The following is a 68377-nucleotide window of genomic DNA, read 5'->3' as shown; positions in this document are numbered from 1 at the left end:
ACAGACAGCAGGTGACCCTCACCTAGGTGAATAGCAAACTCTCCGTATTATCAAGGGACATAATTTAAATGTTTCTAATCAAACACTGCCCTAAATCAGTGCCAAGTTCGTTAAATCAGAAATGGGATGGAAGCTAGCTAAAGCTCTTTGGTGGGAAAGTACGGATTCAAATGGATTTCAAATTCTTGCACAAAATGGCTCCCGCTCCAATAATGTTCTGAACCATGCACCCTATTATTCTTATCTATGCTGCCCAAGATGAATCTACCAACAGTTTCAGATTTGGCGATGGATGAAAAGGAAAGATTCTTGTCCATTACTACTATGCAAACAGAACTCGAAAATTGTGCATTGAACCCTTTTCTAATCAAAATGGGATTTCCTTATTCAAACTGTGATAGCATAACTGTTTAACTTTACCAAGACAAGATATTGAAGCTCCTCTCATTTCATTAATTCATTGCTCATAAGACACAATTAGAAAGAAACTGTTGAGAAAATTAACGAAGAATTTACAAAGCACTGTGTTCTACCCTATTCATTGTCAATTACTAAAGTGGGAAAATAAGGCTTGGAGAAGCTCTTATCCTCTCCAATCTGTTTCTTTACCATCTGCTATGCAAGTGCTTCCTGATTTTGATCTAAGAAAGAGGCTAGTCTTCCCATCGCAGCTGCTTCCTCACACTGTTTCTTCTTGGACTTGGTTGTAGGGTCGATGCATTCGAATGCCACTCACACTGTTTCTTGCTGCCATTATTTCATCAAGGGAAAGCCTCTTCCTAGGCAGGGGTTCAGGCCTTTGCTTCGGTGCACTGTGGGACCTTGATTTGGCCTTAAATGACTTGGTGCTTGACATATAGTTTGGGCAGTTTGAGTAAGGATGAAAGAAGCTGTCTCCACAAACACTCTTGGCAGGTGTACTGGGTGCATTAGACCGAAAAGAGCTGGCCAAACGGGGGGTACTATGGGCTGTACTGAACTTGCATTCATCAGCATTGAAGTACCATTCATAATCCTGAAGCTGCTGGCCCCCAGGTACAGTAATGCGAGTTGGAATTGGACATGGCAGTGGCGAAGTGGTGTAAGGCACATCTTCGCCATATTCAGATAAGACGGTGTTGAATCGGCGAGACTTGGATCTGGTTCTGAAGGTATCGATTTCAACAATCTTTGGGCTTTCATCAAAGCCATTAAGAGAAGGTTCATAAGTTGCAGAAAGCCTCTTGCTATAAAATTCACTTCTTGCTTCATCAAATCTCTCCTGAAAATGATTGAGGCGCAACAGTCAGGGCAGCACTATGAGCAAATTGCAAAATGTGCTCAAATGAATGTTGATGGAAACTAGAACTTACAATGGACTTCCTAGGCCTGCTTTCGGGTAGGAACCTGTTCTCTTTATTGAAAGAACGACGTGCTCGCTGGTATCGGACACTTGTCTGTGCTCTAATAAGAGCTTGCATACCATGAAGAGTAGCAGCAGCTCGTTTCCTGACAAGAAAGCCTCTAACAAGAGCCTGCAACTTAACAAGTCCTCTAAGAGCTCGGTGCGCCTTCCTGGCCTGTAGACAAAACCAAATTAAAAGGCAAAGCATTAGTAAAACAACCAAGAGTACAAAGTCATAACTCATAACACAAATACTAACAAAAATGCCGGTTAACACTCTACTCAGCTTTCAAATTTCAAAAATCCACATTAGGAAATGAGGACTCACAAAAATGCTCTAGCCGTTTGATTCATCAGATAATTGTACTGTTCCATAGGATATGGAAACAATAAACAAGCTTTTCAGAGCAAAGACATAAAAGTATTGTTTAAGAATGATGACCAAGTTTGTACTGTTCCACCAGGATTTGGAAACAATTTTAACTAAAACATAAAAGTAAGAACTAAGAAAACTACTTCCATAATAGAAACCAAACACTTCATTAGGAGTAGTTTACTTTTCACGCCACCAAGTGAACAAGCGTTTCAACACAACATTCTCTCAACCAAAATTAACTATAGGCAGACATACCAATCAGCAAATTGAAACATTAGACACCAAAATATAACCAAAACCAAAAAATCCACTTACCAAATAGCCTCTGAAAACAGTCTGAATCCTCATTGCCGCCCATCTCTCTCTCTTACCAAACAAGTCTCCTCCACAGCCCTTGCTCGTCAGCCTCACAACCGCCACCGCCGCCTGAGCAGCAGCCACGGCAGCGTCAGCAGCGGCGGCAGTGGCAGCAGCCACCGCAATTGCGTGCTTGTTCTGTTCCTTCTCTGTCTCGGCAAGATAGGATCTGAGCCAGGCTGAGTCAGCAGGGGAAACATTCGGGGGAAGATTAGCCGGGACATGACTAATTGGACTTGCATCTTTCAATGACTTGCCGAAACTCCACCTTCTCTTCTCTTTCCGATCACCAGGCCGAGTAGTATTGGTAGTACTATTTGGAAGCTCAAGAGGGTCTTTCTCTTTCTTCATCCCCAACAGAGCCTTCAACCATCTTCTAGCTCTCCCCATATTCCTCTCTCTAGAATGTGGAGTTAGGAACTGGAGAAAGAAACAAAAGACGAGGCAAAAGCTGAAGTAAGCGATAAGTCAAAGAGACCCAGGAAGAGTTTATGTAGAAGCAAACACTTAACAAACCACCAAATGCGGAAGGAGAAACAACAAAGAGAAAACTAGAAAGAAAGAGAATGTGGGTGAAGACGTTGAAGCTATATCTTCATTTTCATTTGGAGTGAGAAACTAGGATGGGAAATTTGAGAAATTTGAAACTAAAAAAAAAAAATCCGAAAGTGCCAAAAGCCAAGGTGGAGCTAGAACAGAGCAGAAAGGCTCTGCAAGATCTCACAGATTCTTTACAGGTTGCAACCAAAGAAGTGTGGAGCAAAAGATTAACAAACAAAAGGCATCAAAACCTTAAAAATAAATATGGATAAAATGACTAGCCCCCCTCTGTTCTTTCTCTCTCTCCTTTGCAAAAATCTGACAGCACCTCGTGAAGAACTGTATTACAGGACAAAAAGTGACACAGAAAGATGCAGAGGTTCAAAATCATTATAAAAATTTCAAAACCTTCAAAAACTCACCCCCAAGTAAACAAACAAGAATTAGCAGACAAAAGAGCTTACATGAAAAATCAGTAATAAACATATTATAACAAATAAGAAAGAGAGAAACAAACCAGACCACCTTCTTCTTCTTGAATCGTAAATTCAAAAAAGGCGCCGATTGAAATGTTTACACACACACACACAACCCACTTTGTCCACCGACTCAAACACTAGCAAAAAGCACTTAACACCTCCACCGCTTCCTTCTCTCCCTAAAACACAAACCTTTCTGGAGCAACGTGTACTAAAAATGAAAGATACCCACTGACAATCCCGTGAAGCCCAAATTTTTTTAAACCTTCTTCTTCTCTAATCCAATTTCTCACACACTAAAAAAGAAACCCTCTGTTTACTAATCACTGCAACAACCCCAATAGCCTTCTCTTATTAAAGCCATTATCTTCTCTCATAACTCTCTCTCTGTCTGTCTATACTCTATAATCTTCTTCTTCCAGTACAGCACAGTCTAAGCTGAAGACTGAGAAAGTCTGAGCAAAGTCATTACAGCGTATAACCCAGTACTAAAAAGGGTTCCTTTATATAGCTACTCCTAGTCCCAAAAAAAGAAGTGAGCCCAAAAAGGCTGAGATTTTGCTTTCCTTGTTTGGGAGGAGAAGATCTTTTCTCAGTCACCCTTTTATTTTTGTTTCTGCGTATCTCCCTCGCTACTCAACAGTAATAAGATTTCTTCTCATCACTCAGACTCTGCCATTCTTTCTGCAATGAAATCTCTGAAATGGGTCTACCCAAATGAGCAGAGCGCTGATCAAGCAGATCTGGATCCTTTTGGGGGATGCAGACATTGCTCATTAAGAGGAGAGAGAAGAGGGCAATGTTGGGATTTGAAAGTCCATAAATGTTTGGTTTCATTTTCATTTTCTTTTTTTTTGAATTTTTCCTGATATTTGGGAAATGCCAGAGGTTTTAAGAGGGAGGACTAGAATTTAGGTGATGGAAAATTGGAAATGGGAATCTGAGCATTGACTTATCAGCTTCAAAAAAATTTGAATGCCAGATCTTGGTCTTGGTGGGTGTCAATGTTTTCTTTTGTTTTCTATTCTTTGTCACATGATGGGGAAGGAACCTGAAATAGTATGGATCCTATATTCTTGGCCAATGTTTGGCTAAAAACCAGTAGTACTCTATCATTAAAATTGAATAACGTTCCCCCTAGCTACCAACTTGAAATCTCTATATTCAAAAGTGATTGAACATACTAGTTTGGTTGGCAATTGAGATGATTGAACATACTAGTTTGGTTGGCAATTGAGATGATCAAGTGGAGTAAATTTAATCACTAGATTTACTAATTTAGAGGCTAAATTTGATCCCCTTATAATCGGCCATGTTATTAATTTTAATTGAGAACGATTGTTAACGTGCAAAATTTGGTAATCGAATAGTCACTATTCAACTCGTTATGAAGATCCATGTGGTGGGTATTGGAAGAGTTACAAGAAGTTGTGGAGTAAATCTAAATCCTATTTATCACTAAATTTGATTACCATGTATTGTGCCATATTATTCTCAATTAAACGTGCAAATTGGTTAGTTGAACGGTCACTATTCAAAATTTTTTCTTATTGTTACTAACAGTAACAGTTTTGCTCCCCCAAATTTCTCAACCTATAATAATTGCTTATCCTACCGGATCCCGAATGGAATAAAAGACTTTCTAAGCTTCGTTTGCTCTTCGGGCATTTATGTTTCAAATGGTTTCTACAGTTTAACGTTAGCACATGCATTGGTTCCATCCCTGGGTATACACAATGTACGACACTGCTTAACACAATAAACACGTACCAGGCCATCAGAGTTTCGCTTCATTTTATGTCCTTGGTTATAGAATTAACATCTAGTACGTCGACCTCTATTCCTAGTCTCTGTTGTATATTTTAGTTTTAAAATTATGCAATATTGCAACGGAAGATTCAAATTCAGAGGGAAAATTTTCAAATATACAAACATGGTTAAAAATGTACTTTGAAGATGGTAGGTTAGTTCGCATTTTATTAAATGGATCCCTTCGAAATTGAAGATGGTAGGTTAGTCTGGCAACCCTATTATGAAGTTTGCCATTATTCCTCTGGGGAATTCGGCTGTGCGCAGAGTTTTCTTCCACATTTGGGACCAGTATATTTTCATCCACATTAGTATTCCAGGCAGAGAGGTACTCGATCAGAGTTAATAGTTTTGGAGCTGGGTCCATGAGAGCTAGCTGGTCACAACTTATTATTGAGTCAATGTTCTCACAACTTATTATTGAGTCAATGTTCTAATTCAAAGCGACTCGTATTGCTTCTCCTACTCATTTAATTAGTTTGCGTTTGGATGGAGAGGTTTGAAATTCTAAACAAGTTCGAAGCTAGGGTTCTAAAGTTTGTTTGTTGTTTGGCCAAGAATGATGGATAATAAATTTCTTTCCAGAGGCATCAATGAGCAACTACGTGGTGTGGTAGTAGAATGGATGGTGATCGAGTAGTTGGCGGGGATGATGGTTGAGATTGTAACGGCAGCGGCGCTGGCGGCAGAGACGGTGGCAGTTGTGGTGGCTTATAAGCTGATATTTGTTTTGCCAAACCGTTTTTACAATTTACTCGATCCGCTTGTCTCGTTCATATTATAGTGAAAGGGGGTTTAAAACTTTAAATATCATGCAATGGGCTTTCGCTTGGAACACTGGGTTCCAAGTCCATCAAAACGAATTGTATCCGGTCCTCTAGCTCCAGCGGCGGTTGCTTAATTAGCCAGTATCTCACTACAAACTACAAAGACATCGACTATCCACGACCTCAAGCAAAATCTAAAGGAAAGATGGTATATAGGTATATATAAGATAATTTCACCAAGGCTGATCGCCTGATAACGGACACCGTTGCTGGAAAATGAAAAGAAGTCCAAGTTACACTATATTGCAATGTAAGTAGTGCTCTACTCATCTTGCATGCAGTTTATATGAAAATGGCATTAGTTCGCTTAAAAAGGATATAGAACAAATTTGCAAACAATACCCAGGTAAGATTGATCTAGACAATGATATGCAAGTATCCTTCACCCTAATTAGTAATTTTTCGTATTATACACAAATAAAACAACTTCTGTACTTCGTATTTTTGAAAGTGACTCGTTAAATTTCTCATACTTTTGAAGCCAAAAGTATTATACACGTACTATACACGATTTTAAAGTTTTTTTTCCGTATTTTACACATATTATTGAACAAAAATGAATATAAATTAATATTTAATTAAAAAATTTAATTATTTAATTAATTAAAAATATTTTGCCGAACTTTTCAACGAACTATTTAATAAAATGTCCGAATAATACACGTACGTATTTTTCGCGTACTATACACGTCCCGTTTTTTACTAACTATGTCCTTCACCAATGATGGGAACAAAAGTCTTGACAAAGTAGTGACGCATTTGACTAAAAAAAATTGCATCAAGCTGCTATTGAAATTATAGTGATTGATAAACTACCATTAATTTTATTGAAAAATCAAGAATTACGAGGTCATCTAGAGTATTTCTGGTTTTGAAGTCTGATCTAGGAGAGTTATTGTCAAAACTTTCTTAAAAAAAATGCATGGTACAAATAAAATGAAATTAAACGGTTAGAACATATGCGTGATGTTTATAGATATTTCTTGGCTTTCATCGTAATGAACCAAATTAGTTAGAGAATTTTAAGCTGATCAATTGAGTATAGCCTTTCTGATATTATCATGGATGGATGTAACGCATTGTATCGATCAACATTATTTTACTCCCCTTGAGTTCTCCGAGTTCTATGTTCCATCCTTGTTGCGAGGAAAAAGGGCAAAAAAAAAATATTAAATGACGGCTGCAGCATCCCTGCGTCGCCACGTGTCCTAGAATTTCCCTCCATATTCTTGGAAAGTCTTCTCCCATCTGCCAATCCTTGTTTCTTTCACTTTTGTTTCAAAATTTCGTTTTGGGATGCAAGCGATGAGCTCAGAGGGGTTGAGTGCTTCACCACCGCCTCCCCAAGCGGTGATCGGAATGCAATACGGAGTGGCACATCCAATTTCGCTAGCCGGGCCAACTGAATTCGATATTGAGAGAACTTTAGAGTTGGAGAAGGTTTGCACTGGCAATTTGTTCTTTGGAAAGGTCGTTTAGTTTTGGTTCTTTATGTTTCCTGAGAATATTGTTTCTGGGTTTATGGGTTTTTGAAGTTCTTGGTTGAAGCTGGGCTTTATGAAAGCAAAGAGGAAGCTGCCAAGAGAGAGGAGGTTCTTCACCGAATTGGGCAGGTCATTATCATCACTTGATTAAGACTGATTCTAGTATTAGAGGTTTTATTGTATGGACTTGATGAAGAGCCCTAATCGGTAAAGATTACTGTATGCTTACATTTCAATTTCTTGCAGAAGCCAATAGTTGTAATGCAACTGTGATTCTCCCTAGTTTGCATGCTAATTTGTGTTTGTTTTAGTAGTGCATGCCTTTTATCTTCCCTGAACTTACATCTTGATTAAGTTTTTCACCTTAAACTGGACTTTGTGGATTAGGGGCCATTCGTAATATGCCAAACATAGTCTTTCAATCAAGAAGGATCCCTTTTTCTTTAATTATTTGTTTTGAATGTTGTTTCTATAGTTAGAGTCTTCGAGAAGTATTATTCTGGTTTTGCTGGTAACTGTTAGACTAGGAATTTGACAATCCAATTGGAAAGGAAGAATACAATCTATATATTTGGGGTTAAATGGCTCATTGAACATGACCTAGGTTCTCTGATCTTCTAGTAATAAAACAATAAATTTGTAAGCCAAAACAAGGTATAATGTTTAGTCTATGTAGTCAAAAAGTAAAGGTTGCAGACATAGCATCCTAGAAACAAAGTCTTGAGTATGTCTTTTGTAGAGGTGAAAATGAATATGGAAACATCATGCGATTCATAAAGTACTAAAAGCTAACTTGTGATGCTTGAATGTAGAGTAGAAAACTAGAAATACAATGGGACATGAAACAATTTTGGTCATGCATTTGTGAATGAGATGCGTTTCCTAGAGCTTGTTTAGGTGCATTTTTGAGATCTGGGGTTAAAGTCTATGTTTGCTATGCACATTACGTTTTGGTTCTAGAACTATAATCATATTTATTTAGTTATGATTTTTGGTAAATTTAGAGGGCTTTTGTTTACTGCATCATTTACAATCCACGTCTTTTATCTGCTTTGCTGATTTCTTGTTGTACTTTCTTTTCTATTCTATCTTCTGATTGTAGATTGTTAAGGATTGGGTGAAGCAACTTACTCAGTTGAGAGGATACACAGATCAAATGGTTGAGGATGCTAATGCTCTTATTTTTACATTCGGTTCATATAGGCTTGGGGTAAGTTTGCTTGCTCTTGTTTGCCGTATGGTTTTGTCTTCTATCTAGGCACACTTATAGTTGCTTCTTTTGTAGGTACATGGTCCTGGGGCTGAGATAGACACATTGTGTGTTGGGCCATCTTACGTCAACCGTGAGGTAAATTCTGAATGCAGGCAGTATCACTTATACTTGTTATAATCTTGCAATTGTTCAGTATATATCTGCTCAATACTCTTTGGTTATCTTCAGGAGGACTTCTTCTTTGTATTGCACAACATTCTGGCTGAAATGGAAGAAGTGACTGAACTGCAACCAGTCCCAGATGCTCATGTTCCCGTAATGAAGTTTAAGTTCGATGGAATATCAATCGACCTCCTTTATGCCAGTGTTTCTCTGTTGGTTGTACCAGAAGTAAGTGCTGAGCTCTTCCCTTTAACTGTAACTATAAACAAGGTTAAAAAACTAGTAAATAGTATAAAATGTATAATTCGTTTGCGGATTGGGCTGGGAATCTCATTGCTGTCCAGTCTTGAATTATTTCTTTCCATATGACCAGGGATTACTAATGGTAGACTAAAGTAAAAATGAAGAGAAAGAAGACGGAAAAAACAAATGAGGAAGAAATATATAAAAAGAAAAAAAGAGAGAGGAAGGGTTCAAATTTTATATCTGCAGAAGTATAAAGGTACATATATATACATATGGGTTTAGGGTAAAAATTAGTCTCTGTCCCAGCTGCATTCGTATTCTAAGAGTTAATCATCAAGGCTAAATTTCTATCCATTAAATTATTTGCCTTCATTTCATCTCTCTTATGTATGTTGCTATTTGTTATGAGCTCGGTCAATCAGTTCTTGTGAGTCGTGACCTATCTCCGTTTCAGTGATCACATGAAAATTGTGCTCCTACATTACAAGTTTAATGCTTAATCTTGTTTGCAAGTTGTCACTTGCTTGAGGAGGTCTTGTTAGTTCGCATGTTTTTATGCAGCTCTGTGCTCTTATTTTTCTTTTATGTTCGTCTATATCCATCATTTTGCTTAATTGCTTTGAGTAATAAACAGGACCTGGACATTTCTGATGTATCTCTGTTGTACAACATCGATGAGCCTACTGTTCGAAGTCTTAGTGGCTGCAGGGATGTTGATCAAATTCTTAAGCTTGTTCCAAATGTTGAGGTTGACAGACTCCTCGATCTGCATATGTTTAGTTTGTCTTAAATTTCCTACATTTTTGTTTGCTAAATGACCTTTATTTGTTTTAGCATTTCTGTACAACACTCCGATGCTTGAGGTTTTGGGCGAAAAGGCGTGGTGTTTATTCCAATGTAAGTACCTTCTCACTCCAGAAATTATTTGACCTATTTAGTATTCTACATTTAGGCTGACTTTCAATTTTTGCTGAACTGATTTATGTTTAGGTTATTGGATTTCTTGGTGGTGTGAACTGGGCTCTCCTCGTTGCCCGAGTGTGTCAACTTTATCCTAATGCAGTTCCTAGCATGCTGGTTTCTCGATTTTTTAGAGTCTACACACAGTGGCGATGGCCAAATCCTGTCATGTTATGTGCCATTGAAGAGGATGAACTTGGTTTTGGTGTTTGGGACCCCCGCAAAAATCCTTGCGACCGGACTCATCATATGCCAGTTATAACTCCTGCATACCCTTGTATGAACTCTAGCTACAATGTTTCTAAAAGTACCCTCCGTGTCATGATGGAGCAATTTCAGCATGGAAACAAGATTTGTGAGGTCTGTACTTGTTCTGTCTTCCCTCCTTTCTTATAGATGTGAGTGTTCTTTGTAATTGACTAATGGTCACTTCTCCTGTTTGTTTGCTAAAACCAGGAAATACAACTGGATAAAGCCAGGTGGTGTACTCTGTTCGAACCATATTTGTTCTTTGAAAGCTACAAGAACTATCTCCAGGTCGACATCGTTGCAGTTGATGCTGATGATCTGCGTGCTTGGAAAGGCTGGGTGGAATCTCGGTTGAGGCAACTGACTCTAATGGTAATAAGAACAACTATATTTCAGTAGTTTGGTTTTCTTTTTCCTGAAAAAGAAGAATTCTATTTTGTTTAGTAGGGTGCATTTAAGAAGCTCTGGCGTCTCTTTACATCTGCAGATTGAGCGGGATAATTTGGAGATGTTACAATGGCACCCATATCCTCATGAGTATGTTGATACAACCAAACAGTGTGCACATAGTGCTTTCTTTATGGGTTTTCAGAGGAAAAAAGGTGAAAAGCTTAATGGTCATCGATTCGATATACAAGGGACTGTTGATGAGTTCAAGCAGTCCATTGTTGATATGTACATTTTTGGGAAACCTGGGATGGAATTCTATGTTTCTCACGTTCGTAGAAGGCGCCTTCCTTCTTACGTGTTTCCTGATGGTTATAAACGACCTAGACGGTCTAGAGTTTTGGCCCAGCAACATGATCATGAAGTTAGTGCAACGAGTTCCGGTGAGAGACACCTGAAGAGGAAGAATGATCTTGGTGGGGGTTCGCCGGAGAAACGACTATCCATTATCCCTCACAAAGCAGGAAGTGCATCTCCAGAGACTTTGGATAAATGTGTTGGTATGGAGGTAGTTGAATCAAACTCTGGAGAACTGGAGCCTGGAGATGCCTCAAATTCCAGTGTTATTACAAATGTTACTAGCATCACTAGTGTTTTCGAAAAATTTGATATATAGCCAAACAAAATTATAGGGCCCTTTATATCCTAATCGAATAGGAATCTATGATTCTATCATAGCTCCCTCTTTGTAAAGACTAATTAAATTTTCTTTTAAATAATTTTAGTCATACTGGAAACAAATAAAATTAATTAGACATATTGTGAATGTATCTAAAATTAATTAGATACACTTGTTCCAATTTTGAGTTCCTGACCTAACCTAATCCAAATGTCCACTAGAAACAAATAACTAATTTTAAATATATTCTGAATATATGGCCATTGTATGGGGTCGGTCATGATCTACTGAGTTCACTCTTAACTTGGTATCAAGCACTTTTAAGTTCTGATTAACGGTTTGCATCGACCGTGTGCACTTAAATTAGTTAAATATACTTCCGCGATTAAATATTTTTCCCCATCTATCTTTAGGGTACTCCTTTAAATTTTTGATGAATTTGTTGGAGATAGGTTCAACATGTTTGAGTTTTGAGGCCAATTCAATCCAATCCAATTTCCAATTTAATATGAAATCCAATTAATATTGGAATGATTGGATTCATCGATTTCGTTGGTTTGGTTCGGATCCTACCCACCCTCTACGATTGAGAATATATGGATGCAACATGATAGCAATAGTTGTTTCAATGGTTTTTTTCTTACTAAATGTTGATCAATAATTAGGTGACATTCTAAAGGGATGCTCGCTGAACAGCAAGCCTAATCTATGCAAGAATAATCTCGCCCTCTAAGGAGAAAAAATATTCATCTAGTCTAACCTGCCAAGCACGCAATTGTTGTACAAATATCAACTAGAAACGTCTTAGAAAAGCATATAGAAATTACCCCTACTGCAACGGCTCACGTCCAGAATGTCTTGTCTTGTTGAAATCCTAAACAAGTACCTTCTCCTTCCCCGTGGGGTCAGCGTTAGTACCTGCCTCAGGCTCTTCAGCATCCAACAACCTCGGCATCAGGTTGGTCTTTTTGCTCTCCAACTCTCCATCTTGAGACTTAAGCTTGTTCCGACGACCCTTAGGTCGACCCTTTTTCTTCGGAGTCTTCCCAACAGTAATCGGGACCTCCACAAGTTCACCAAGATGAAACTCAGGCGGTATCACAGCCAAGGTTTTTTTGCTGCTTCTCCATCGTCCACTCACCATGGCTAAATTTGCGCACCCTTAAAATTTTTGGGTAAATAGCAACATTAAGCCCAAGTGCCATCTCAGAACCAGCTAAGCCCAACTTCAATTTCCCAGACCCACCTTCAGGCCCACGTACCACCTCAGATGCTGGTCCACCGTCCCCCAACCCATCAAACTCATTGCCTAGGCCCAAAGTCCTCCCAGACCCACCTTCTGGCCCACTACTCCTAGGCCCAGCAGAAAACCCTAGTTTGAAAACAGAGTTTCCCACCGAGAATTCCTGGGCGCCCCGAAGTTGCACAACGAATCCTAAAAACTGCGACCCAGCCGCCATAACCTCCTCCGTCCCTTTAGAATTTAATGAGTTTAATTGTGGCTTAGATAAGTTTATCCGGTTTGTCCCGGAATCTCTTATGTAAGTTATGTTAAATTCTGGCCTGTTATCATGGCTTGATATATAATCCTATTCAAAAAACAATTAGGTGACATTTACCTAAAGTTTCACAAATATGTGTTGGCATTGTCTGCTGAACGAAACTGTAAACACTAAAACTTTTATTTTATCTTTTTGCCAATGAACATTAATGACGTTGTATACAAAAAGATAATACAATAATACAAATTTTTTTTTCTCTCTCTATTTCACTTTGATGTCGTTGGAAGCCACATGAATGAGGCTATGTAGGAACTAGATCCTATTGACACTTGGCCAGCTACTTAAATCCTAGGATTAAATTCAGTTTCTTACTTTGAACTTCACATCGAAAATCATGTCAGATAAAGAGCCCTAGCTTCGGAAGCAACACCCTCTCTCTCTCTCTCTCTCTCTTCCCCAAAACCCTAACCCCTAACCCATAATTCCATGATATTCTAATTTCATCAGCAACACCACTATGCTTTAATCAAATTGATTAGTCCAGTCCAATCCGTTAATTTTGACCATTAAATATTGATGTGGGTCGAATATGACCACCTTCTTTTGATGACGTGGTGATGACTTGGAATGCCTATTTGGATCCAGTTTGTAAATCTGGCTAGGGGCTTTAGCTTTGTTTGGGATTTAGTTAGCATTATTCAGTCCCAAGTCATCGCCACATCATAAGAAAATGCGGTTCTACTTGAGCCACAACACTTAAATAGTTAAATTTAGCGGAGTTGACCAGACTAATCAAATTGAAAAACATAAGAGTACTACTAATGAAATTAAAATATCATGGGCTAACATGATTTTCGATGTAAAGTTCAAGATAGTAAACTATTTAGTCCTAAATCCTAACATATTTCAGAATTTATGACAGCGACTCAAAAAAATAAATACTTATTTCAGATGTGATAATAGATTCAAAGATTAAAGACAAATGAAAGAAAAAATTAATAAAACTAAAAACCAAATTTTTTTGAGTGGATGATGTGAGTAATCCATTCTACCAATGCTACCATCACACTACCATCCTCACTAAGTTAGTGGGGCCCATCTATAGCACAAACTTTAAATAAATCTAGAACAAAATTGAACCCAAGTATTCATCAAAAGCAGAGAAATTTGAAATTGAAATAGTTATGACTAACCCTTAACTCATTTAGAGACCACCGCTCACAGCGGCCCTTGAACTTGTGGCTCATCAAGAAGACGAAGTTGTCGAATACATCAAAAATCAAAGAGGGAAATAGAATAGAGGGTAAAATGACGGATCTTGATGCTGGTCCAGGATTTATATACGAAGCGTTGATGAAATTCGATGCCAAGATTCGATTTTGAACACCTTTGGCGGACTCGGCGATTGTAGAGAGAAAAATATGAAGAGATAGTAGGATTTCTAACTCAGGAGTGTTGCAACTCGGACTCAGTGTTGCAACTCGGATCTGAAGAGATAATAGGGTTTCTAACTTAAAAGTTAAAATGACGTTGTTTTGACACTTGAGTTTCTCAAGTCGGTTGGTTTCTAACAAATTGAAATCAAAACCGAGTAGAGTTTTTTTTGGTTTAGTTCTATTTTATTATATTCGGTTTGGTTTTTTTTTTTCGATTCTAATTTCGCGAACCCACCCCTAATTTGAAGCTTGCAAACGATCTGACCTAGTTAATTAAATACCCCTCATCGATCCGACATCAATCTACCAAACTAAGGCCTTGCAAAACACCATATCGTACGTGAATTCACCGTAGACCTGAACCGCCAAACTCTCACCACCCTTCTCCCGCCACACTTGATCTCATCACATACCAAGTTGACCCTCCTGTGGTTCAGCACCAATGAGCTAAAACACAAGCCGTCGCCCACCCTTCCTCAAAAGGTCATCGCACTAGCCCCTTTTCATGGTCACCTAACGCACCGCCTCTTTTATCTTACTTCTCGTTTTACCACAATGTTAGGCTACTTTCCATAAGAGCAAGTCCACCGGTCTGGTATTGACCGGGCAAAGGCATGGATTTCTGACGTGGTGACCGGGCATGTGGAGATTCATCCCTCCACCGGTTGGTTTTTGCCCAGCTATACTTTGCCTTTCGATGACCCAGGGCAAGAAAAAAGCCAACTGCATGACTAATTTCTTGACCCAGGGCATGACTAAAGCCAACTGACGACAGCGACCGAAAGCAGAAGCAGACAGAGAGCAGCAGACGCGTGGAGGCAACGCACCAATGAGAGAGGAGAAGACGCGCCGCAATTGCTGACCCCATCTGCAATTGGTTGTCGCCTAGCGATAAGAAATGGCGGAAGAGAAAGGCCACGTGGAACCTAGCCGTTGGGCAAATAGTAAATTTGAAAGCAACGGTCAAGTCATCTCAGCCGTCTGTTTCAATTAACTTGCAGATCTGACGGCAACCAATTAATATGTATATATATTAAATCAAACGGTAACAAAACGGTAAGAAAAAAAATTCTAAAATTTTTTCTAACATCTCACACCCAAAAAATTTCAGTAAAATGAACAGTGAATTTAAATAGTGAAACCCACGATGAACAGTGAATACGTGAACAGTAGTATGAACAGTGCTGTGAACAGTGACAGGGTGAACAGTGTTGGCCGGGCAAGAAAAACAACGGGTGCAAACCCATGTCCAGTGGCAGTGAATAGTAGCTTGACTGGTCGAATTCTTGACTTCTCGACTTTGCCTTTTCTTGACTACGGGTGGACTTGCTCTAACAGGAGAATTGAATTTTAGTGATGCAGCATCCCTGCGTCTCCACGTGTCAGAAGCCTAAAGAATTCGTTAAAGCCAAAAACGCGTACCGTAACACTTAACACCGTTAAAACACCTGCAGTTCAAGACACACCAAAATCAAAGATAAAACCAAAATATCAAAACGACCCCCACCGACTCCAGCTAATATCTCTGGATCCCCAACGCGTTTTAGGGTTTGATCGTTAGGGTTTTCTGCGCTCCCAATTCCCCAAATTCTATTTCGTTTCGGAGTCCTGATCTTCTCCAATTCCTTCTCGGAAAAGTAATTCGGGCTTTCCCAAATCTTCTACTTTTACCTAATCCTAGGGTTTCTGCGAATTCTTGTTTGTTTGAATCCAAGGACAGATTTTTCTTTCGATTTGGGATGCTGAGATGGTGAGCTCAGACGGATTGAGTGCTTCTCCGCCGCCGCAGGCGGTGTCGGCAAAGCAATTCGGGGTCACAAAGCCGATTTCGACGGCCGGGCCTACTGAGGCCGATACTCAGAGAACTTTAGAGTTGGAGAAGGTTTGTGCTTTCGAAATTTTTCTTTGGAAAGATTGTTTAGGTTTGATTCTTTTTATGGTTTCTGATAATTGGGTTTATGGATTTTTGAAGCTTTTGGTTGAAGCTGGGCTTTACGAAAGCAAAGGGGAAGCTGCCAAGAGAGAGGAGGTTCTTCACCGAATTGGGCAGGTGAGTGTCGATTGATTAAGCTGCTTGTGTGCTATTCAGGCTGGTTTTAGTTCTAGTTCTGGAGTTTGAGGTTTTATTGAGCTATACTAATATCATCTGATGTTTATTCTTTTAGTTTAGGATGGGCTTGATTTTATCCGGAAAGATTGCGGTATGCTTATTAAATCTCTAGCAGAAGCCATCCTTAGTAATGCAATTGTGATTCTCCCTAGTTTGCATAAAGACTTTTTAAGTAGTGGATGCTATTGATTTTTCTTGGTTAATTTTTTTTTAATTGTGACTAGATTTTGTGGATTAGGTGCCGCTCTTACAGCTTGGTTAGTTTTTTCAATTTTGACTTGATTTTGTGGGTTAGGTGCCGCCCATGTTATGCCTGATGTAGTCTTTCAATGAAGAAGGATGCGCTTTCTTTAATAATTTGTTTTGCCATTATATGCAATCTTTGAGAAGTATAAGTGAAATTCTGGTTTTTCTGGTAGCTGTTAGACTAGGAATTTGACAATTAAATTGGTAAGGGGGGATGAAATCTATATTTTTGGGGTTAAATGGCTCATTGAACATGACGTAAAGCCTATGTAAATTTATAAGCCGACACAAGGTATAATAGACCACAAGATTCATTAAGTACTAATAGCTAACTTGTGATGCTTGAATGTATAGTAGAATGGGATGTGCTTATTTGAAGGTGTCTCCTAGATCTTGTTTTGGTGCATTTTTGAGCTCTGTGGTTGAAGTCTGTGTGTGCCTTGCACATTATGATTCAGTTCTAGAACTATAATCTTATTTATGTTTTTATGATTCTGGTAAATTCAGATATCTACTGCATACTTGAAAAATCCGAGTCTTTTATCTCCTTTGCTGATTCGTTATTGTATTTTCTATTCTATCTTGTGATTGTAGATTGTTAAGGATTGGGTAAAGCAACTTACTCAGTTGAGAGGATACACAGATCAAATGGTTGAGGATGCTAATGCTCTTATTTTTACATTTGGTTCCTATAGGCTTGGGGTAAGTTTGCTTGCTCTTGTTTGCTGTATGGTTTTCTCTTCTATCTAGGCATACACTTACGGTTGCTTCTTTTGTAGGTACATGGTCCTGGGGCTGACATAGACACATTGTGTGTTGGGCCATCTTATGTCAACCGTGAGGTAAATACTGAATGCAGGCATATCTCTTACAGTAATTATCTTGCAATTGTTCGGTATATATCTGCTCAATACTCTTTGGTTATCTTCAGGAAGACTTCTTCTTTGTATTGCACAACATTCTGGCTGAAATGGAAGAAGTGACTGAACTGCAACCAGTTCCAGATGCCCATGTTCCCGTAATGAAGTTTAAGTTTGATGGAATATCAATCGACCTCCTTTATGCAAGTGTTTCTCTGTTGGTTGTACCAGAAGTAAGTGCTGAGCTCTTCCCTTTAACTGTAACTATAAACAAGATTAAAAACCTAATAAATAGTATAAAATGTATAATTGGTTTGCGGATTGGGCTGGGGACCTTATTGCTGTCCAGTCTTGAAATGATCTCTTTCCAAATAACCAGGCATTTCTAATGGTAGACTAAAGTAAAAATGAAGAGAAGGAAGAAGGAAAAAACAAAGGAGGAAGAAATAAATAAAAAGAAAAAAAAGAGAGGAAGGGTTCAAATTTTATATCTGCAAAAGTATAAAGGTAGGTATATATATGTGTGTGTGGAGATATGGATGGGGATAAAAATTAGTCTCTGTCCCAGCTGCATTTGTATTCTAAGAGTTAATCATGAAGGCTAAATTTCTATCCATTAAATTATTTGCCTTCATTTCATCTCTCTTATGTATGTTGCTATTAGTTATGAGCTTGGTCAATCAGTTCTTGTGACCTATCTCCCTTCAGTAATCACATGAAAATCGTGCTCCTACATTACAAGTTTGCTGCTTATTCTTGTTTGCAACTTGTCACTTGCTTGAGGAAATCTTGTTAGTTCGCATGTTTTTTTGCAGCTGTGAGCTCTTATTTTCTATTATGTTTGTCTATAGCCATCATTTTGCTTAATTGCTTTGAGTAATAAACAGGACCTGGACATTTCTGATGTATCTCTGTTGTACAACATCGATGAGCCTACCGTTCGAAGTCTTAATGGCTGCAGGGTTGCTGATCAAATTCTTAAGCTTGTTCCAAATGTTGAGGTAGACTGACTCCTCTGCATATGTTTAGTTTGTCTTCAATTGCCTGCGTTATTTTGTTTGCTCAATGACCTATGTTTGTTTTAGCATTTCTGTACAACACTCCGATGCTTGAAGTTTTGGGCGAAAAGGCGTGGTGTTTATTCCAATGTGAGTACCTTCTCACTCAAGAAACTTTTGACCTATTGTAGTATTTTACAATTTAGGCTGACTTTCAATATTTGTTGAACTGATTTATGTTTAGGTTACTGGATTTCTTGGTGGTGTGAACTGGGCTCTCCTTGTTGCCCGAGTGTGTCAACTTTATCCTAATGCAGTTCCTAGCATGCTGGTTTCTCGATTTTTTAGAGTCTACACACAGTGGCGATGGCCAAATCCTGTCATGTTATGTGCTATTGAAGAGGATGAACTTGGTTTTAATGTTTGGGACCCACGCAAAAATCCTCGCGACCGTACTCATCATATGCCAATTATAACTCCTGCATACCCTTGTATGAACTCTAGCTACAATGTTTCTAAAAGTACCCTCCGTGTCATGATGGAGCAGTTTCAGCAGGGAAACAAGATTTGTGAGGTTTGTACTTGTTTTGTCTTCCCTCCATTCTTATAGATGTGAGTGTACTTCTTTGTAATTGACTAATGGTCACTTCCCTTTTCGTTTGCTAAAACCAGGAAATAGAGCTGAATAAAGCTAGGTGGTGTGCTCTGTTTGAACCATATTTGTTCTTTGAAAGCTACAAGAACTATCTCCAGGTCGACATCGTTGCAGTTGATGCTGATGATCTGCGTGCTTGGAAAGGCTGGGTGGAATCTCGGTTGAGGCAACTGACTCTAATGGTAATAAGAACAAACTATATATGTTTCAGTAGTTTGGTTTTCTTTTTCCTAAAAAAAAAAAAAAAAAAATTCTATTTTGTGTAGTAGGATGCATTTGAGAAGCTCTGGTGTCTGTTTACATTTGCAGATTGAGCGGGATACTTTGGAGATGTTACAATGTCACCCATATCCTCATGAGTATGTTGATACGACCAAACAGTGTGCACATAGTGCTTTCTTTATGGGTTTGCAGAGGAAACAAGGTGAAAAGGTTCAGGGTCAGCAGTTCGATATACGAGGGACTGTTGATGAGTTCAAGCAGTCCATTGAGATGTACAATTTTTGGAAACCTGGGATGGAAATTTATGTTTCTCACGTTCGTAGAAGGCAACTTCCTTCTTATGTGTTTCCTGATGGTTGTAAACGACCTAGACCATCTAGAGCTGTGGCCCTGCAGCATGATAATGAAGTTAGTCCGACGGGTTCTGGTGAGAGACACCTGAAGAGGAAGAATGATCTTGGTGGGGGTTCGCCACCGAAACGACTATCTATTAGCCCTCTGCCCCAGGATTCAATATCTCCTGAAATTATCACTCACAGAGGAGGAAGTGCATCTCCAGAGACTTTTGATAAATGCTTTAGTTTGGAGGTAGTTGATTCAAATAAAAAAACGTTGTCCGGTGAACTGGAGCCTGGAGATGCGACCAATTCCAGTGTTGTTACAAGTGTTACAAGCATGAGCAGTAGTGAAGATGCTGGATTTGGATCAATGACTGGTAGCTGTGAGGGGAATACTAAAAGTGTTGAAGGAAGCAGTATTGGGAGTAACACTGCTTCTTTATGTGAGGCAGACTCTGAATCTCTTTCAGTTAACGGAGGCGAAAATGGCAACCTTGTGCAAGGTGGATCACAAGAAGGATTAGAGGTTTTGGATTTAAGTTCCTTTACTTTGACTGCTTTTGATTCTTGTTCATTATTTACTTGCCTTCTATTGCAATATCTTTGCTATTCAGATTTCTTTACTCTTTAACTCAGAAATTATATGACCAAATGCACCAATGCATACAAGTGGCAACATCTGAGGTATCTATGATCAATAATGCAAGTCCTGACTGGATCTGTGTTTGAGTCCTCACTTGTGCTGCATGTATTAAAACATTGGACATTTGGGAATACAATCTGCACTTAGTTTCTTTGACATCTTTATATGCTGGAGATTCTCTGCAGTGACCATTCTACCTAATTTCCTTCTTTTGTTTTTGTTTTTGTTTTTTTTTTCCCGCTTTTTATTGTGAAGTTGAATGCTGCATTTGGGATGATACTTAATCCTAGCGAGGGAGTAAGATCGGAAGGTGTGCAGAAAGCAGTGATGAGGCATGTATTTTGTAACTTCTAAATATACTTTCCTTGATACTTTTAATGTATTGATTATTTTTATGCTTCTCCTTTTGGTGCGACTTATAGCAGGTTGGGTTTAACCTCAATGGCCTGAGCAAGTTAGTCCTATGTAAATTTGGCTGTGAAATTATCGGGACTTCAGTGAGAAAGGAAGAAAGCCAGCAGCTCGGGTAAGTGTTCTTTCTATTGCTGGCTTTCATTTCATTCTTTTTCAGGCATGCTCGTCTATCCAACCTTGCGCATTCAAATCAAGCACTTCAAACTGAGGACGATGGCTTCTTGTATAATTTTTTACGGCTTTTGAATTATTCTGATATGCTTAAAAGTCTCGAGCTCTGGATACTCTCCAAACAACTAATTCAGAACTTGATCAACTTCTGCAGACAGTTGTAGGTTTTTAACTTTTCGTCATCTGGTGGACTTTGATAGTCCCCAGATCCAGGATAAAACCCCCCCCAAAAAAAAAAAAAGGGAAAAAAAAAAAAAATCCCCATAGTGTCTTCTTTTCATAAGTGGAGTGTCTGGCTCTGTACTGTTCTTAATGTAGTAGGCTGGTTAGGTTTATGTTTGAGGGTGTGAGTGCGGTACTGCTGAGGGTGTATATATCCTCATGACATCTTTGTACATTATATGCTATGTAATGGTAATATTGAACATCTTCATCTTCTTTTTCTTCCCTCTGTCATTACTTGGTTGTGCTCTACAGCTTTAATATTTGATTGAATAGGTTGGAATTTTTATCAGGAGCTCATTGCTTTGTAAATGTTATCCCCAGAGCAATGCATTCCATGTGTTACATTCAAAATTAACAAAAGCTTAAAAGAAAACCTGGTAACCTTTTTAATTGATGTATGTATGATTTGGTCGGTGGCAAAAAGAATTCCATTGATGTTGCATGTGTTGACATTTGACAACCCATCTGTATGTGCAAGAGTTTGCTCATTTGTCTGCCATCAAATGCCAAACTCCTTTATGACAATCAAATGCCTCGAACCAAATTGTTGGGGACTTTGTGCTACCCTGGTTTTTTTGGAGCTTTGATTACTGCCAAAATCAGTGGTTTAGGTTGAGTGAGCAAGAGTTTCTCGTGCCAATGAAATAATAACGTTGGCAAATGTGATTTGTACGGTGTAATTTCGAAAAGAAAGAATGCAATGTAAAATTACTCTAGAACTTAGAAGAGGTCAAATTTTTCATGTGGAAATTTCTTTATTATTAAGGAAGATGAGAATGCTTTGGGTAATTCAGGACAAAGAGATCTTGTATGATGCTTTGGGTAATAGATTTGTCACGTAATTAAGCAAATTGAATGTACAATGAATAGGAAGTGCCAAAATACTTGGAACCGTAAATAATAAATCATCCCATGGAAAAGGTTAGAAAGGCAAAGTATTTTGGCACTTCCTTTTCCATGGGATGATTTATTATTTACGGTTCCAACATGTATGTTGGTCCAGGAACATGACTAGAGACCTTCTAAAGTATGGGTGTCAAGGTAAAGAGGACAACATAACTTCCTTACAAAAATGAGGACATGAAATGTAATGTCAATGAGCCATAATCTGTTGGGGAGGGGACTAAAAAAAAAAATGAAATGTACTAATCGAAATTGTTATATCAGGAGTACAACTCTACTGGAGCATTGATCTTTTCGGTAAGAGGTTGTCTTGGGTTTATTTGCAATCAAATTGACTAGTGCAGTTATTTCTTCACTTGGAAAACTTGGTTTTGTTTTTTCTGATTTTCAAATCGTTACTTTGATTGTCTGCAATCAAATTGACTTGTGCAGTTACTCCTAATGCCATCTTAATGTAAAAGTAAATTGGAATTGAAATTGGTCTACTCATTTCATTGGAATTGGAATTGGTCTACTCATTTCATAGTCCCTTTATATAGGGAGGGAATAACAACGGAAATATCAATTACAATGATGACATTAAATGCAGATTGATCTGTAATCGATGCTGATTGATGGTAATCGCTAATTCCTTGATTCCCTCTTCTGTCACTTTGATGAAGGCACATAATGTGTTTTTCCTTTAACACTTAGGTAATTGTTTTTTTTTTTCTTCTTATTAACGTGTTTTTGGATGAATCATTATGTATAATTTCGCTCCATGTAAATAGATCTATATGCTGTTGTGTTGAACAGAATTGATTCGTGCCTTTCTTGTTTTTGTCTTTGGTGTAGGTAGTTTCCTTCTTTGAAAGGGACTCGTAGCTTTTACCTCAAGTTTGAGCATGTAACTTGACTAAAAACATAGAACACATTGGAATCCACACTAAAAACTCTTGTCCAAATCCTCTCATCCAAATGTTAATTGGTGCTTTTTTTATATACGAGTGTGTAAAACTAGGTAGGTTGATCTTCGGTAAATCAAAAGAAGAGGCAAAAGAGAGAGAGAGAGAGAGAAAAAAAAAAGAAAAAAGAATTTGCCTCTGAAATTCCAAATGTGGAAGTCCGTTAAAAGTTGCTGAAATTGCCACTTATATTTCCCAACCAAACAAACCTCGAATTTCATTCTCTCACCATTTTCCTCATTCTCCACGAACAACTCCCAACCAAACCCATCATCAAATCATCATGGGGAAGAAGGCGGTCGTGATCATCTGCGGCGCCGCGGTGGTGACCGTGGCGGCGGCTCTCGTGGTCCGTCAGCGCACGCGGTGCTCCGGCCATTGGTCCAAAGCTACGGCCATCGTCAAGGAGCTGGAGGAGAAATGTGGGACCCCCATTGCCAGGCTGAGACAGGTGGCCGACGCCATGACTGTCGAGATGCACGCCGGTCTCGCCTCCGAGGGTGGAAGCAAGCTCAAGATGATCATCAGCTACGTGGATAATCTCCCCAACGGGTAATATACTTGAATCGAGTCTTTTTAGTTGGCAATGTGTATATGTATTGGATCGCATTGGTCTTGATCTTCGATGTGGGAATGTGGTTTGTTTGAGATATTTTGATCTGTTTCCGATGTGGGTGTTCGTGTTTGGATTGAAAGATCAGTTCTTGATCCAATTGTTTGTGATTTGTTAGACTGGAGATGCAAATGTGTACACTCTGTTTGATGGTCTTTGTCTATATGAAGTTTTGTTCTATGTTATTGGATGGGTTGAATTCTGATGCAATTACCAAAATGGTCTTTTAAAACTCTGTGGATTTATTTGTTCCTCATGTTGATCTTTCCGGGATTAGTCTTGATGAGAGGAATCTTGCTATATAAAATGTTCCGGTGGGATGAATACGCAACCCCATTTGCCATTGTCTATTGAGAATGAACAGATACATGCCATTTGTTGAACTTCTCTGCAGTCGGATTTTCATTTACACTAAATGCATAAATTTTTACCTTCCGTTTTCCTCTGACTTTGGTTGAATGATTGTCCTTGAGATACGCTGAAACTGAATATCTATCTTCTGTTATGCATATATCAGGAATGAGAAAGGGTTGTTTTATGCGTTGGACCTTGGAGGAACAAACTTCCGTGTGCTGCGGGTTCAATTGGGGGGGAAGGATCGTGGACTTATTAATCAAGAATTCACGGAGGTGGCAATTCCAGAAAATCTGATGGTTGGGACTACAGAAGTAAGTTGTTAGTCACTAACAATACCATTATAATTCAGGGTTTACAGAAGGAAGTCTAAAAGGTGATTGTGATTTCAGGGGCTGTTTGACTTCATTGCAGCAGAACTTACTAAATTTGTTGGTAAAGAAGGTCCAGAACATCAACTCCATCCTGGCAGGCAGAGAGAACTAGGTTTTACCTTCTCATTCCCTGTGCAGCAAACATCAATTAATTCTGGGTCCCTAATTAAGTGGACGAAAGGCTTCTCTATAGATGATACAGTTCAGTCCTCATCACCTTTGCTCCTTTTATATTCTCTAATATCTGTTTTCCCTTAGTTTAATATTCTCCTTTGTTAAAAGAATTCACCAAAAAAAAAGAAGCAAAAGAAAAAAAAGTTAATGCATATAGTCCTATCAAGTAGATATGATTATGCCAGGTCCATTTCTGTTGTAAATAATTGTCATATGTGACTGAAAAATCATTCTATTCTGACTAGAGAATCAATATCTTACAATTCAAGGATGCATGAATTAGCTATTAGGTCCATCCTTGTGATGAAATACAGACATACTGATCTTAATTTCCAGGGCCTAAACCAGAATCTCATAAATACTCATTTTTAGTTTGTCATAAATATTCTGGTAAATCAAAAAGTTTTCATTATGGTTTCTGGTCATATTGTACCTTGGGTTATATATGGTCCATCAGAAATGGAATTGATTTGAATTACAACCGTGTGCTGGCCAGATTCTGATAAATTACACTGTGGGGGCTCAAAACTCTAGTGGTACAGCATGAACCATACACCCATAGTGGGAGTCCAGCTTTTGTTCTTTCCTCTCTAGGTCTTACATCTCCTCTGTACGCTGAAGAAAAACAATCTGTACAGATGTCTGATACTCCTAGTTATGCAATTAGATCAGTTTTCATAACTTTAAAGTCCACCCTTGGTCTTTTCTTCTGATCTTGTGTATACTTCCCTGTATTTGTTTCTCTATGTACTTTTCCACTTCAATAGTAAAAGGAAGACCAAAGAGAAATCCTTCTTCAAAATTCCTTTTCATGTATTGTTTTGAGAAATTGCTCTTTAAGAGTAGTTTCATCTGATAATTGCTTTTTAGCAGGTTTTAAAGCACCCAAAGCACATCCTTCTGTGTGTGTGTGTGTGTGAATATATATTTTTATTCCCCTTTTAAATTTTAATGAGATACTTTCTTTTTTGGTGCATACTTTGAGTTTTGCACAGTTATTTTGGCGCCTGAGACATATACTACAGTTTGGACATTATGTTTTTTGGTCTGATATGTCAGCAGTTCCTTTGGTGTCTTTATTTGGTCTGAGATTCATCACCAACATAATATCTTTTCGTTTCATGTCACCCTGATAACCGACAGCTATTTCACTTCTGTGCTAATAGTCGTGGGACAGAGTTAAGTGAGCCTGTAGGGTAATTCAATTGGGTGAATTTCTGTAATATAGTGGCCTAATCATCCTCAAACACCAGAAATTGTGAAGTTCTCTTTTTGTTTCTCGACAATCTTAGTTAGCGCAACTTCTCACCATTTTCATCATCTATAAAGATACTCTAAAAACATGAAACCTCTTTGTTTACCCTTATTACCACCTTTATTGACTTTAACTGCTTCATGAATAGGTTGGCCAAGATGTTGTGGCTGAATTGAGTAAAGCCATTGAAAAACAAGGGCTTGATATGCGCGTATCCGCTCTGGTAAGCTCTATTTGATGATTCAAGGGCACCTTCATGTTGTTCCTGTGAATAGTTTTATGTCTTTTGGCGTTTTCATATTATTTTTATATCAAAGTTTGGTGTTAATGATACTTTCTTCCACCAGGTTAATGATACAGTTGGAACATTGGCTGGAGGCAGGTACAACAATAACGATGTTGTTGCAGCTGTGATTTTAGGTACTGGGACAAATGCAGCATATGTGGAACGTGCACAGGCTATACCAAAATGGCATGGTCTTCTACCTAAATCTGGAGACATGGTTAGTAGTTCCTTCACGCCCTTGGACTAATCGCAAACTCATATTCTGTAATTTGGTGTATAGTTTCTTAATATCCTTCTTTTTTATTTTTCTATTGTAGCATTAGGGTGGTACCGTTATATTAGTAATATGCAATTTTACTTGGTAAAGTGAATATTATCAAATTCTTGTCTATGGACTTTAGGTTATCAACATGGAGTGGGGCAACTTCAGGTCTGCACATCTTCCATTAACAGAATATGATCATTCATTGGACACTGAAAGTTTAAATCCGGGTGATCAGGTGATTGTACTTTTATACTTCTTGAGTTTGCTTTAGCTTCTATCTTCTGATAAAACTTGAGAATGCATGTATATTAATATCTCGAGTCTTCCAGATTTTTGAGAAGATAATTTCGGGAATGTATTTGGGAGAAATTGTCCGCCGAGCTCTTTACAGGATTGCTGAAGAGGCTTCCATCTTTGGTGAAACTGTTCCACCAAAATTAAAAGTTCCATTCATTTTGAGGTTATCGCTTGAGCCTATTATGTACTCTTTGTTGCATATGTTGCTGTTTTGTGCATATAGTTTCTCTTCAGATTTAACTTCCTTTATATTGTTTAGATTTCCTGCATTTGGGTTTTTGTTTTTGCGCAGTGCTTAATTTGTGAGATGTGAATCACACAGGACGCCTGATATGTCTGCAATGCATCATGATACTTCCTACGATCTTAAAGTTGTACGGGACATATTGAAGAATGTATTGGAGGTATCTAATTTTTTAGGTTGATTGGTGTTGAACCTTATTATCTTGCTTTCACGTAACCATATTCAATATTTGCATCATTTATATGTCTTAGTTCTTAAATGTGTAATATCCAGTGAACTTATAGCAATTTTGTATTTGGTGTACTGTTGAGGTTGAATTTTGCCGCTGATATTCTCTTATGTCTGCATGAGTGACTTGTAAATGTTGTTGGCCAAACTCCTCTATTAAGTCTCTTTAGATTTAAAGTTTTTGAATCTTTTGTTCTATTTCAGATATCAAATACTTCTCTTAAAGTAAGGAAACTTATTGTTGAGCTCTGCAATATTGTTGCTACACGTGGGGCTCGCCTTGCTGCTGCTGGAATCTTGGGGGTTCTGAAAAAGCTGGGAAGAGATGTGCACAGGGATGGGGAAAAACAGAAGACAGTGGTAGCTTTGGATGGTGGATTGTTTGAGCACTACACTGAATATAGTAAGTGCATGGAAAATACCCTAAGAGAATTGCTCGGAGAGGATGTTGGCGCATCTATTGTTATTGAGCACTCTAATGATGGTTCCGGAATTGGAGCTGCCCTTATTGCTGCTTCTCACTCACAATACCTCGGAGTTGATGAGTCCTGAGTTTTTCCCAGGAAATTAGAGTGCTTTACTAAAGAAAATTTTAAAGTTTTGGCACTTTGTTTCTGTTCCAACTAGAACCTCTCCCATTTTTCATCTTATTCCCGCACCTTTCCGCTCTGCCCATTTTCACCTTAGGAATGTTGTTTTTTTTGGGTGAGTTTTAGCTTGTGGCTTTGCAGAAAGTAAAAGAGTTGAATTGGTTGTATAAAAGCAGGACCTGTAAGCGGCCAATGCTATACTGCTTCGGCCTGCTAATTACCATTTTTCCCTTACGTAATTCCATATTTATATGTCCAAAATAATACAAGTATTGAGATGCTTCCTTTCCTCGGACTACTACATCCTTGTGATCAAAGCAGTAAAAGCATGCAAATGCTCCTTGAGTTAAATCATACATGTTCGAGCTAAATGAATTTCTCATGTTTTAGGCACTCAACTGCCCCTCTTTGTACTCGGAGCAAGTTCATTTCTTTCTCATGGAAGAATAACGAGGAGTGATAGATGAGACAATCACCGATGAAACACAGTCATGGCATTGAAATCCAAGATGTGACATTGCATTCAAGTCTCAAATTCTCATAATTGCACACAAGAAAAATCAAGCGATATTAGACCTTCGTAATTTTCGGTTACAATGACATGCCATTCCTAAAATTATAGAATTCATATCAAGCACTTTACAACTGTTATGTTCTCCTCCTGGATGAACCTTGTAAGCAAGAACAAACTGCAAAGTTAATCTGGATTTTTTAAGTAACATCAAAGACAGTGTCTCAAACTAGCTATCACAGCTGTCAAACTCCTTGTGATCCGGTGCCTACTTTTTCACCATCCGGCCGCCGGTGGAAATCTGTCAAGCTAGAGAAACAGCCTTCCCCCATAACCCCTTATATTTCTGCAACAGACTGCTTCAAGGTCCATTAATGGCCTTTCCCTCTCCTGATAAACAAGAGATTCAAGATTGGGTGCTTCAATCTTGAAGGTGTGAGGTACATCAGTATCTAAATGGCAGACCACAACATTCTTGAGATTTGGAATATCACAAAGTTCAACATGTTGCATGTTTTCACAGTGTATCAAATCCAAACTCTCCCGCGAGGGGCACCTCTAGCCAGTACTCTCTATTTATAGGGCGCAAATATTATTACTTGTTCCTTACGGAATTCACATTGGCACTTTTATTACGGAATAGCATTGTGGGGTTTCCGAACTTGCCTCCTCTTTTTTTTGGTCTGAAAACTTGCCTTTTGTTGATTTGGATTGACCTAATGAAAGATTTTTATCCCCTTGGCATTGAACTTCCCTCTTCTAACAAATCGCAAGCTTCAAATGTTATCAAACCCTAAATATGGTGTCAGCAGCCTGTGACATCAACCCTACACAAAGGCCTCATTCACTGTTCTCAAAGCCTCCTGCACATTTGTCTCACTTACTGGCTATTTTGGCTTTGATCTTGGCACATTGGCTTCACTTTGTGCAGGGACAAGACTTATATGACTTTGACCAAATTGACAACCCTACTGTTCTTCCACTCATCACACAGATTGTGTATGGTCGCATCTCCAATGCCACAGCAATTCTCAGTCGGGATCTTAGCAACCATTCCAGCTTCTGTGTTAAAGACCCGTAAGCTTTCCTTTAGTTACTTCTCTGTACGTTTGACATGAAACAAAACAAGAGAATGCTGACTAATATAATGGCCCAGTGAGTGTGGCAAGTCAACTCAATTCAATTTATGCTTTATTTTCAGAGTTTACTTGGTCCTAGGTTCCATTGGCATGCTTTACAACAACGCACTTGTCCATACTTTTTCTTTGTTAGAGTTACTAAGGCTATTAGACTCTTTGAGGGTTTTGTAGATTTAGTTTGATTTTGATGCCCAATTCGCTGTTTCAGGGAAGCTGATTGGAACCAGGCATTTAACTTTTCGTCGAATCTGGATTTCTTAATTTCATGCATTCAAAAGACGAAAGGTACAAATAGTTTTGATTTAGAAAAGCAGTGGATGTTTGCTTTGTTTGGTTCGCAAGTAAGGTAGGGATGGTAAAATTCAAAATTGTAAGCAAAAGGTTTTGTATCTTTGCAAATCGAATAGAGATAGATGTTTCCATGCTTCATTTTATGGCTCTTAGACTGGTTGAAATATTTATCTGTGGTAAGTTGGTAACAGTCATTCCTCCTGGACTACTAGCAATCTAGTTGTGAATTTGAGCTTGTTATAAGTTATAACATCTCTTTCCTGGTGGTTTTACGGTTCAACAGGAGATATTACACAGCGTTTGTGTACAGCAGCAGAGATGAAATTCTACTTTGAAAGTTTATTTGAAAAATCTGAGAGCGCAAATTACTTGAAGCCTAACAAAAATTGTAATTTTACCTCATGGATTTCGGGGTGTGAGCCTGGATGGGCTTGTAGCAGTGTCCAGAATCAGCATGTTGACCTTCAAAATTCAGACAGCATTCTTGCAAGAACTCACAACTGCCAGCCTTGTTGTGACGGTTTCTTCTGTCCACACGGTCTTACTTGCATGATACGTAAGTAGCTGAAGTCCTCAGTGCTTCTTCTTTTACTTTTTTTATATATTTTTTTATTAAGGATTGGAATTAGCTTATAATTGCGGTGTTGATGATTACCATCCCTTTCTCTAAAATGTAACTGTGTTTCCTTGATGGATTTCCCCTTACTTTCTCTCAATTGAAATCCTGTTCATGAAGCTTGTCCATCGGGTTCTTATTGTCCCCTGGCAACACTGGACAAAACGACTGGTGTTTGTGAACCGTAAGTTCAGATCTAGCTTTACCGATCACTGTATCTGTTGTGTTCAACTGCCTTTAATGTGTAAAAGCGATACATGAATTAGTGTGTTATTGCAGATACAAATACCAACTACCTCCAGGGAAACCAAACCATACTTGTGGAGGAGCAAACGTATGGGCTGATGTTGGTACTACTAGTGAAGTATTCTGTCCAGTTGGATCATATTGTCCAACAACTGTTAAAAAAATTCCTTGTAGTAGTGGGTAAGATGTTTAGTCAGATCCCTACTTTGTTTATCAAACTCGCTTGCTGTTTAGTTGATTGTCTCCTGTTATTATTCTGATTTGACAAAAAAATTTTGGACTAGGAATATGAGATTTGTGTTTTTGATTTTTGAATCAATTTCCTTGTTATGTATTAAATCATTTTTCAATGCAATTGCAGACACTACTGCAAGATGGGTTCTACCTCTGAGAAACGTAAGTTTCATTTCGTTTCAGCTTCCAAATAAACATTGTATCATGTTCCTGATTGCGGTGTACCTTTAATGATCACACCTGGAATTTGGACTTCTGTCTTTCTGTGCAACCAGCTGACCTTTGATTAATTTACGCCACAGGCTGCTTTAGGCTGACTTCATGTAATCAAAGCACTCCAAGTCAAAGCAGTTATGTATACGGAATAATGCTTATTGTAAGTTCTCTGCGTTATGGAATAATATCAGCAGACATAGTACTACATGATTGGTTTAAGTGAGGCTCACTATGCTCATCCTAACAGCTAGAAGTTCCTATATGATATATTCCAGAGAGAAAGTATTCGGAAATGCTGTTCCATACTTTCTTTTGGCATCCCATCTACATTATCTTGCAGAAAACCTAATTATGTAGTGTACTTGAGGAAGCATACTTATGACTGGTGTGCAGTTGGCACGTACTATCAAGAACCAAAATATAAAATGAACTTTATCCTATTCATTTTCTTATGCAGGCAGCTCTAAGTACTCTTCTACTTATTGTTTACAATTTTTCCTACCAAGTTCTCACCACTAGGAACAGGACACTGGCCAAATCCCGGGAGGCGGCAGCAAAATATGCAAGTAAGATAGCAATGTCACGCCAAAGATGGAAGTCTGCTACAGACGCTGCTAAGAATTTTACTAGTGGATTGCCAGCTCATTTATCACCCAAGTTTTCTCGGAAAAAGGACATCCCAGGTGCACCTCTGCATCCAAGTGCATTCTCTGCTGCTTTGTTCTCACCTATGCCATCAAAAGGAAAGCAAGAGGAGTCTAGTGAGCTCATCCAGATGAGCGAAACTGAAGACAATCCAGAGAGTTTCGAAGGTTTTATATTTGGACCTGAGGATACAATTGTAGGAAATGTGTCAAGAGGAAAATTAACACGTACTCATGATCAGATATTCAAGTATGCTTATACTCAACTTGAGAAAGAGAAGGCTCTGCAGCAAGACTACAAGGACCTTACCTTACCTGGGGTGGTTAAAATGGCCAATAATATTCAGACAAGGAAAAGGCCTCTGATGGAGATTTATTTTAAAGACCTTGCACTTACTTTGAAAGCGCAAAATAAACATATACTGAGATGTGTAACTGGTAAAATAAAGCCTGGCTGCATTACTGCAGTCATGGGTCCGTCAGGTGCTGGAAAAACAACATTTATTTCTGCTCTAGCTGGAAAAGCAATTGGATGCAAGGTGACTGGTCTAATTCTTATAAATGGAAAGAATGAATCAATCCATTCGTATAAAAGAATCCTAGGTTTTGTGCCGCAAGATGATATTGTGCACGGAAACTTGACAGTGGAAGAGAATTTGTTGTTCAGTGCAAAGTGCAGGTATGCCACATTCTGTTCTTTGCAGATTTCACTCCAGTAGTACATTTTATTATTCACACGTCCATATTGTTACTACATATATATAGGAAATTTGGTGTTGTAGTTTATCACCAACCTGCTCACTACAAAGTTCACTATGAAGCGGTGATGCAAACGCATGAACCCCAGATAATCAATCAAAATGTTGTTAATTTGGTTTTACGGTGATCTTATGCTAGTGGTTATCCTGAATTATGTTCTAGAATGCAAGTTTAAAATTTACTAAAACATAGCTAATATCCCCTAGAAGCAGGAAGAGTTTCAACATCACAAAATTTTCAGATTTTGAATTTCTCCTGGTTGAATTAGTTTTACCTGTGTCCATCGCCTGAATGAAAAGATGGTTAGTTTTAGACAATGTAGTTGTAGTTACTGCCTCACTGGTGTTACTTTTCAATGATGCACTTCTGAATTTTGAAGATTGTCAGCGGACTTATCAAAAGCAGATGAATTCCTAGTGACTGAAAGAGTTATCGAGTCCTTGGGCCTTCAGACAGTACGCAATTCCTTGGTTGGAACTGTAGAGAAGCGAGGAATTTCTGGAGGAGAGAGGAAACGTGTGAATGTTGGCGTGGAAATGGTTATGGAACCTTCACTTTTGATTTTGGATGAACCCACATCAGGGTTAGACAGTGCCTCTTCTCAGCTACTTCTTAGAGCACTTAGATGGGAAGCTCTTGAAGGGGTAAACATTTGCATGGTGGTTCACCAACCTAGGTACCTTATATTTCCAAGGTTCTTTAAAATTTGAATTTCCATGGTTCTTTTTCTTTCTTTTTTTTGGTCGTGAGTGAATCCTTGAGTGTGCCAAGCAAGCTTTATTGCAAAATGTTTGGTAAAAGAAATGATGTTCTAGCTAGAACTTATCTTAGATTCTCCTGTGTGTTCTTTCTTTCTTTGGATTAGTACTCTCTGACATTCATCAATGAAAAAATTTCTGCTCCAGTTATGCATTATTCAAGATGTTTGATGATCTGGTACTCCTGGCAAAAGGAGGCCTTACTGTCTTTCATGGATCAGCAGAGAAAGTTGAAGAATACTTTGCAGGCCTTGGGATCAATGTCCCAGACCGGATCAATCCTCCGGACTACTTTATTGACATTTTGGAGGGAATAGTAACAACAGAACGCAGCTCAAGTGTAAACTATAAAGAGCTTCCTATAAGATGGATGCTTCATAAGGGGTACTCAGTACCCCCTGATATGTGGCATAGTACTGCTGGACTTGCATTGTCCTCAACCGGTGGAAATTCAATTGATGAAACAAATATTGCTGCTGCTGAAATGGAGGAACCATCTTTTTCAGCAAGTCTACGGAAATACATAAAAACTAATATGGAATTGCATTGTGATTCAATATGGCTCAATTTCTTGAAATCCAATGATTTATCAAACCGTAGAACTCCAGGAGTACTTCAGCAATACAGATACTTCCTCTGCAGGTACATTTATCAATGTTTTCATGTGCTTGTACATCACATTCTGGTTTTCAATTAAATAATTGTGCGCTGTACTTAAATACCAATGCAAAACATCGATACAGTGCCATGCATTTCAAGTGTTTTCAGAAATACCTGTAGGTAGTTGATTATGATATGAAAAGTTCGTTTAGAGATAAAATAACTTGAAAGCTGGCTTCTTCTTTTTTGTCAGTCATAACCGAGACCAAATGAAGGGTGAGGTGCACTCATGTCACTTTAGCAGTTTCATCATCTATGCAATATGTCCTTTTCTGGGACCATTCTTTTACATAATGTCTTAAAAACATGTCATATCTTGTGTGCTCTATATTTATGGGGTTCTGCCGTGGGGAAGGAGATGCAAAAGAAGAACAATAGGTGCATATTCTTACATATTTCATATCTTAGTTTTCAACTATTTGATACATGCATTCATCTCATGTCAGAGTCAGTAAGCAGAGACTTCGAGAAGCTCGAATACAAGCAGTGGATTATCTGATTTTATTACTTGCTGGAGCCTGCCTAGGATCACTTGCTAAAGTGAGCGACCATAATTTTGGAGCACTTGGTTACACATATACCGTTATCGCAGTTTGTAAGTAGAATTAGTTTTTGTTTTCTTTATATCTAGACTCAAGTGATTGATACTTAAGGTGTTGTTTTTCCACATTAACATAGTAAGTATTTACAAGGCCTAAACGATGCCCACCTGCTATATAAAAGTCAATTTCAGCTTTGATAAATCAATATGATAGCCAATGTATATTTTACTTATTCCATTGTGCATATGCTTAAAGTTTGCAGATCCTTACCATTAATCTTGTTCCCGATTTTCAGCTCTACTGTGCAAAATTGCGGCTTTGAGATCGTTTTCTCTGGACAGATTACACTATTGGAGAGAAGCTGCATCTGGAATGAGCAGCTTGGCTCATTTTCTCGCTAAGGATACAGTTGATCATTTTAATACAGTGATCAAACCTTTGGTGTATCTGTCCATGTTCTACTTTTTCACCGACCCAAGATCTAGCTTAGCGGATAATTACATTGTTCTACTCTGCCTTGTGTACTGCGTAACTGGTATAGCCTATGCATTAGCAATCTTCTTTGACCAAGGTGCAGCCCAACTGGTAAGCACTAGAAACGCAGCATTTAAAGAATGTCATCTGAACATTCATTTTTCACATTCCATCAGTGTTTTTTTTACTAAGAAGCTGCTATTCTTGCAGTTATCAGTCCTTCTTCCCGTTGTTTTGACTCTTACAGCAACACAGCCTCAGGATAGTGAAATTCTAAAGATTTTGGCCAATTTATGCTATCCTAAGTGGGCTTTGGAGGCATTTGTGATTGCAAATGCTGAAAGGTAGTCATAATTAACTTCTCTGAACAAGTGGTTGCAACATTAATGAACTATTATTGGTGAGTTTTTCTGATCCCAATCACTGAACTATTTCCTATATGTTACAGCTACTCAGGGGTATGGCTAATAACTCGTTGCGGGACGCTTTTGAAAAGTGGCTATGATCTTCATGATTGGAATCTTTGTATAACTGTCTTGATCATCACTGGTTTAGTTAGTCGTGTGATCGCATTCTTTTGTATGCTGATCTTTCAGAAGTGAGATTTCAGAGATCAGCAATCAGCAGAAGACCAAGTTCTGTACAAACTTGTGAAGAAGTTCTTAAAGGTTCATATTGCCCTCAAGTTCCCAAACAACAGAGGCAAGTAGTAAAATGGTTCGGAAATTGAGCTTGGGACATATTCTTTGGAAATTTCTTGAATGAGAATGTCCAATTTGAGAATTAGATAATAAAGTATGCGTCGCAACGAGTCCGCAGTAAATTTCGTGAAGTTTTTCGGACATCAAAGCTCTTTATTACAAATTTCGGAACTTTGAAAATAAATGATTTGTTTAGGAAAAATATCTATTGACTCAAATTTCAGCTACTTTAACTCAGGGCCGGACCTGACACGAGGCCCAAGAGTCGGCTGACTCAGGCCCAGAAATCTAGGAGGCCCAATAAAATTTTTATAGCTATTTATTATGTCCAAGTGTCATATGTGTCAGTGCTCCAAAGACAAGTGTGTGTGAACATATTAATTAACAGCAATCACTTCTCCGAATAAAGGGAAAGAAACATAAGTTTAAGGGGCCCCACAAAAAGTTGGACAGATTTTTATATATGTGCCCCTAGTTCACCTGGTTAGCTACTAATCAAGGATGATTTGCTCACTTACCGTCCGATTTCAATCAGACGGTTGACAAGTATCTGGATTTTGGGAGATGAGATCTGTTAACCGTCTGATTTCAATCGGACGGTAAGTGAGCAAATCATCCCTGATCAGTAGCTGACCAGGTGAACGGGACTGTATATATATGATGCTTGACATATATAATGTTAAAGTGTATACACCCATTTAGACGTAAAAGAAAGAAAATGGGGTACACCCATTAATAAATACTTGAAAGTGTACCAAAAAAAAAAATTTAATTAAAAAAAAAAAAAAAAAAAAAAAAAACGGTAGAAGCCTAACTGTCTAAGAGATTTATTGTATAAATAGGATTCATAATGTAAAGTTTAACTTCATTTACCCTAACATCTTATAAGATTGCCTACTTACCCAACAAATTATATATTTTTTGCCCTAATACCCGGTTAAGTTTTTTTTTTATTGTTTTATTTTTATTTTTTTTGGACAATTTTGCCCTCTCCGTTTGTCACATAGAGAGAAAAATCATCGGAGACTTCGCCGATCACCTGAAAGAGGGCATCAAGATGAATCCGTAGCTTTTCGCAGATCCTGAATCGGAGTTACGGATCAAAAGTTTTGATTTGCTGAAGTTTTAGAGAGTGAAAAGAGGAAAGAGAAATCTCTCCGAAAATTGGTACGGTAGAAATGTGTAGGCTGGTTTCCTATTTATAGGAAAAGAGAACCAATAGAGATAGGCCATGTGTCTAACTTTAATAAACCACCAAGAAGCTTGTGACACTTGTCAAGCTTCTATCACTTTTCTTCCTTCCACTTGACAAATGTCCAAATGACTCATGTGATTGTAACTGACACGTTAAGATGCTACTCTTGGTCACGAAGTAAACCCTTTGACCAATGGGAAGACGCCAAGTCACTAAATAATCACTTTGCATTGGGCTCGGTGACCTTTAGGAACGGGCAAAGAAGCTTTTCACTGTGGGTAGTACAAGAATATTTAGTTGTTGTCCATTGACTACGCTTTCAGGCCTAATATTAGGCCTGACTTTATTGAGGTGCCAGACCTTCCTGTGGATGTGAACTCTTGGAAAGATCAGCCTGTTATACACTTATACCCAGAATAACTTTTATCCGTTGAGCAACGACGGTTTCACTCGGCATCGCTAAATTTTAAATATTCTTTAAAAATAGCTTGGGAATCCGAAAAATTCACCGAAAAATGCTGCGAATATCTCTACTTTTCATTTCCAACCTCGAAAACAAAATTTGAGCAACTTCAAAATTTAGGATCTCACATAATTTAACTTATGACATGTGGCAAGTGGAGAGCATATGATCCTTATTTGTAAGACTTACATGTTTAATTCGGCCTTAAAAGGATGTATCTGTTAAGTCATCTTGTGTCAATAACTTATGTGCAATTTGTTAAATTTTAGAACTGAGCTGAGCCTAAAAATGTCTTTTAGTGTTTAAATGGGGGTGAATAAGAATTTTATTGTGCCCGTGGGGGTGAGTGAGAATTTGTTTTATAAAATTTGGACTTGACTACTCCATTTTTTTTTTCTTTTTTTTTTTAGAAAGAAAATAAAAGAAATCATTCAAAACCTATGGAGATTACATGGTGCAATCTGAGCCGTTTGATTTCAACCGCTGCCTGATCTGGGCCGTGCATCACTCATTCTATTTGAAGTATAAATATCAGGCTCGAAAGTCTCGACTGTGCATGGCGAGAGTGGTAGCGGTAGCTATGTAGAGACTAGAGAGAGAATGAGGTGAAGGATTATATGGTGTCTCCTTTTCGGATCGTCAACTTTGGAGAGAGAATCAAAGCTTGGGAGCTGCCGGCAGGTTTTCTGCAATTTCGGGCGATTTTGGTCGCAATCGATCGGCGAAGACCGAGTTAAGAGGTTTGATCTACTCTTCGAGTTCATTTACGAGTTTTGGTTGGTATTTTGGGTCCGTCGGCCACCAGTGGGGGAGAGATGAGTACATTACTGGTTTGCAGGCCAGTGTGCCAGATTCATCCGTAATCAGTATCTCGGATGAGTCAGTTGTTTAGACTTTAGAACTGTACCTATATGACTCATAATCTGCAGAAAAGCTTTTGTGGATTTTTGTAAAGTGATGATAATGCCAAAGTGTAGTGTTCATATATTTGTTTGGATCTTGAATAATCTGAGGTCCTCTAGCTCTCGATCATGAGTGTATGTATTATTTGTACTGCACGTCTAGCTAGGTAAATAAATTGCTACACTGACCCTTTAATTGGTTTGACAGATTCTGTGAGCGCGTGGTTTCACGCTCTGTTAGCGGCGCCTGGGTGAGGTGGGTGGGCTGAAGAATCTGTATTCAATGATGATGTCAGCAGCCTGTGACGTCAACCCTACACAAAGGCCTCATTCTTCACTGCTCTCAAAGCCTCCTGCGCATTTGTCTCACTTATTATTACTAGCTATATTGGCTTTTTTGATCTTGGCACAGGGACAAGACTTATATGACTTTGACCAAATTGACGACCCTACTGTTCTCCCACTCATCTCACAGATTGTGTATGGCCGCATCTCCAATGCCACAGCAATTCTCAGTCGGGATCTTAGCAACCATTCCAGCTTCTGTGTAAAAGACCCGTAAGCTTTCATTTAGTTAGTTACTTCTCTGTACGTACGTTTGACATATAACAAAACAAGAGAATGCTTATCGAATTCGCTGAGGGTTTTGTAGATTTAGTTTGATTTTGATGCCCAATTCGCTGTTTCAGGGAAGCTGATTGGAACCAGCTGGCATTTAACTTTTCGTCCAATCTGGATTTCTTGGAATCATGCATTCAAAAGACTAAAGGTGCAAATAGTATTATTTTGATTTAGAAAGGCAGTGGATGTTTGCTTTGTTTGGTTCACAAGTAAAGTAGGGATGCTAAAATTCAAAATTGTAAGCATAAGGTTTTGTATCTTTGCAAATCAAATATAGAGATATATGTTTCCATGCTTCATTTCATGGCTCACTCTTAGAGTGGTTGAAATATTTTATCTTTGGTAACAGTCATTCCTCCTGGACTACCTAGCAATCTAGTCGTAAATTTGAGCTTGTTTTAACATCTCTTTCCTGGTGGTTTTACGGTTCAACAGGAGATTTTGCACTGCGTTTGTGTACATCAGCGGAGATGAAATTCTACTTCAAAAGTTTATTTGAAAAATCTGAGAGCGCAAATTACGTGAAGCCTAATGAAAATTGTAATTTTACCTCATGGATTTCGGGGTGTGAACCTGGATGGGCTTGTAGCATTGGCCAGAATCAGCATGTTGACCTTCAAAATTCAGACGACATTCTTGCTAGAACTCACAACTGCCAGCCTTGTTGTGACGGTTTCTTCTGTCCGCACGGTATTACTTGCATGATACGTAAGTAGCTGAAGTCCTCAGTGCTTCTTTTTTTTACACTTTTTTAATTTTTTATTAATTTTTTTATTAAGAATTGGAATTAGCTTCTAGGAATGAAAAAATATAGTTGTGGTGTTGATGATTACCATCCCTTGCTCTAAAATGTAATTGTGTTTCCTTGATGGATTTCCCCTTACTTTCTCTCAATTGAAATTCTGTTCTTGAAGCTTGTCCGTCGGGTTCTTATTGTCCCCTGGCAACCCTGGACAAAACAACTGGTGTTTGTGAACCGTAAGTTCAGATCTAGCTTTACCGATCACTGTATCTGTTGTGTTCAACAGCCTTTAATGTGTAAAAACGATACATTAATTAGTGTGTTATTGCAGATACAAATACCAACTACCTCCAGGGAAACCGAACCATACTTGTGGAGGAGCAAACATATGGGCTGATGTTGGTACTAGTAGTGAAGTATTTTGTCCAGTTGGATCATACTGTCCAACAACTGTGAAAAAAATTCCTTGCAGTAGTGGGTAAGATGTTTTATCCCTACTTTGTTTATCAAACTCATTTGATGTTTAGTTTGTTCTCCTGTACGTTATAATTCTGATTTGACAAGAAATTTTCGACTAGGAATATGAGATTTGTGTTTTTGACTTTTGAATCAATCTCGTTATGTATTAAATCATTTTTCATGCAATTGCAGACACTACTGCAGGATGGGTTCTACCTCTGAGAAACGTAAGTTTTATTTTGTTTCAGCTTCCCAATTAAATAAGCGTTGTATCATGTTTCTGATTGTGGTGTATCTTTAATGATCACACCCCTCTGTCTTCTTAACCTGGAATTTGGACTTCTGCTTTAAGCTGACCTTTGAATAATTTACGTTGCAGGCTGCTTTAAGCTGACTTCATGTAATCAAAGCACTCCAAGTCAAAATAATTATGCATACGGAATAATGCTTATTGTAAGTTCTTTGCATTACTTCAGAAACAAAACCTTGATATCAGCAGACATAGCCCTACATGATTGATTCAAGTGAGGCTCACTATGCTCATCCTAACTGAAGTTTCATATGATATATTCCAGAGAGAAAATCTTCAGAATTGTTGTTCCATGCATTATGCATACTTTATTTTGGCTTCCCATATACATTATCTTGCAGACAACTTAATTTATGTAGTGTACTTGAGGAAGCATACTTATGACTGGTGCACAATTGTCACTATCAAGAACCAAAAATATAAAATGAACTTTATGCTATTCAATTTCTTATGCAGGCAGCTCTGAGTACTCTTCTACTTATTTTTTACAATTTTTCCTACCAAGTTCTCACCACTAGGAACAGGACACTGGACAAATCCCGGGAAGCGGCAGCAAAAAATGCAAGGAAGGTAGCAAATTCATGGAAATATGCTGCAGATGCTGCAAAGAATTTTGCAAGCGGATTGCCAGCTCATTTATCACCTAAGTTTTCTCGAAAAAAGGACGTCCCAGGTGCACCTCTGCATCCAAGTGCATTCTCTGCTTCTTTGTCCTCACCTGTGCCATCTAAAGGAAAGCAAAAGGAATCTGGTGAGCTCATCCAGATGAGTGAAACTGAAGACAATCCAGAGAGTTTTGAACGGTTTATCTTTGGATCTGAGGATAAAATTGTAGGAAATGTGTCAAGTGGAAAACTAACACATACTCATAGCCAGATATGCAAGTACACTTATGCTCAACTTGAGAAAGAGAAGGCTCAGCAGCAAGACTATGAGGACTTTACCTTACCAGGGGTCGTTGAAATCGCCAATAATATTGAGACTAGGAAAAGGCCTCTAATCGAGATTTCTTTTAAAGACCTTACACTTACTTTGAAAGCGCAAAACAAACATCTATTGAGATGTGTAAGTGGTAAAATAAAGCCTGGTTGCATTACTGCAGTCATGGGTCCGTCAGGTGCTGGAAAAACAACATTTGTTTCTGCTCTAGCTGGAAAAGCAATTGGATGCAAGGTGACTGGTCTAATTCTTATAAATGGAAAGAATGAACCAATCCATTCGTATAAAAGAATCATAGGTTTTGTGCCGCAAGATGATACTGTGCACGGAAACTTGACAGTGGAAGAGAATTTGTGGTTCAGTGCAAAGTGCAGGTATGCCACATTCTGTTCTTTGCAGATCTCACTCCAATAGCACATTTTATTATTCACATGTTCATATTGTTACTACATTTTGAAAATTTATTGTTGTAGTTTATCACCAACCTGCTCACTACAAAGTTCAATATGAAGCGGTGATGCAAACGCATGAACCCCAGATAATCAATCAAAATGTTGTTTGGTTTTACTGTGATATTATGCTGGTGGTTATCCTGAATTATGTTCTAGAATGCAAGTTAAAAATTTTCTAAAACAAAGCTAATATCCCCTAGAAGCAGGAAGAGTTTCAACATAACAAAATTTTCACACTGAGAATTTCTCCCAGTTGAATTAGTTTTACCTTTGTCCATGGCCGGAACAAAAAGATGGTTAGTTAGACAATGTAGTTGTAGTCACTGCCTCATTGTTGCTACTTTTTGATGATGCACTTCTGATTTTTGAAGATTGTCAGTGGACTTATCAAAAGCAGATGAATTTCTAGTGACTGAAAGAGTTATTGAGTCCTTGGGCCTAAAGACAGTACGCAATTCCTTGGTTGGAACTGTAGAGAAGCGAGGAATTTCTGGAGGAGAGAGGAAACGTGTGAATGTTGGCATGGAAATGGTTATGGAACCTTCACTTTTGATTTTGGATGAACCCACATCAGGGTTGGACAGTGCCTCTTCTCAGCTACTTCTTGGAGCACTTAGATGGGAAGCTTTTGAAGGGGTAAACATTTGCATGGTGGTTCACCAACCTAGGTACCTTTCAATACAAGGTTCTTTAAACTTTGAATTTGCATGTTTTTTATTTTTTTTGATCTTGAGTGAATTTATAAAACTAGTTTCTACTTTTTGTTTGGACTCTTGAGTGTGCAGCAAGCTTTATTGCAAATGTTTGGTATAAGAAATAATGTTCTAGAACTTATCTTAGATTCTCCTTTGTGTTCTTTCTTCCATTGGATTTGTACTCTGACATTCATTAATGCTAACACTTCTGCTCCAGTAATGCATTATTCAAGAAGTTTGACGATCTGGTACTCCTGGCAAAAGGGGGCCTTACTGTCTATCATGGATCAGCAGAGAAAGTTGAAGAATACTTGGCAGGCCTTGGGGTCAATGTCCCAGACCGGATCAATCCTCCGGACTACTTTATTGACATTTTGGAGGGAATAGTAACAACAGAACGCAGCTCAAGTGTATACTATAAAGAGCTTCCTATCAGATGGATGCTTCATAAGGGGTACTCAGTACCCCCTGATATGTGGCACAGTACTGCTGGACTTGCATCGTCCTCAACTGGTGGAAATTCAATTGATGAAACAAATATTGCTGCTGCTGAAATGGAGGAACCATCTGTTTCAGCAAGTCTATGGAAATACATAAAAACTAATGTGATATTGCATTGTGATTCAATACGGCTCAATTTCTTGAAATCCAAGGATTTATCAAACCGGAGAACTCCAGGAGTTCTTCAGCAATACAAATACTTCCTCTGCAGGTACATTATCAATGTTTTCAGGTGCTTTTGTATATCACATTCTGATCATGGCAATACTTAAATACAGAATGAAAAGCATCAAAAAGTGCCATGCATTTCAAGTTTTTTCAGAAATATCTGCAGGTAGTTGATTATGATATGAAAAGTTAGTTTAGAGATAAAATAACAATTGGAAGCTTGCTTCCTATTCTTTTTTGTGTTAATCACAACTCTGAGAACCAAATGAAGGGTGAGGTGCACTCATGTCACTTTGGCAGTTTCATCATCCATGTGATATACCATTCTTTTACATGGTGTCTTGAAAACATGTCATATCTTGTGTTCTCTATATCTATGGGGTTCTGCCATGGGGAAGGACATGCAAAAGAAGAAAAGTAGACGCATATACTTACCTATTTCCTATATTACTTTGCAATTGCTGATACATTCATCTCATGTCAGAGTTGGTAAGCAGAGACTTCGAGAAGCTCGAATACAAGTAGTGGATTATTTAATTTTACTACTCGCTGGAGCCTGCTTAGGATCACTTGCTAAAGTGAGCGACCATAATTTTGGAGCACTTGGTTACACATATACCATTATTGCAGTTTGTAAGTACAACTGATTATTGCAGTTTGGTTACACATATACATTCATCTCTAGGCTCAAATGATTGATACTTTTTCCCCACTCTTGTGTTATTTTTCCACATTAACATAGGAAGTATATATAAGGCCTAAAAGATGCACACCTACTATATTAAAGTCAATGTCGGCTCTGATAAATCAATATGATAGGCAATGCGTATTTTACTTCCATCATGCATATGCGTAAAGTTTGCATGTCCTTACCATTACTCTTGTTCCTGATTTGCAGCTCTACTGTGTAAAATTGCGGCTTTGAGATCATTTTCTCTGGATAGATTACACTATTGGAGAGAAGCTGCATCTGGAATGAGCAGCTTGGCTTATTTTCTCGCTAAGGATACAGTCGATCATTTTAATACAGTGATCAAACCTTTGGTGTATCTGTCCATGTTCTACTTTTTCACCGACCCAAGATCTAGCTTAGCGGATAATTACATTGTTCTACTCTGCCTTGTGTACTGCGTAACTGGTATAGCCTATGCACTAGCAATCTTCTTTGACCAAGGTGCAGCCCAACTGGTAAGCATTAGAAATGCAGCATTTAAAGAATGTCATCTGAACATTCATTTTTCACATTCCATCGGTTTTTTTTTACTAAGAAGCTGCTATTCTTGCAGTTGTCAGTCCTTCTTCCTGTTGTTTTGACTCTTACAGCAACACAGCCTCAGGATAGTGAAATTCTAAAGATTTTGGCCAATTTATGCTATCCTAAGTGGGCTTTGGAGGCATTTGTGATTGCAAATGCTGAAAGGTAGTCATAACTTCTCTGAACAAGTGATTGCAACATTGATGAACTATTATTGGTGAGTTTTTCTGATCCCAATCACTGAACTATTTCCTATATGTTACAGCTACTCAGGGGTATGGCTAATAACTCGTTGCGGGACGCTTTTGAAAAGTGGCTATGATCTTCATGATTGGAATCTTTGTATAACTGTCTTGATCATCACTGGTTTAGTTAGTCGTGCGATTGCATTCTTTTGTATGCTGATCTTTCAGAAGTGAGATCTCCAAGATCAGCAATCAGCAGAAGACTTCTTTTGAAGAAGTTCTTAAAATGTTCATATTGCCCTCAAGTAGTAAAATGGTTGCATTTTGAAATAAAAATTACTGATGATCGATATCCCAAAGTTTAGAGAAATAGAAACTAGAATGTGACAGTAGCGTCTCTTAGTTTGGTATATTATCATTGAGGAAACTCATTAAAATTTTGAGAGCATCAAAATTGAGAAATGGGATCTTTGCAAGCATATGAATGATTAAAGACAACAAAAGGAAATGGAGAATGGATAAGCAAAGCTCATTTGGAAAGAAAGAGCGTGTTGTTCATTTCACACATGAATGAACTTAAATCTACAAAGTTTAGATTTGTGTAATGTAACAATGGCCCAGAAAAGGACTGTTGTAATGCAACTTCAAAGAACATTATCCTCGCCACAGAACTCAAAACAGAGACCACAGAACTGAATTCCTTTGGAATAAAGACCAGTCTTGTTTTTCGTCCCAAAGTTAGGCAGCCCTCAACCACAGTCGACAAAGACCCTTCAAATTTCCCCAAGCCTCTCTGTAATATTCCTTTCCATTCTCTCCGGCCAGACAGTTTTTCAATTCCCACAACGTTGATTATGATTTCTGTATTGAGGGAGAGTCCCTTTCTTACTTACCAACAAGTGTAACATATCTGGTGGTTCAATTCTTCATATATGAAAATAATGAGTCAAAGTAGAAGAATGATGCATTAAGGGACCCAAAGAATAGTTTTAGGGGACTGTCCCTGTTTGGTTCTATCCTATTGAACTAAGGTCGATTTCTACTTTCTGCCTAACCAAAGTCCCAATCCAAAAGGAATACAATGAAGCATACTTGGTTGGAAGCTTTCTTTCAATTTGTAGGAGCTTTACTTGGTAGTTACCATATAAAAATAGTTACCATATAAAAATGGCATTTATGATTGCACTAAAGATCCGTTGGTGAGGGGGTAGCGTTCAAATGATTCAATGCATACCCCAACCTATATATGGTCAATTTCAAGTATGAATACCAGCTTTACCATAAGCTACATGGTCAATTTGTGCGGAAAGATGGTAGATTTGTTTGCATAGGGCACCTTCACGTGTCCGCACATATATCTCACACGTCGATATATACTTCAGTTTTTTTTTTTTTTTTTTGGTCAAAATATATACTTCAGTTTAACAATGCATCTTAAATGATTAAAAGACATCATTATTATGTGTGATTACAAAAATGTATTCAATTAATGACTCCTTACGAAACCAAGGGAGTCTAGAAGAGGAGTGGATTTTAATATCACAACCAGTTGGGAGACAAACGTTGGTTGCTGACATCACAATATTGCCTACATCTTCCAAGAATGTAGATAATATTGTGTCGCAACTCCTTAGACATTTTTTTTTTATAACGCAAAGTTGACTAACTTGTACTAGGTGCACTAATGATAGAGAAAATGCTCTATTAATCTATTATTAACAATTACAATTATTGTCTCTATCTTAAGTTGTTAACCATTTGCTATGGTAGCATTATTTACAACAATAGCTTAGTCTTCATGATGATACTAAAAGTTAAACTTTGTTCGCAGTCAAACATTATAAACGTCCTTTTCAGGTCGAGCAAAATAATTGAGAAACAAAACACCGTTGTCTCATAGCCAGAGATGGACATTTTTGTTTGGAAGAAATTAAGAATTAGGTAGAGATGGTTACCATAGTCAATTGTTTGTTCAGACAAAAATAAAAATAAAAAAAAATGTTTGCTCCCCAACAATAGGTCAGAAAATTAGTCCCTCTCAATAATGGAAATGGGAAGGTGGATCTCCTTTGGGTCATTCATTGTTTGTAATTATGCAATGGTCTCAATCACATGGAAAGAAAAGTGGCCAAATCAAATCTAAGCAGGTTTTCATCGTGTATCCTTTTTCTCTTATCTTCTGCTAATATGCAACCGTCTAGTGGTCTCAATCAAAATGATGGAGATGTCACTGGTGTGCCAAATCAATCAAAACACAGGTTTTCTTTGTAGGAGGCATGCATAATCAAAATGACATACAGATAGATCAACCAGTGCTTGGCTTGACACCTTATAAACCCAAACCAATGGGTGGGGCTTAAGTTGGTTTCTTACACAAAACTAGAAGTTAGAATAATGTACCATCACAACATTGTCTTTTTTTACTCCTTTTCCACAAGATTTTTCAGCAAAAAGGAACCACTCGTACGCATTAGTTGATTGCAGCTAGTACTTTCTTCTGTCTCTCTCTCTCTTTCCCTTCTTCACTGAGAAATTATAATACCAAAACTTTAGGTAGGAACACAAAATTAGGTACAGACTTCAGTTCTCCAGAGTAGAGCTCCTCAGTTCTTCAGTTCTTTACCGCTGCGAACTGCAAACAAAACACCATCAGACTACTGGTACATAAACAAATTAATTAAGACCAATATGAGTACATAAAAGAATCAGATAATTAAATATCAAACTCACTACTAAGTGCAGAAAGTTCAGAGCTCTTGAGCACACGCAACCTCTTCACAGTAGACACAAACATGCTGCAGGTCAAAATTGAGAAACAAATTATCAATACTAATTGTTTATGCAAAAAGCCAAATGCAAAACTGCAAGACACAAAGACAAAGGGACAATCATACAAATTTTTCAGGTGCAAAAAGACATGCTATGATGCCATTTCATCTAGTTGTGGGGAATCAATCCTCTTACACATATAACTAAACAAACAAAAATAGTACCATGATCTTTATGAATATAAAAAAAGTAAGAAAAGCATATTGCTTGTAAAGAGATCAGGAATCTAATGCTGCATGATTTTTATAAAATGGGGATTTGTTGTTATAGGCTCAAATCATATCACAGCAAGTGTTTAAAGGAATATAATGAGGAAGAACATTAATCTAAACTTTTTTGCATCAGATCCAGAGTGATAAGATAGGTGCTTACTGCCATGGGACATCCCCAACAAGCATCCTGTCACCCTCATTATCTTCATATACGAGAGTATATTCTCCACTTCCATCCAATAAACCTGTAATTTCTTTCTCTTCTTCTATCTTGTTCTTGATTCCACCAGCACAAGAATCTCTTTGAGCTAAACACGAGCAAAAGACAAAATAAGATTAAATAATACATCTTTGACGTACGTACGAAGACTTCATTTTCATGCTAAATTATTAGGCCAAAAAATCTAAGAAACCCATCTAAACAAATTGGAGGGTAGTTGCAGTTAAAGTAATAATATATGCATAGGAAATGGGTTTGGTAAAAGAGAAACAAGATGAAATAATTACATCTTTTAAGTACAAATAGATCATTTTAGGCCGAAAAATCTATGAAACCCATCTGAGCAACTTTATGCATACAAAATAGTTTTGGTAAAAACCGACTTGACCATATGGAATAGCGGCTGATTGATTTGATAGACAATACATCAGAGCAAATACAAAAAAATCAACTACGTCTCTGAAAATAGGAAAAAAAAAATCCAAGAAATATTTGATTAGTAAAAAGGCCATTCATCTAAATAGATGCGGTTAAACTTTATAAGAACTTTATGCATTATAAAATTTGTTTGGTGAAAAATGGATTGACTGAGACCTGGGTGACCATGTCATATATGCCAAATTAATAGTTGATGCATATCATCCATATATGCTATGAAAACCAGATATGGTATGACAAACTAGATTTGAAATATAACAAGTATGACACACATGCACACAATATTCTTTCAAACAACCAAAGAGAACAGGAACAATTAATTTTTTATAGGTAAATTTACTGTGTAGGTAAAAATGGATTGACCCTATGTAATACACACTAATCAATTAATAGTTGAAACATGAACTAGATGTTGAATATAACCAACATGACCTATGAACTCAATAATTCTCTTTACTAACCAAAAAGAACAGGAGCAATTTGCAATAGGTAAAGTCACTACAGTAACTATAGAACTATGATGATTACCTGCAAGGAGCCCACGGAAGAGTTCATCAACAGCGGAGGAGAGCTTTTCGTAGCTGGCATAAGCACTGAGGTCTACTTTTCGTCCAATGGGGACTCCATCCATATTGATTTTCACAAACATGCCTTTTCCGCTGGTTTCGACTGGTTTAACATTAGAAACCTTGCTAGGGGCTACATTTTGTGACTCAGGTGCTGGTTTTGAAGAGCTGGTGCTCGCAAGATTCTTCCGAAAAGATCGAATTGGAGGCCAACCCACGACTGGAGCAGGAGCAGTTCTGTTTAGTTTATGGAAGAACAAGAGAAAAAATTAGTTCAAACACTATTTAAGATATCCCAATGTAGATTAAGATGCTCCTGGGAGTTAAAGAAGAACTTAAGAATACAGCTTCTAACAAACAAAGAAAAAAGGCATAATTTATATTTCCATATTTACACTAAAGGACTAAAAAATAAGGCATGATATAAGAGAGGTTTTCATTGTAAGTAAATCTGTAAAGTAACATTAAAAGAAAAGCCAAAAATATTGCAAGTAAATAGAAGAATAAATGATATGCTCTTTGGATAGGAAAGACCCCAGGGAAAAAAAATAAAAAGAATTTTTAACCAAAGTGAAAAAATCTGGATTACAGTAAATGTAAATGGAAATAATTTGAAACTAAGAACTTCAAAGTATAAGAGCTAATCTCTAGGCTTTATTGCAAGTATATTTGGTAAGATTACATAACTTTAAAGGCAAAACTTGCACAAAAATGCAAGAACACAAAGTATGCTTGGCTACACCAACAAAAAGCTATACATCCTAATGACTAAGCAACAAAAATGTAGCAAAATCTATGCATCATGGCAGTAGAAATTAAAGAATACGGAAAATAATTTGACGCTAGTGAAAAAATGTGAAAATTTATCAGAGCCACCAGATATTATATAGAAACATAAAGACGTGAAGCAATTATGCATGGACCACACTTTGTCTATAGCTCTGACTATGTGAACCTTGTGAGTGAATATCCTGTTTCTGAAAAGCTAAAAAATACACACAAGAAAGATGAAAAGAAAAGCTGAGACGACCTTTTCTGAGAAGTGTTGTTGGTCACAGCTGGATTTGCAGAAGCTTTCTTCTTCTCTGCGCTCTGCAAGTCTACCGCTTTAGTGCAACAGGGATGTGACGCCTTCTGGGTGACAGGCAGGCTCTGAGAGCTTGGTGAGAACTGAAGAAAGGAAGGACCTTTTGTCTGGTTGTGGTGGTACCCTGAGGGAGAAGAAGACCATGGAGAGGGCAGAACAGTCTTTCTCTCTGAGGAAGCAAAATGGTGGGTTTGGTTTCCATTGCTGCTGCTGTTGTTGTAGAAGTACCCAAGAGAAAGAAGAGACTCATCTCTTTCTTTGTGGCCTCTGGAGGTGTTGTCTCTCAGATTTGACCAGTCTTGACCTGGAGGACCAAGCCTTAGCTCCAATTTCTTCTCTTCTGAAGAGCCATGGCTCTCATCTTTGCTCACAAGCCACTCTCTTTCTTTGGGAATCAAATCCAGAAGTTGAGGACATGCCTCCTCCATCTTTTGCATATGACCCAGATAATAAATATTCAAAATCTTATTTACCCTCCACTTTTCACACCAGAAAATAGATATGAAGGAACTTCACTGTGAAATAAAAGGCACATATATAGAAGTTATTAGAGTTTGCGACACAAAGAACAAAACACAAAATCAACAAACTTGTGAAGTACTAAAAAACATGAACAAGGAAAAATAGAGAGGTCAAGTCATGTACCTTGGACAAGTCTTTCAAGTACCAAAGCTCAGACCTTTGAAGCCAAACTTAGAAGACAAAACCTCAAAGACCTTGATATTATGAGAAAGAGATGCCAGAAAGTTTGCTTGAAGAAAAATCTCAAAGACTGAAACCCGTATAAAAATAAGAGAACCCAATGTACAACCCCACAAAGATGATGGAGGAAGAAAACAACAAATGGAACACCAACCAAAAGCAAAAGGGTTATGTGAAGCTAATCAAGCTATAATAGGGATGGGATTGATATCTCTAGCCAAAGCCTTTTTCTTTTTGAGTGGGTTCTCTCTTGTGCTTTCTCTCTTTTAAGACTTGGGTTGTGAAAACAGTTTTGAGAGTGATTTATGGCACAAGAGAAATTAAAAAGAGAGAGAGAAGCAATAACCAGAGAGAGAGAGAGAGAGAGAGAGAGAGGAGAGAGAGATTCCGACCCCAAAACAGGAAACAGAAATGGACGAGTACACACGCAACCAGAGCCCTCTTAAAAAACGAAAGGAAAGGAAGGGTGGAGCTAGCTACGCTAAGCTAAGCTAAGCTAGGTCTCTGAGGTTGTTCAACTCAAGAAGCAAAGCGTGCTGCTGCTGACCGCTCTCTTCCCCCAAAGATACTCTCTCACACTTGATGTGTCTACCACGCACACAACCCCAAACATCCTTCTTTCTTTATTTTTGGTCATGTCCTTAACAAAGTAGAACAAGAGATCAGAGGGAGGGAGACATTATACACTGACATTCTTGCTCCCAAAGTCACTGCCCCTATTGCTAGCTAAAGCTATGTAGCTAGCTAAAGCTATGTGCTTTATGTTGAATTAAGGTTAAAAGCTTGATTATTAGCACACAAGACAATGCAGTCCACCTTTGTTTAGTGTCAAAGCCACTCCTTAAGTAGATGTCAATTAAGGTGGGTTAATTTGGATAAGCAAAGGCAGATTGTTAATTAATTCTGGGTTGCTTTTTAGCAGGCCAAGAAATTGATGGATGGGGATGTTTTTGGGTGTGTTTTTATTTTTATTTTTTTTATTTCTTCTATAATATTGTTATGGTCCCAAGAAAGGAGAGAAAAAAGTTGAGAAAGGATTTGCATGATCCATATTTGCAGGGCTTGTGCAATAAAAACATGCAGATCCCATGATCTTGTCTCTGCTCTATATCTCTCTATTGTTACCATCCACACTTCCCCAAAATGGGTGAGAGTGATGATCTTCTATGGTCAAGAATACCACAACAACTGTGTGAACCCTTCATCCTGGCCGTTGGTTTGTGATTATTGCTTTGAGATTCAACCCTTGCAAAGGTTCAAAGCTCAAAAGAGAGAGTGTACTCTGCAGTTTAAAGGAGAGGTGCTTTTGTATGTAATGAGATTTTCATACTCCGGCCGCACGTGGGAGAAAGGGTTTGAAAAACTCGGCAAATAATCGTGTGAATCGTTAAAAGTCGGGTGTTTTGTCTCATTATTGGTGGTTCACCAACTACCGAACCCTCGGCATTTCATGATCACGTCCCGTAATTTGTACTAGTGTATAAGTTGAATTGAATACAACGTTCATGGTATTGTCTAGAATGACTTCGATATCAATAATACTTGAGAGAAAGCTCTTACACAAAGTAACCTATTTTGATTGGAAATTAAGATAGAAATTGTCGGCAATATCTAACATCGTATAAAATATTGTTTTATATATAATATATTAATTCGTCTTCTCTTCTGATATCATCTATTTATTCATATTCATTCATAATCGACAATAAGCTATCTAATTGAAAGTCTGAACAGACGAAATATGATGTTCAATTGAAGTTCTAAATTCGCCAAATGAACTATTCTTAGTCTTCCTAGTTGGGCAAGTTGGTTTGTATTTTTGCTATTTTATCAAAATCTTAGCTTTCTTTCGCCAAAATAAGAAAGCTAAAAACCCTTTGTTCATTGATATGACAAGTGGATTGTAGGCAGACCCTATCACATGCATGTGTGGATAACAGTAGCTTGTGCTCATAATAGTTTAATTTAATGGTGATCATCAAAGATTCTAGAGCATTTTGTTTTCTTGCTGACATTTTAGAGAAGATACAAAACATGAAATTACATCATGCGTTGATGTTTAGAACTATAATACTATATTAGTTGGTTCGTTTTTGCCATGAAGATAAATCTTCTTTCACGTATATAGCAATCCATCATATATTTTGGTCAATACCACATAACCAATTAATCCCTGAGTTGAAGTCAAAAAAGTTTGATGTATGCACGGACACAAATAATTCAAATAAATCTTTAGGGTTACAATTTTTCTAATCTTAATTCCTTGTTCTTGTTGTTTTTACGAAAAAAGCTCCAATGGTTGAAATATTTGTATAATCTCTTGAAATGGGTTGGTGAAAATGTATTCCTAAATAGGACTACCTTGAAATGAAATTTTTTATTTTTAATCTTTGACTTTTTGATATATTGTTTTAAAATAAATATGAGCAAGTGGTCCTTATTCATTTGACGAGACATAACGGTTGCTTTATACATATTCTACAACACTCGTGCACATATTCTTCAATCATCTAACATGGTTGATTTTACACTGTCGCTTAAGTTGATTTCATAGCTCAATTATTAGTTTGTGGTTTCAACAAGCAAACAATAATAGAAGAAAAAGATTAGCTCCTACAGAGCATCTAATTTTTTCAAAAAAAGAGAAAAGAGTATCCGATTGAAGAGACTAAACACTTACTTTTATCAATTTGTCATATTATCTTTGTGTATGTTCTTCCGCACATAGGTTTTCTAATTTCTAAAGAAGCAGTACATAGGTTTTCTAGTACCTTTTCTCTTCACTTATCTCACATTGTTCTGAAAAGTACTAAGGTACTTTACTAATGCTTGCACTCTAATTTTGTTTTTACTTTTTTATATTTCCCATATTTGTAAATGATAGGATTTAGTGTCTAAAATAAGAGGCTCTTTTCGTGGGCCATTGTGGTCATTTTAAATCAAACAAGTAAAAAATCGGCGAGTTGACCACTACGGTCGGCTGGTTTTGGTTGGATACTCGGAAACGCATAGTCGGCCTGAGCCTACCACGTGTCGGCATCTCAATGCCCCTACATTTTTGCCGGTGGGGACCACCTTAGCGTCGCTTTCGACCTCTCGCGCGTGGGGGTGCACGTGAGACCTTGGCCTCCGACCAACCCAACAAGTTCGACATTTAACGTACGGCGAGTCGTATAATGATTTCGTGATCTTCATCGGGTAAAATGTCAAGCTCACTTTCCAGTTCTCGGTGGCAGCGCGTGGGGTGTAGTCACCGTACCTCATGATGGAAGTGAGAGGTGGGGGCAGCGCGTGATGCAGGGGTCAAAGTCAGGCTCTGAGAGAATCGAAATAGTCGTACTAATAATGAAGGATTTATTGGATGGAAATCAGACCAGGAGCGCACTCAATTATTTTAAGTTTTTTTTCTTTTGGGTAAAATTCTAGAATTTACTATTGAAAAGGACTGGGAAAGTTAATAATTGAAGAGGAATAAGTAGGGTCAATTATGAGTCATGAACGGTGTGTTTGAGTCGACTGAGCTTTTGAGCTTCATAATTAACATCCATTAACGGTTGCATGGAAAGTGTTGGTTATAAGACATTCACAATGTGACATTTGGTGACTTTTTGTAAACAGTATCTGACTGGTCAAGAAAAATGGTGGAAATGAAAGACAAAAAGCAGTGAATAGTATTGAATAGCCAAACTTCAACGGGTGGACTTTCTCTTATATGGTTATACACGTATGTATTTGTGTTATATGTGTGTTCATACAGTTATCAACAATTTTTGTTGGTAAATAAGTATAATGTGATATATCTGTATCTATTGATAATTGATTTGTTATTAGTCGTTGCAAAATTTGACTACATGCAACTCGATTTTGCTAAATAGTCTAAAAGATTTTTCGTGACAAGTAGGTATTATTAGAGCCTAACTGTCATCCGGACTATTTTGGTCATCGGTCGTGGCTTTTTGGGTGATCGGTCGTGGAATTCATCCGGTTACTCCTTACTTTCCCCGCACTCAACTGCAGCCATTCCTATCACGGCTGTTTTTATACCATAATTCCGACCCCCGTCTGGTCCGTGTTCAATATTTTCACTTGCCTGTTCTTTTTGGTAAGACTGGGATTTCTTCTTGGAAGGGAGCCCTGATAATTGAAGTGGAAAATTAATGATTGAAGAGGAAGTAGGGTCAAATAGTGAACGGCGTGATTGGGATTCAGCTTTTGAGGTTCATAATTTCCATCAACTGTTGCATGGTAGAGACAGAACTCGTTGGCTTGGGTGTGTGCTGTCACAAGGGGCTGCTTCGCCTCTGATGAGTTCATATGTCAATCATGCACATTTAGTACAATGGAAACTAATTGTTCAACTATTTAGTAATAAAAGAAAATAAAGAACAGAATGAGAGATTCACAGCACCATTGTTCTCCTCTCCTCCGCGGAGACTTTGACACACTGAGCTTCGGGCGTTTTCTTGCCGATGATGACGATGCAGTTTATCCTAGCTGCTTGGCGAGCTAAGGGCTTATGTAAAACGAGGTTTAATCCAGTTTGATCGATTTTTGCTGAAAACCTGATAAAAAGCATTGAAACCATTTCCTTGAGCTTTAAGCACTTTGCCTCGGTACATAGCATAGGCCTAGTCCCTAAGGACCCTAACCCGAACCTATCATTTTTGGCATGGAGCCTTGAGCCGTTAAACCTAAATCTTAAGGCTCAAATCTCAAACTAGGAAACCCTAGAAAGTCTTCCTAATACACTAGTTTAGACTCCTTTACACTATACTCCTATTAATTAATGCGAGTTTGATGCAAGATTGCTTTTGTAAATAATCATCACTCATCTCTTCAATTATTTATCTCACAATTTTTAACAATAACAAAGCAAAGTGTAATAATATGATAAACATCCTCATACGAAAGTAGAGATGTACGTAATGAGGAGAATTTCACCCCAATAATCAATCTCATATATGTCGTCACCGTCGAAAGTTCTTAACCTAATCATAACTACAGAACTTCTTCTTTTGAGACCTTCGCTCTTTGCGATCCCCATATAATCACTATCTTGTATGCATTTGTTAGAAGTGGCTGGCTTGGGTGAGTGCTGCAGCAAGGGGCTGCTTCGCCTCTGAGTTCAAACCAAGTTTTCTCCACGTTTTTAACATCAAAATCATATCCACACCAGCAGCAGCAGCTATAGACTTAAACAACAACTACCACCAGCAGCAGCTATAAACTTAAACAACTACCACCACCAGATGATACCATTGATATATCTATCTTCAACTTTCTTTGTGGCAGACCCTACTTGCCCACCAACACATTATCTCATTCTATGTGATCAAAATTTAATTTTGTCACAGGCCTACTTTTCAACCCTGAGTATCATACAACCCCTCTGTTCATTTTCTTTTCTGTTTTCTTCATTTCATTGATTGCTTCCATCAATTTGATAAGTTAGAGAATATATACATCCCACATGGGAAAAATGGAACATTGCCTATAGATTTATAAGGGTTTGGGTCACTCCATCTATTGCCAATTGGTTTTGGATGTGAATCCCAGATTATTTTATCATGGTATCAGAGCGGATTACTCACGTGTGCATGCCTAACGACTACATGGGCTCCAAGTCACCAAAAAGTTGTTCACGTGTATGGCTTGAAAATTCACTACACGTGCGATGGCGTGTTGAGAATATATAAATCCCACATGAGAAAAATGGGACATTGCCTATGAGTTTATAAGAGTTTGAACCACTCCATCCATTGTCAATTAATTTTGAACCTGAACCTCATGTTACTTTATCAGGATATCATTTTGTTTTCCTTCACTTTATAATCATCCCACCCACTTCATTTTGTTTTCCTTCACTTTATAATCATCCCACCCACTACTATACTTTGACAAGTGTGATCTCTATATATGGTAGGATCTATCTTGTATGCAACTACATGCAAGATCGCAGATATAGGGATTCATATAAGTGATTATTTTTGTTCCATTTTCAAGTCACAAAGAGGTTCTAAAGTCTAACTTCCGTGTAAGATAATTAGAAGATAGTCCAACTATTGGAAATCGATTCCTTGAGAAACTTTTCTATTCCGCTACCATTGTAGTAGTGAGTTGTGTTTGTTGATCTCCTTGAATTTTTGGACAATATATTATAGGATATAAACCGATAATTAGTCTAAGTTGGAAGAATCTAAACTTTCAGTTAGCTTTATGTTTTTTCTGATAACATATGATCAGCGGAATTCATTGTTCACGTACAACAAATTTCTCTATCTCTCATTCTACATCACATGACACTCTTTGCATGGGTCTCAAACAACTAAATAATAATAAACTGATTCACTGTTTGCTATAACAAAGCTGCTAGTTGTGAGTCACTAAATAAAAGAAACACAGTCATGAGAATACCAATAGTTGTGAGTCATTGATAAAAAAAATTCTAATAGTTGTGAAAATTTAATAAGACTTTTATATATATCACTTTTACTTGGTGATGAATACACATTGAAATTATTCACTCTCAATATTCCCCTTCCTTTCAAGTTGGTATCAGAGAAAAGATTCATATTGCTTTGTCTCTTTGGTCTCTCATTGCTCCCAATTCTCTTGATTTAATATCTCTCAAGTAATTAAGATTTGTTTGTTTGTATTCTTCTAATCGAGAGTATTCAATCCTTTAAACCTAGCTTTTTGTTTTTAGAATTTTTTCCTGTTTCCTGTTTGATTCCACTGTGCTCTTTTCTGTTCAACTGCTGCAATGGGAGAGGGACAGTCAGGCAAGGATATTCAGAAGGTGGAGGTGTCTTTGAATCAAGACACATTTGGTAGATTAGGGGGCTAACTTGAATGACACCACTTACCGCACGCACTTGGAGAAAGAAGATGATAGTGTTTGAGCCCAAAAGTAATTTTGGCAAGATCCTTTAGTGGATTTAGCATAACGGGCCGATACCTGCGGCCCAAAAATAAGCCTACTCGGGTTTGGGTTTCAGCTTCACCCATTCCGTGATCCATGAGGAAAACGAAACCTTATTGGAGTCGGGTAGCAAGGATTGAATAGGAAACTTCAATCAATATCCCTTCTATGACAAGGAACAGTCGAAACCCTAGGCATATATACCAGGTTACAAGGACGAAAAGAGGACCTCTCTCATATCAATCAATCCTAGTGATTACAAAGCCTCCCCGGAGCAAACCTTCAACTTCGTTGAAACCCGGTGACCGCACGCCAGTCCTAGTCTCTCCAAGAGCCGACTGTCAGCATCACCAGATCAACCCGGCAACCGTACTATCAGTCCTAGTCTCTCCAGGAGCCGACTGCTAGCGCAACTGCCACCGTTACTTCCAGCGAAGCAAGGGTAACGCCCTCGCAACCCAGCGAAGCTAAAGTCACGCTTTAGCGCAACTCGTGCTTTCTCCAAACTTCCCAGTGATTGCTCTGCTTAGTCTGCAATACTAAGTATCGATTCGGTGACGCGAAGAGATCACACCCAAAGTCCTTATCCGTAAGGCAGAAAGTCCTTTCCCGGAAGGCTAGAGAAGAACCTTGTGGCGAGGTTGGTGCTCTCCTCGTCCACAAACGCTTGAAGAAGAAGTCAGGTCCAAGGGACTACCCCGACGACTGCACCCCACGGTGTTGGCACGCCTGCGCACACGCTCAAAAGAGACAGTTTGCGAGCCAACTGGTTTTTGCGCCAAACATTTTGGCACGCCCAGTGGGACCAACTAAGTGTCTCTTCGTGAACGTTAGCCATTGGGAAGTCAAGCGAAAACCCTTATAAAAAGGGCTACGCTAACTGCTCCAAGCATAAGACCTCCAGTTACCAACCGCATCCTCGCGCGGATTGTCGTGGTCTTTCTGAAGAACAAGTGACTAAAAGATTCTCTCTTCATCCCCAATTCTCCGATATGTCAACTGAACAGGGAGAGGGTCACTCAACCGTTGCTGAAGGTCAAACTGTCACTACTAATCAGGCCAGTGAGCCTGTCACCGCCGCTGTCTCCAATACAGTGGGGAGTGAAGAAGAAGAGGCTTTTGTTGAGAAGCCTATTCCAGAGGGAGCGACCGTCGAGGTTGCATGCGCGATCATCTCGGAAAATATCGAAAACCATCGCAAGAAGATGGCCGCTGATCTAGAAAGGGAAAAAGCGAAAACAGACAAGATCTTACGCGAAATAAACCAGCGTATTTCCCAACAAGGTGTGGAAACTGAGCAACTAATGTCACAAACTGAGAGTGCATTAAGGGCTCATGCTACAAGCATCGCAGATGCCTAGAGTCAGCAGCAGAAAAGAATCATTGATGCTCTTGCAAACCATACCAAGCAGACAGCATCAAATATGGCAGGTCTTCGCAAAGATGGAGCGACTCTCGCAACCGAGGTGGCCATGCAAAGAGCTGAGTTGAACCAAGCCAAAGAAGTGTTGAATAAAACGTTAGGAGATCCTAACGCTATCCTTGGCTCCCTTGGCCAACCATCTGGTTCAGGCAAATATGTGCCGCCAAATCAGCGCGAGAAGGTTAGCAGCAATACCGCTGCGCCTGCTGCAACCGCTGCTACCACGCAATTGAAAGGTAAAGAACAAGCCCTGGTCATTGGCGGCAGCAAGGAAAAGACCACGCTGTCAGGTGGACAGACTGCTAGACAGAAGCAACAGGCCTAAAAAAGTGTTGAAACTTCGTCCAACTCCGTCGTGTTCATTCAGTACGACAGCGATGGGGCAGAGAACGTATATCAAGAGCTGCCAGGAAGCTATTATGGGATTGACCAAGCTGGTAACCCGGTCAAGATAACAGCTTTGGCAAAAGAGATGCCTATGCCAGCCGTGACTCTTCAACAACCAGCTACAACCCGCGTTGTACAGAGAGGAGAAGAGACAACAGCTGCAAACCAAGCAATACCTGTGCAGGCTGTTCGCCATATGGTGGCGACACCTCCTCCTCCTCCGGGTCCAGAATATGTGAGACGAGATGAGGTAGAGGAGATGATCAGACTGGCTAACCCTAGGGCCCAGATGGATGGGGTCTATGAGGGACCTTTCCCGCCGCATATAATGCTCGCGCCTTTCCCTAGAGGCTATAAAAATATCATATTTTCTACTTTTTTCAGGGGAAGACACCGAGAATGCAATAACTCACCTGGCCAGGTTCAAAGTGCAATGCGGCCAGTACCAGAACGATGACATCCTCAAGTGCAGGATCTTTGGCACTTCTCTCTCTGGAGCTGCCTTTAGGTGGTTCTCCAAACTCTGACCCGGAACAGTGGCAGATTGGCCCGCAATGGAAAAGCTCTTTCGAGAAACTTTTGGAGCCATTGAGCCTGAGGTGGATTTGGCTTCTCTCACTCAGATAGCCCAGCAACCTACTGAGTCCGCCGTCGCATACCTTCAGCGCTTCCAGATCCAGAAGGCCAAACTGAATGTGATCCTGCCTGAGAAAGAGTTGATCAAGTTGGCGATCAAGGGACTGGAGCCCCGCCAGCGAAAGAAACAACATGGCAGCATGATCCAGTCAATGGGAGAGCTTATCACAGAAGTAGGCAGCTTTGAACATCTTCTTAGGGAAACTGATGCAAGAAAGAATGCGTCCAAAGGGACATATGTGCCAGGAAAGCATCGCACAGTCGCAGCCCTGCACTACCAGCCAGCTACTTATGACCCTTATTACCATCATCACGAGGAAAAGCTGGGGTAGGAAGAAGAAGAAGAAGAGGATAATGACATCGCTGCTTATGAGCTGACAGGGAGGAAGAATCCAGCCTTGAAATAATTGAAAATCTCCAAGGAGCCTGTCAAGCTCAAGTCAATGGCCTTCGCTAAACCTGAATTCGCGACATATACATATGATGCCAATAAAGCACATGAGATTCTAGATGAGATGATCGCCGCGAAGATGGTGAAGACCGACTTTGGACCTTTTTCGCGACCAGAGCAGCTGAAAGGAAAGAAATACTGCAAATTTCACAACCTGTGGAATCATAATACAGCTGATTGTGTGAAGCTCAAAGACCAGATTCAGGTATGGCTTAATAATGGCAGTTTGCAGGTGGAAGCTCCAGTAACAGCCGCAGCGCTCGTTGACCTGAACCCTTTTCCTGACACTGGGATCAACATGGTCAATGTGAACTGGGCCAAGCAGCACCACAGGAAACCAACCCTGGATTTGAGTACAAAAGGGAAAGGAGTCCAAGCTGATAATGATAAGATCCCTACAAAGAGAAAGGCTGAACCAGCAGGCCAAGCGTCATCCGTGGTCCTTTGCTCGCGGTGCAAGGAAGAGTGTGGTATCCAAGTGTCACACGAAGAAGTCGAGCAGACATTTTGTTTCGGTTCTCTCCCGCCCATCAAGTGGGCTTCGCCATCGCGAAACTATCAACCTGCCAGCCCAAGAGAAAAGGAGAAAGTGGAACCACCGCCATCTCCAAAGGATTCCAATCTTTTCAAGAAGCTGAGAGCGGCCACGGTGGATAAAAAACAAGAGGAGCAGGCTAGGATCAAGCACCAAGACGCTCTGACTAAGCCCTATATTCCACCTGCTTCAACCGCCACCATCAAGGAAGGTAAGTGGTACACACGGGAGAAGGGGAAGGCAGTGAAGATAAGTCATTCCAGGAAGAGGAAACTGCAGCGCAGGTTTGGAGAAGCCAAGCGCGCGCTAGAGGCTCTCGACCAGGGCCTGATCAAACCTTCGCAGTTGGTCAAATCACCTGAGCAATATCAGAAAGAGATGGAAGCGCTAGCTGCTAAACCATTAATAACTCCCCGTAGCTTCCAGAAGCAAGCGAGCTCAGTAACAGGGGCATCAAAGCGTAGTGTTTTTTGCAGGATCACCGACGAAAGGAGACCTCCCCCAGCTCGAAGGGTGAGCTCGCCAACTAGACGACCACCTGTTAGACGCAAACTGTTTCGTGAAGACCCAGAGGCCAAATCCTCAGTTTTTGAGAGACTGGGGGGCAAGGACAGGACTTCCGACACTTTACAGTGGAAACCCAAACAGGTCCAGAGTGTAGTAGTCATCCCTTCTGAGGTGAATGTAGTCAAGGAGCCAAAGTCAATTTCTCCTAAGCGGGTTACCGGAATGCAGGAACATGAGCAATGTGAGGTAAAAGGTCTCACTGAAGAATCGTTGGTGGACCGGCTGGCTAAGCAGTTTAACACTGACACCCCTGGCAACAACCCAAGTTGGACCTAGATGAGGGCATGGATGAAACAGTTATGACCGATACGTCCTGCAACATGGTTTACGTACTACCCGCGAGGTATGCACTGCCCGTCGCCGCACAGGATTGTGTGGAAGCTGAGGAAAGTAGTGCACAACCCTTGCAGATTACGGCACCCGTGGAAGAGGCTGTCTTTCTTGAAACAGAAGATGCTAACAGCAGCGAATTCTTCATGAGCTTTACCAGGCCAACACCTGCTATGGTCCAGCACATGAGACCTTTATACATCACAGCAGAAGTTGGCGGTACCAAAGTTAGCAAGATCATGGTTGACACCGGAGCTGCTGTGAACGTCATCACTACCAGGACCATGCACTTGCTCGGGATCAAGAAAGAGAAAATCCAGTCTACATCCCTTACACTCAAGAACTTCGCGGGGACCGTGACAAAGACTTTAGGGCTACTCTTCTTGCGCATCAAGAGACTGGATCCACCGGAGCTATTGTGTTCCGTCAACTCTCCATCAGGATCTCGTTATGTGGAACAGGGAGACAGATAAGGCTGAGGTGATCAAAGCGGACCCTCGTCCATTCCCAGTGTCCGTGAATTATGTAGATGCCAGGTATTACTTGGAGCCTATTACTCCATTGCAGGTGAGTGACATCGATAACAAAGGCCGCCCCACAGGGGTGACGGCCTCTGATTTAGCACAGTGGGGGCTCACGCTCGCAAAAGAGGGCCTAGAGAGGCCTGGCCACGCTGTGCCCAAACCCTTGAACGATTAATGGATTACGACCTTCCGGAGGAAGGGGTAGAGGCCCTCCACTTGTTGTATGAACGACTATCATCATACTTAGTGGAAAGAGAGGCCTATGATCGAATCGCGACCTTAGAAACTGTCAATGAAGAATTCTCTGATCACGATCACGAAGATGAGGTCGAAATTCAGCTCGCTCCGGCAGCGCTGGACGATACGCCCCCCAAGGTCAGAGACCCTACCGAGAAGGTCAATCTTGGGACAACGGCTGAGCCTATGGAAGTGGCTATCAGCGCTTACTTAGAGCCTAGCGAAAAGTAGAGGCTTATTGAGCTATTACTGGAGTTCAAAGACTGCTTTACAGAGAAATATGAAGATATGCCCGGCCTGTCACAGGACTTGGTTTGCCATCAGCTGCCAACACTCCCTGACAAGAGGCCTGTGAAGCAAGAACCGCGAAAAATGAATTAAGACACTCAAGTTCTCGTCAAGGAGGAAGTCGAGAAAATGCATAAATCAGGCATTATCAGGGTGGCCAAATACAATCAGTGGCTCTCCAATATAGTGCCTGTTCGCAAGAAGAATGGTAAGATGCGGGTCTGCGTGGATTACAGAGATCTCAATCTCGCGACACCGAAAGATGTTTACCCCATGCCGGTAGCGGATATGTTGGTAGACGCCGTAGCAGGACATGAATTGCTTTCCTTTATGGATGGCACCACAGGGTATCACCAGATTCCAGTTGCCGAGGAGGATAGACATAAAACTGCTTTCAGGTGCCCTGGGTTCGCGGGCGTTTTTGAGTACGTGGTCATGCCTTTTGGGCTGAAAAATGCTGGGGCCACTTATCAGCGAGCCATGAACCTGATCTTCCACGATATCCTTGGAAAGATTTTGGAGGTTTACATCGATGATGTGGTGGTAAAGTCCAAGAAGAAAGGGGATCACATCACAGACCTCAGGAAAGTCTTCGAGCGCATGCGACAACACAAACTTAAGATGAATCCCGCCAAGTGCGTGTTTGGAGTTCAAGCAGGAGATTTCCTGGGATTCATTGTCCATCAAAGGGAGTTGTAGATCTGCTGAAAATTTCTGGATCTTGTGATCTTGTGGTGACAAAGGGGGTGGCTGAGCTTTGGTCATGAATACTCTTCCTCTCTTCACCCACATGCTCCTCTGATGTAAGTCACAGCTGCTCTAATTTGTACTGGAGGCAGAAGGAAGGAAATAATCCATCCCAAACCTTCTAGTGGATTACCCTCCGAGATGGAGATGGTCTGCAGGAGAGCGCAACTCACAACCACATCTACCTCCAGGGGAATGACAGAAGTCTGACAGTCTGTTCCCGGAGGTAGGCTGCGAAAGAAGAACAGCCGGCCTCGAGTGGCCTTCCTCCCTTCTTCCGCCTGCTCCAACGCGAGAAATCTGAGGAGAGGGATCCCTCAGAATCAGGTTCCGCCGCGTTAGGAGTGCCGCGTGTTCTTCGGCCTATTGGAAACCGAGGAATCCCATCCGGATTTCCAGAGACCAAAGACATGCGGATGGACCTGAAATTAGGCCATAAGACCTACCCAGGCAGTGAGATTAAGCCATAAAACCTAAGGATTTGAGGTTGAGGTTGAGATCGTGAGGAGAAGATTTCAGAAACAAAAGGAAGAGAAGTAGGGTTTGCGAAACTATTACTGGCGAGGCCGTATTTGCTTGAGTTTTTTCTTCTCGAGGTGCAGGTATTTATAGGACCAGTCTCAGTGGTCTTGACTGCGCGATGGGCAGTTGGAATATGTTCAACGCCATCAATATGAGTTTTGTTGGAATTGAATGCAAAGATCTCAGAAATGAAGATAATTGAAAGCGCGTGGGAAGCGGGACAGTTTCCAAGGAGGTAACCGCTTTGTTTCGAGATTATCTTTTCAAAACAGTTTCAAAAGCAATAAAAGCAAGTTAAATGCTAAATTGCTTGAAAAATAAATTGAACAGATATTTGGGCCAAGCAATGTGGGCTAAATGTTTAAATTATTAATAATTATATTGTTCGTACAAATGCGGGCCTGATATTGAAATATCAGAGGCCCAAAAGTCTTCGGCCTGCATGGGTCAAGCGAAGAAAGAGCTCATCCAGGCGAAAACTAGCATCCGCGGCGGCTTGTTGGGCAGCTACTCGAGCTTGGGCCAGTTCTTGGGACAGCACCTCGAAGGCAGCCAGGGGTTGTTCTAATTGAGGCTCCGCATGGACGAGCCTAGCAGTGACATTAGTCAACCGGGCCTGAAGGGCCTGAATCTGGGACCTTAAATGGGTTCCTCTCGAGCGTCAGATCCCGGATGAGGTCAGCTTGGTCACCCAAGAAATCGCGCGCATTGTCTGTTTGATGAGTAAGGGTCTGGTAGTGTGCTTCGATCTGCCTGGCTTGAGCGCTCGCGACCGCCCTCTCATGGAGCCCTTGCGGGAGTTGCTACAACAGCTGGTCAACCTCGCGAAATTGATCTTCAGAGACAGCGCCCTCGCGGAGAAGCACTCTCAGATATTCCAAAACTTTCGCGGGCGCCCCAGGGATTAGAATATCAGGGCCCAAGAGGCGACGAATACCTTCTCTGGCGTCGTCTACAACCCCATGTGGGGTCACTTCAAGCACGCGAGCTAACCGTTCTAAAGTGGACGGAGTAGGTTGCTCAGTGGCAGGGGCCTCAGGAGGCTCCGCAATAGGTACTGCTTCCGGCATTTGCTCAGGCAGTACTCCTATCTCCTCGACTTCAATGACTTGGGGGGCATGAGGAGCAGGTTCTTCACCAACCACATTGGGAGCAGGTTCAGCAGGAACCTCATCCGCTATTTCTCTGACTACCGCTTCTGCATTTGGACCCTGGCAAGAAACATCTTCAGAATAACCAAATCAAAGGTAAAGATGAAACTTCTGGTTAAAAGAAGTACCTCTTCAGCTGGTAGCTCGCGGGAGTCTGCTGTTGGTATTGGGGCAGTCTCACCGGAAGTTGGACCCGAGTCGGGTACTCCTGATTATAGAAGGAGAATTGGTTGCTCGCGGGGAATATGGAGAAGTGGCAGCCTTTCTTCAGGCTCAGGCGAATTGTCATCTATGACTTGCGCCGAAACTACAACCAACTGCATATTGCTTGCAGCATTGATTGCAGAGGGAGGGTCATCAGTGTTTTCTTGGGCTGGCGTGCCAGATACACCCTCGCCGGCGGCAGAGGAGCCTTCTCCAACTTGCCTCGGAAACCTACGACGAACCTGAAGCAGAGAAACGTTATCATATATGGCAAAACAAAGTATCAATACCCACTTTAGAGAGGAATATTACCAATCGATCAGCGACTGGTTCATCTGTTGCCCAAGGACCAGTCAGGAATTCAGCGCGACTGCGTTTGCGTGCTAAAACAGCAGCGATCTGGCAAACAAACCAAATTAGAATTTGAGAAGGCTGCCAAATTATGCGTGTTGAGAAGAAAGTCCTTACAGTTTGAGGATCATCATCATTAGAGGAGGAGTCCTCTACTTCAGGCTTGCTCAGCTTTGCTTTCTGTTTAGCGGCCGGGCCAGTGGCTGGAGGAACACCTGCGGCGCGATGGCTTGAAGGCGGTGCGCGCCCCTGTTATGAACTTTGAGTTAAGAGTTTGAAGGTGAAAATGATCAAGGAAACAACGTATTTAAATAAAAAAAATGCATATTCCCTCAATTCCAATTTTACCTCTGGAAGATGCTCGCGAATTACAATTCCAGCCTGAACCAAGCGTGGGGCTCGCGCGGGTCGCGGAGCCGGTTCAGGTGGTGGAGGTCTTTCTTCATTTTCATGGAAGCGAGCAAGCTCTTCAGTGTCAGCATCGTAAGGATATCTTAGTTCTTCGAAGATGGCCGCGAAGAGTTCGTCATCTCTTTGCCTCCAGCAGTTAACAGAGACTTCCTTCCACCATTGATCATAATCTTCAGCGGTCCCGTCTATGGGGACGATATCAACCGCCCAGTCAGGGAGATCGACCAGCGCAAGCATGCTTTGTTCGGGCGGAGGTCCAGTTAAGGGACCAATCCGGCGCCAAGAAGTGTTGTAGTTCCAGGCATCATAGAGGGGAAATGGCACCAATTGGACGAGGCCAAACTGGCGAGCAAAGTGATTGGGAGCATAAAGCTCATAGGTGAGTTCGTCAACAGCGAGCCTAATATCTGAACAAGAGATCGCGCGGCGAAAAGCCAAGCGCGCGCGATCGCTATAACCAGGTGCTCCAGGAAGGAACCCATTTTCAAGAGGAGCGGGGAATCTCCTATTAAGTATTAAATCGCAGTATGGCATTTCATGCAGGAGGTACAAGTATGAGAAGCACTCAGAATATGGTGGAGATATGTACCTCGCCTCACGACAAAACCATTGACCAAGAAGGGCATCAGTTGGTGGTAATAGAGGAATGTCGTCGCGGCGGAAGAATGGAAAGTAGGTTTGAATCCAGAAGTTAAGAATCCAAAAGGGGCCAGAAATGCTAATCTCGAAGGGATGCATTGTGGCCTGGTATAAAGTGCGATAGAGGGCACCCAGCACTGGTTGTCCTAGCCCCACGCGGCGGCCGTTGTAGAGGGCCGTTGCTAGAAGAGTCCAAGCGCCAGTAGGCTTACAAGCAGAAGTACAGAAAATGAACTTGCAGAGCCAGTACTCCAGGAAAGCAATACCACCAGTTGCATTGCGCTCTTTGCGATAGTGGGTCACCCACCGCGGATAGGAGCCGCTATAAGCATTGCGACTGGTTTGGGCCATGGTGGCGGTGAAGGTGTCAGAATCAAATTGGCCATCCAGGTAGGGCTCGCCATTGATGGGTAATCCAGTAATGGTGAGGATATCCAACAATGTTATACTCATTTGGCCAAATCGAAAATCAAAGGTGTTGGTGGCGGTATGCCAAAAGCAAAGAAAGGCAGCGAGTGGTGAGCGATTCCCACCGCGAGGAAGGCGAAAGCATAAATCGATGGTGTGGGTAATACATGCCCTGTCCCAGCGAGCCAAATCTCGTGCTCTTACTTCACGATACCAGGAAAGTTCCTCTGGGCTGATGTGGGACGGCCAATGCCCTGTTTTTGCTCGATGATTGTGCGCACCCCAACTGCTGAAATCTGCAGGGGTCCTCCGGAGGACTTGGGCGGGTCGACGAATGGGCAGACTATAGAGGACGATGACGTCGTCAGGAATGGAGTCTCGCGGTGTCGGACCCAGCCCGGCGTGATGATTTGGAAGCCTGAGAAGCAAAGGTCTCTGGACGGAAGTATGAGCGCGACAGCGGGCACCGATTTTGACTCCCCAGGTGCGAGCGATGCCATCAGTGAGTTCTTCTTCCTGATCGATGATCACCTTCTTTGGCGGAGCCATTTCTGGGTTTCTGCAAAGTAGGTTTGGAGCAGGAGTTTTTCTGGGTTTAAGAGACTGGAAGGGATTCTGATGTGACTGGCCTAGAGTGGCTGCGGTATTTAAATAAAAGATTTTGTGAGGGAAACGATGCGACGAAAAGACGTTTTGCCAAGCGAATAGACGCAACCCTCATTAATTGCATCGTTTCGATCATCAGACATGTCGTTTTAGTCCCCTTCAATCAGTTACAAATATGGGCCTGATATCGGGGCCTGGGGGGCAATGTTTGAGCCCAAAAGTAATTTTGGCAAGATCCTTTAGTGGATTTAGCATAACGGGCCGATACCTGCGACCCAAAAATAAGCCTACTCGGGTTTGGGTTTCAGCTTCACCCATTCCGTGATCCATGAGGAAAACGAAACCTTATTGGAGTCGGGTAGCGAGGATTGAATAGGAAACTTCAATCAATATCCCTTCTATGACAAGGAACAGTCGAAACCCTAGGTATATATACCAGGTTTCAAGGACGAAAAGAGGACCTCTCTCATATCAATCAATCCTAGCGATTACAAAGCCTCCCCGGAGCAAACCTTCAACCTCGTTGAAACCCGGTGACCGCACGCCAGTCCTAGTCTCTCCAAGAGCTGACTGTCAGCATCACCAGATCAACCCAGCAACCGTACTATCAGTCCTAGTCTCCCCAGGAGCCGACTGCTAGCGCAACTGCCACCGTTACTTCCAGCGAAGCAAGGGTAACGCCCTCGCAACCCAGCGAAGCTAAAGTCACGCTTTAGCGCAACTCGTGCTTTCTCCAAACTTCCCAGTGATTGCTCTCCTTAGTCTGCAATACTAAGTATCAATTCGGTGACGCGAAGAGATCACACC

At 39.9% G+C, this 68377-nt stretch overlaps 7 protein-coding genes across 11 annotated transcripts; 5 read left to right on the top strand and 2 right to left on the bottom strand.

The window, feature by feature from the left end:
- Nucleotides 1-430: 430 nt before the first annotated feature.
- Nucleotides 431-3973, bottom strand: LOC133740206 (protein IQ-domain 26). 3 transcript variants are annotated; one of them, XM_062168152.1, is made up of 4 exons: nucleotides 3183-3973; nucleotides 2076-2537; nucleotides 1353-1559; nucleotides 431-1261 (listed from the first exon to the last, which is right to left on the bottom strand). In XM_062168152.1, the coding sequence occupies exons 2-4, from the start codon at nucleotides 2505-2507 to the stop codon at nucleotides 680-682; spliced, it is 1221 nt and encodes a 406-aa protein (XP_062024136.1). In that variant the 5' UTR covers nucleotides 2508-2537; nucleotides 3183-3973; the 3' UTR covers nucleotides 431-679. The 3 variants fall into 3 exon arrangements, with proteins under 3 accessions (XP_062024136.1, XP_062024129.1, XP_062024144.1); XM_062168145.1 differs by having other exon boundaries at nucleotides 3175-3972; XM_062168160.1 differs by lacking the exon at nucleotides 3183-3973 and adding an exon at nucleotides 2909-3157.
- A 3040-nt stretch (nucleotides 3974-7013) lies between these two features.
- LOC133740201 (nuclear poly(A) polymerase 4-like) lies at nucleotides 7014-11333 on the top strand. Its single transcript, XM_062168133.1, has 10 exons — nucleotides 7014-7212; nucleotides 7308-7385; nucleotides 8359-8466; nucleotides 8542-8604; nucleotides 8698-8859; nucleotides 9512-9625; nucleotides 9712-9774; nucleotides 9868-10197; nucleotides 10294-10458; nucleotides 10574-11333. Exons 1-10 carry the CDS (start codon nucleotides 7069-7071, stop codon nucleotides 11147-11149), a joined length of 1803 nt encoding a protein of 600 aa, XP_062024117.1. The 5' UTR covers nucleotides 7014-7068; the 3' UTR covers nucleotides 11150-11333.
- A 4242-nt stretch (nucleotides 11334-15575) lies between these two features.
- Nucleotides 15576-21190, top strand: LOC133725304 (nuclear poly(A) polymerase 4-like). 3 transcript variants are annotated; one of them, XM_062152511.1, is made up of 12 exons: nucleotides 15576-15972; nucleotides 16063-16140; nucleotides 17041-17148; nucleotides 17226-17288; nucleotides 17378-17539; nucleotides 18194-18307; nucleotides 18392-18454; nucleotides 18549-18878; nucleotides 18977-19141; nucleotides 19269-20045; nucleotides 20418-20494; nucleotides 20588-21190. In XM_062152511.1, exons 1-12 carry the CDS (start codon nucleotides 15838-15840, stop codon nucleotides 20610-20612), a joined length of 2097 nt encoding a protein of 698 aa, XP_062008495.1. In that variant the 5' UTR covers nucleotides 15576-15837; the 3' UTR covers nucleotides 20613-21190. The 3 variants fall into 3 exon arrangements, with proteins under 3 accessions (XP_062008495.1, XP_062008493.1, XP_062008496.1); XM_062152509.1 differs by having other exon boundaries at nucleotides 20585-21190; XM_062152512.1 differs by lacking the exons at nucleotides 15576-15972; nucleotides 16063-16140 and adding an exon at nucleotides 16247-16291 and having other exon boundaries at nucleotides 20585-21190.
- Nucleotides 21191-22932: 1742 nt separating this feature from the next.
- On the top strand, nucleotides 22933-27797 carry LOC133725305 (hexokinase-1-like). The gene is made up of 9 exons (XM_062152513.1): nucleotides 22933-23371; nucleotides 23950-24100; nucleotides 24179-24361; nucleotides 25738-25812; nucleotides 25937-26092; nucleotides 26277-26375; nucleotides 26470-26600; nucleotides 26760-26841; nucleotides 27114-27797. The coding sequence occupies exons 1-9, from the start codon at nucleotides 23103-23105 to the stop codon at nucleotides 27459-27461; spliced, it is 1494 nt and encodes a 497-aa protein (XP_062008497.1). The 5' UTR covers nucleotides 22933-23102; the 3' UTR covers nucleotides 27462-27797.
- Nucleotides 27798-28809: 1012 nt separating this feature from the next.
- On the top strand, nucleotides 28810-35279 carry LOC133730004 (ABC transporter G family member 24-like). Its single transcript, XM_062157639.1, has 14 exons — nucleotides 28810-29087; nucleotides 29358-29434; nucleotides 29724-29996; nucleotides 30177-30240; nucleotides 30336-30482; nucleotides 30664-30698; nucleotides 30839-30912; nucleotides 31210-32075; nucleotides 32535-32831; nucleotides 33061-33555; nucleotides 34020-34168; nucleotides 34411-34700; nucleotides 34800-34933; nucleotides 35038-35279. Exons 1-14 carry the CDS (start codon nucleotides 28810-28812, stop codon nucleotides 35189-35191), a joined length of 3333 nt encoding a protein of 1110 aa, XP_062013623.1. The 3' UTR covers nucleotides 35192-35279.
- Nucleotides 35280-37513: 2234 nt separating this feature from the next.
- On the top strand, nucleotides 37514-44513 carry LOC133725302 (ABC transporter G family member 24-like). Its single transcript, XM_062152507.1, has 15 exons — nucleotides 37514-37688; nucleotides 38059-38408; nucleotides 38540-38619; nucleotides 38907-39179; nucleotides 39386-39449; nucleotides 39545-39691; nucleotides 39865-39899; nucleotides 40052-40125; nucleotides 40439-41295; nucleotides 41745-42041; nucleotides 42286-42780; nucleotides 43222-43370; nucleotides 43636-43925; nucleotides 44024-44157; nucleotides 44258-44513. The coding sequence occupies exons 2-15, from the start codon at nucleotides 38134-38136 to the stop codon at nucleotides 44409-44411; spliced, it is 3324 nt and encodes a 1107-aa protein (XP_062008491.1). The 5' UTR covers nucleotides 37514-37688; nucleotides 38059-38133; the 3' UTR covers nucleotides 44412-44513.
- A 1941-nt stretch (nucleotides 44514-46454) lies between these two features.
- On the bottom strand, nucleotides 46455-50906 carry LOC133725303 (auxin-responsive protein IAA18-like). The gene is made up of 6 exons (XM_062152508.1): nucleotides 50175-50906; nucleotides 49473-50044; nucleotides 48405-48679; nucleotides 47379-47526; nucleotides 46908-46972; nucleotides 46455-46809 (listed from the first exon to the last, which is right to left on the bottom strand). The coding sequence occupies exons 2-6, from the start codon at nucleotides 49964-49966 to the stop codon at nucleotides 46781-46783; spliced, it is 1011 nt and encodes a 336-aa protein (XP_062008492.1). The 5' UTR covers nucleotides 49967-50044; nucleotides 50175-50906; the 3' UTR covers nucleotides 46455-46780.
- Nucleotides 50907-68377: the final 17471 nt, after the last annotated feature.

Source organism: Rosa rugosa, chromosome 1 (assembly GCF_958449725.1).
Source record: "Rosa rugosa chromosome 1, drRosRugo1.1, whole genome shotgun sequence".
Taxonomy (NCBI): Eukaryota; Viridiplantae; Streptophyta; class Magnoliopsida; order Rosales; family Rosaceae; genus Rosa; species Rosa rugosa.
Note: the sequence above shows the minus strand (reverse complement) of the source record. Positions and strands in the feature narration are given on the sequence as shown.

Bases quoted from the DNA above. Each gene is read 5' to 3' on its own strand.
- LOC133740201 (XM_062168133.1), top strand. From the start codon at position 7,069: ATGCAAGCGATGAGCTCAGAGGGGTTGAGTGCTTCACCACCGCCTCCC. The intron at 8,860-9,511 runs GTAAGTGCTGAG...AGTAATAAACAG, and splicing joins CTCTGTTGGTTGTACCAGAA to GACCTGGACATTTCTGATGT. The intron at 9,626-9,711 runs GTTGACAGACTC...TATTTGTTTTAG, and splicing joins AGCTTGTTCCAAATGTTGAG to CATTTCTGTACAACACTCCG.
- LOC133725305 (XM_062152513.1), top strand. From the start codon at position 23,103: ATGGGGAAGAAGGCGGTCGTGATCATCTGCGGCGCCGCGGTGGTGACC. The intron at 24,101-24,178 runs GTAAGTTGTTAG...TTGTGATTTCAG, and splicing joins TGATGGTTGGGACTACAGAA to GGGCTGTTTGACTTCATTGC. The intron at 24,362-25,737 runs GTTCAGTCCTCA...CTTCATGAATAG, and splicing joins GCTTCTCTATAGATGATACA to GTTGGCCAAGATGTTGTGGC.
- LOC133740206 (XM_062168152.1), bottom strand. From the start codon at position 2,507: ATGGGGAGAGCTAGAAGATGGTTGAAGGCTCTGTTGGGGATGAAGAAA. The intron at 1,560-2,075 runs GTAAGTGGATTT...TTTTGTCTACAG, and splicing joins CTGTTTTCAGAGGCTATTTG to GCCAGGAAGGCGCACCGAGC. The intron at 1,262-1,352 runs GTAAGTTCTAGT...AATCATTTTCAG, and splicing joins GCAGGCCTAGGAAGTCCATT to GAGAGATTTGATGAAGCAAG.
- LOC133730004 (XM_062157639.1), top strand. From the start codon at position 28,810: ATGGTGTCAGCAGCCTGTGACATCAACCCTACACAAAGGCCTCATTCA. The intron at 29,088-29,357 runs GTAAGCTTTCCT...TCGCTGTTTCAG, and splicing joins AGCTTCTGTGTTAAAGACCC to GGAAGCTGATTGGAACCAGG. The intron at 30,913-31,209 runs GTAAGTTCTCTG...TTTCTTATGCAG, and splicing joins TATACGGAATAATGCTTATT to GCAGCTCTAAGTACTCTTCT.
- LOC133725302 (XM_062152507.1), top strand. From the start codon at position 38,134: ATGATGATGTCAGCAGCCTGTGACGTCAACCCTACACAAAGGCCTCAT. The intron at 38,409-38,539 runs GTAAGCTTTCAT...TCGCTGTTTCAG, and splicing joins AGCTTCTGTGTAAAAGACCC to GGAAGCTGATTGGAACCAGC. The intron at 40,126-40,438 runs GTAAGTTCTTTG...TTTCTTATGCAG, and splicing joins CATACGGAATAATGCTTATT to GCAGCTCTGAGTACTCTTCT.
- LOC133725304 (XM_062152509.1), top strand. From the start codon at position 15,838: ATGGTGAGCTCAGACGGATTGAGTGCTTCTCCGCCGCCGCAGGCGGTG. The intron at 16,141-17,040 runs GTGAGTGTCGAT...TTGTGATTGTAG, and splicing joins TTCTTCACCGAATTGGGCAG to ATTGTTAAGGATTGGGTAAA. The intron at 18,308-18,391 runs GTAGACTGACTC...TGTTTGTTTTAG, and splicing joins AGCTTGTTCCAAATGTTGAG to CATTTCTGTACAACACTCCG.
- LOC133725303 (XM_062152508.1), bottom strand. From the start codon at position 49,966: ATGCAAAAGATGGAGGAGGCATGTCCTCAACTTCTGGATTTGATTCCC. The intron at 48,680-49,472 runs GTCGTCTCAGCT...TAAACTAAACAG, and splicing joins AACAACACTTCTCAGAAAAG to AACTGCTCCTGCTCCAGTCG. The intron at 46,973-47,378 runs GTAAGCACCTAT...TTTGACCTGCAG, and splicing joins GTTGGGGATGTCCCATGGCA to CATGTTTGTGTCTACTGTGA.